The 72089-nt window shown below is 40.1% G+C and overlaps 1 protein-coding gene and 1 long non-coding RNA gene across 5 annotated transcripts; both read left to right on the forward strand.

Annotated features, from left to right (window-relative positions):
• Positions 1-19865: 19865 nt before the first annotated feature.
• Positions 19866-34247, forward strand: LOC131236849 (heterogeneous nuclear ribonucleoprotein Q-like). 4 transcript variants are annotated; one of them, XM_058234335.1, is made up of 13 exons: positions 19866-20032; positions 20135-20358; positions 20434-21104; positions 21428-21517; positions 21609-21851; positions 22529-22750; positions 32110-32221; positions 32312-32485; positions 32998-33260; positions 33351-33441; positions 33538-33590; positions 33722-33822; positions 33921-34247. In XM_058234335.1, the coding sequence occupies exons 2-12, from the start codon at positions 20160-20162 to the stop codon at positions 33788-33790; spliced, it is 2187 nt and encodes a 728-aa protein (XP_058090318.1). In that variant the 5' UTR covers positions 19866-20032; positions 20135-20159; the 3' UTR covers positions 33791-33822; positions 33921-34247. The 4 variants fall into 4 exon arrangements, with proteins under 4 accessions (XP_058090318.1, XP_058090316.1, XP_058090317.1 ...); XM_058234333.1 differs by having other exon boundaries at positions 33932-34247; XM_058234334.1 differs by having other exon boundaries at positions 33722-33802.
• Positions 34248-40965: 6718 nt separating this feature from the next.
• LOC131236850 (uncharacterized) lies at positions 40966-57790 on the forward strand. The gene is made up of 3 exons (XR_009166900.1): positions 40966-44880; positions 46049-50191; positions 56709-57790. It is a non-coding gene; the product is annotated as an uncharacterized LOC131236850 (long non-coding RNA).
• Positions 57791-72089: the final 14299 nt, after the last annotated feature.

A 72089-nucleotide genomic window follows, 5' to 3' on the forward strand; every position in this document is an offset into this window, starting at 1 on the left:
AAGCAAGCCAAAATATGTCATCAAGACCTTGAACTCTTCACAAGTTTAGAAATTAGTTAAAGTTGGCGCATCCATGGATCAATTGAGTCCATGTATGATGGGTTTCCCCGGTCTACAGACTTGAAGTGCTCCTGCCAATGTAAGTGTAAGGCAGGTTCAAACTCAGGAGCCTATTTCCGTGGCATACTCACACTCTCACATAAGGTAGGGCAAATGTACACTAAGTCTTCGCATTGCTTGATGGTGGAGACCTTTCATCCTGACTCGTCATCAGTCTTTTGATATAGGATGACCAAAACAAGAATAACCACAAGTTTGTCATATAACATGCTAAGCGGTCATGGCTAAATACGATTATGAGATCCATGACCTATAACTCTTTCTTGGTTAGTAGTTGTTGTATCTAATCTCAAATTCTCAAGGATAATTAATAAAGAAATCCATCTCTTTAATTCATTCACATAATATGATTTTTTATATTCAACACGTTTATGTGGCTGATAAATGAATGCATCATAGACAAGCAAAATCTTAAGAGTATAAGCATTGGTTTTCTAGGTCATAATCCAAACATCTGGTCCAAGCTAAATAGGTATTTGGTTGGGCTTGGGCTAAAAATATAACCCATTTTAAGTTAATGGATTGGGCTTGGGTTGAACCCTATTCAATCCAACCTACCCATATGGTATCAATGTATTGAGTGGATTAACCAAAACCCAAAATAAAATAAAGAATAAAAATATAAATGAACTTTTTTTTACGTGTCCTCCACCACCTAAATATGTTGTGCATGGCCTCATATTCCATTCTTAAGTTTGACAATTCAGTTATAGCTGATTGGCTTAGGTCACTTCAGCTTGACCCATTTACACTTGGGCCATGTTGGGTTAGAGGGTAGTGGGTTGTGGGTTTAAGGTTTGGGCTAAAATTCTTGGCCTACTTAGTAAATGAGTTGAACACAAGCTTACCCTAATCCAGCTCAAACCTGACCATTGATACCCTTACTATCATTTCAAATCTCTCAAAGACAATATAAAGTTAATCAGAGCACATATAAAAGAGCATTCATCCTACCAAATAAAGCCAAAATCACAATTCGAAGCATCTCAAACCCAATTAGAGAGATTGGCATATGGAAACTCAAGTGAGACTGATCATAAATCATAATCCTATAGATGAATTTCTAAATAAGTAGATTATACTACAACATAAAGTTAGATTTAGTATCTAAATTGACATACGATATATTATTTTTAGTAAAGTAACAAATGATATAATAGATATTAAAATAACAACCTTATATGATATAATGGGTCCTTACTCATGGCTTAGTGGTAGACTCACAAGAGTTTCAACACTAAAGTCACGGGTTTGAGTATCCACTTTGGCATATGTGTTGGGGGCCTTACACAAAACCTTAGGATCTGGCCTCTCAAAACAAACCAGAATTATGGGATAATAAAGCAATGAAATAAATCAAAGCATAAATCACACAACACCAGAGAATTTTATATGGAAAACCCTCAAAGAGGTAAAAACCACGGGATCTTATCCAAATCAACAATCCACTATAAAGCAGAATGTTACAACTGATCACAAGCACACACTGCTTGGATCAAACCTTCTTCACTCACGCAGGAGTGGATGAACAATAAGAGAACAATGAAAAAACAGAGGAATCTCACCGATCACGAGGACGTAGAAGTGGTGAGACATGGACTGCGAAGTATATCACTTTACGAGCAGAATGTCCCTTCCACAAGCTTCCTCTCTCTCTCACCTTTAATAGCCCTAAACCCTCCTAGAAAACCTTTAGGAAACCTTAGAATACCCTGGAATACCTCCAATCCCGCATACACCCCTTTATATAAGAATAAAAAGAAGTAGAATCGGAATACGAAACAAAAATCGCAAAATCTACGTTTCCACAATCACATCTGCATAACTCTTTGATGACATCAAAGGTCATTCGATGACAACCTTTGATTTCATCTAAAGTCCTTCGATGATATTGAAAACGGACTAAAATTGTCCAGCGACCAAGGGTGAAAAATCCTGAAAATATTCGATGATATCGAAGCTAGTTCGATTTCATCGAACCCAACAATGAGGAGAAAATCGTCATCAAATCTCTCCCTTTTCAACTCAGGAGGAATTCACCTTCTTCAAGCTAGCTTGGTTTCTACAAACCTCAAACTTGCCCTTGAGCAATGCCTTGGTCATCATGTCTGACTTATTATCGTCCGTGTGGACCTTCTCAAGTTATAACACCTTCTGTTCCAAAGTATCCCTGATCCAGTGATAGCGAATCTCTATGTGCTTCGACTTGGAATGCTGACTTGGATTCTTGCTCAAGTGTATAACACTTTGACTATCGCAATAGACCATGTGCTGCTCCTGCTTTAGGCTAAGTTCTTGTAGGAACCTCTTCATCCAAAGCATCTCTTTATATGCTTCTGTGACTGCAATGTACTCAGCTTCTGTCGTCGACAATGCTACGACCTTTTGTAGCATGCTCTGCTAAGAAACCGCTCCACCTTCAAACATAAACATGAACCTCGACGTAGACTTCTTGGAATCTATGTCGCTTGCCATATCTACATCTGTGTAGCCCTTTAACATAGGTTTTCCGTCACCATAGTATAGGCTCAACCTAGATGAGCCTCTTAGATACCACAATATCCATTTCACCACTGCCCAGTGCTCTTTTTCAGGATTGGCAAGATACCGGCTAACAACACTAATTGCATATGCTATGTCCGGGCATGTACACACCATAGCATACATCAAACTTCCTACAGCTGACGCGTAGGGTATCTTCTGCATCTCTTCCACCCCTGCCTTCGTCTTAGGACATTGTCTATCGCTCAATCGGAAGTAACCATCCAGTGGAGTACTGACCAGCTTCGCTGCATTCATATTGAACCGCTCTAGGACTTTCTCAATATACCGCTCTTGTGATAGTCAAAGCTTCCTACTACCTCTTTCACGAGTTATCTCCATTCTGAGGATCTGTTTAGTCGGGCCCAAGTCTTTCATCGCAAACGACTTGCCCAACTCCTGTTTCAGCCTGTCGATCTTTTTGATGTCTTTTCCCATGATGAACATGTCATCAACGTATAACAGCAGAACTAAGAAATCACCATTTGAGAACTTGCGTATGAACACACAGTGGTCTGACTCCATTTTATCATACCCACGCTTTAGCATAAACGAGTCGAACTTCTTGTACCATTGCTATGGAGCTTGTTTCAGCCTATACAAGCTCTTCCTCGACCTATACACCATATGCTCCTTGCCCTTGGCTTTGAATCCCTCTGGTTGATGCATATAGATCTCTTTTTCCAGAACATCATGGAGAAAGATAGTTTTAACATCTAACTGCTCTATCTCCAGATCCATGCTAGCCGTTAACCCAAGCAACACTCTTATGGATGTCATCTTCACCACTAATGAGAATATCTCCTCGAAGTTTATACCTTTCCTCTGACCGAATCCTTTCACCACAAGTTTGGCCTTGAACCTCGTCTATGGATTCTTCTGCTCAATCTTTCTTCTGAACACCCACTTGTTGCTCAAAGCTTTCTTGCCCTTAGGCAATTTCACCATATCATAGGTGTGGTTCTTATGTAAGGATTTCATTTCCTCTTGCATAGTTTTTAACCACTCCCCCTTATGCTCGTCGGTTAGGGCCTAAGAATAATCTTCTGGCTCCCCCATCAGTCAGCATAATGTACTCATGCATCGAGTACCCCTTAGACGGCTGTTTGTCCTTAGATGACCTCTTCCCCTATGGCTCAACAGGTGAATCAAGTGGGGGTGGCTCTCTTGGTCCATCTTCTAAAGGAACTCCCTCGTCCTTTGTACCTTGTTGTACTCACCTGTCATCAGGCACCACGGGAGGAATAATTAGATCCATGTCCTCTAGCTCACCTGAATTAGGCTAGTTCTTTTCTAGCTTACCAATGTCTTCTATACACTGATCTTCAAAGAAAATCACAGCTCTGCTCCTGACGAGCTTCTTCTCGGTCGGATCCCACAATCTGTAACCTAACTTTTCATCACCGTACCTCAAGAACACATACTGTCTGATCTTCATATCGTGCTTGGACCTTTCATCCTTTGGTACGTGAACGACATCCAAACACCCTGAGATAACTGTACGACGGATCATGTCCAGTCCACACCTTCTCAGGCACTTCTCCATTCAACGGGGTTGATGGAGACCTATTTATTAGATACACTGCCATGTGCATTGCTTCTCCCCAAAACGTCTTGGACAACTCACATGGGATAACATGCATTTAATTCTCTCTACAATGGTGCGATTCATTCACTCAGCCACACCATTATGTTGGGGGGGTCTTGGGAACTGTCAGTTCATTCCATATACCGAGTGACTTACAATACTCATGAAGTCGCCAATGTATTCACCACCATTATCAGTGCAGATGCACTTCAATGATTTACCTATCTCTCTCTCGACCATAGCATGAAACAATTTAAACACACCAAAGACCTCGTCCATGAATTTCAAAGCATAAACTCAAACTCTCCTAGATGCATTATCTATAAAAGTGACAAAATACAATGCCCCACCCAAGGTTTTTGTCTTCATAGGACCACAAACATCAGAATAAACCAAATATAATGCATGCACTTTATTAACATGAGAAACAGTTTTAACAATGAAACTCTATGTTGTTTCCCTGATGAACAATCAATGCAGGTTTTGAGAAGTATACCTGTCACGTCTGGAAGGAGCCGCTTTCTCGCTAGTACCTGAAACCTTTTTCACTCATGTGACCTAGACGCCTGTGCCACATGTCAATAGCTAAATCTTCCGTTGCATTCAACCCACCCTTGCACACACTGACACTTGCCTTATAAAGGGTGTAACACTTCTTTCCTCTGGCTGAGATCAACGAATTCTTGATGAGCTTCCAGCACCCACCAGCAAAACAGCTTTCATAGTCATCATCATCCAACCTTCTTGTCGACATCAAGTTGAGGCGAAGGTCTGGGATATGCCTCAAATCTCTGAGAACTAATGTGGAACCTACATCGATCTTTACACAAATATCACTGACCCCTACGATCTTCGATACACCAGAATTTCTCATCTTCACGGTCCCAAAGTTACCTGACTTGTAGCTTGTGAAGAAGTCCCTGCGTGGAGTCACATGAAACGAAGCTCCCGAGTCAATCACCCAATTGGTATCCTGACTCGTAGCCATGAGACAAACATCATGATCTACTAAAAGAATAACTACAACATCGTCATCTGAAGCGACAGCAGTGGAATCTGATTCACCTTCCTTCTCCTTTCCTTTTCTTTTTTTGTCATTCTTATTCTTACGACATTTATGCTTATAGTAGCCCTTCTTGCCACAATTTCAGTATTCAACATCCTTCCTGGTACTTAACTTACCTCTTGATTTATCTCGAGCCATCCCGCCCTTTCTATTCTTTCCTTTCCCCCGTTCTTGTGTCACAAGGGCCTCTTGATGAGTAGACCCTTGAGATTTCTTCCTTGTCTCCTCATTGAAGAGACAACTAGTTACCTGTTCCATGGATACCTTTCCGTCTTACGCGGAGTTACTTAGAGATACCACCAATGTCTCCCAACTATCAGGCAATGAACTACGCAATAGTAACGCCTGCAATTCATCATCCAGGACCATCTTCATAACGGAGAGCTGGTTCACTTTATTGCTGACCTCATTCATGTGCTCGACTATAGAACCAACATCTTTGAACTTGAGATTCACAAGTCATCGTATCAAGAAAATCTTATTACCGGTTGTCTTCCTCTCACACAACCCTTGCAATTTCAGTAATAGGCTAGTGGCTGAGGTCTTCGTAGACACATGGTGGAATACGAAATCATCCAACCATTGTTTAATATACCGCAGCGCCTTCCGGTCCAACCTCTTCTAATCATCATCAGACATATCTTTGGATTTTGCTGATATGCCTAAAATTAGGGAATATAAGTCCTTGCAATAAAGCAAGTCCTCCATCTTAGCCTTCCATATGGTCTAGTTAGAACTATTGAGGCTGATCATCCTTAATGAGCCACCTTTCATAATTTAAAACTGATCTCACTCCATTTAATGAATTTAGCTTTGATACCACTTTGTTGGGAGCCTTGCACAAAACCTTAGGATCTAGCCTCCCAAAATAAATCAGAATTATGGGATAATAAAGCAATGAAATAAATCAAAGCATAAACCACACAACACCAGAGAATTTTATGTGAAAAACCCTCAAAGAGGTAAAAACCACGGGACCTCGTCCAGATCAACAATCCACTATAAAGCAGAACGTTACAACCGATCACAAGCACACACTGCTTGGAACCTTCTTCACTCACATAGGAGTGGATGAACAATAAAAGAATAATGAAAAAAATAGAGGGATCTCACCGATCACGAGGACGTAGAAGCGCTGAGACGTGGACTGCAAAGTAGATCACCTCTACGAGCAGAATCTCTATTCCACAAGCTTCCTTGCTCTCTTTCTCTCTCTCTCTTACCTTTGATAGCCCTAAGCCCTCTTATAAAATTTTAGGAAACCTTAGAATACCTTGGAATACCCCAATCCCATATTCACCCCTTTATATAAGAATAGAAAGAGGTAGAATTGGAATACGAAATAAAAATCACAGAATCTGCGTTTCCGCAATCGCATCTGCATAACTCTTCGATGATATCGAAGGTCCTTCGATGACAACCTTCGATTTCATCTAAGGTTCTTCGATGATATCGAAAACGGACCAAAACTGTCCAGCGACCAGGGGTGAAAAATCCTGAATATATTTGATGATATCGAAGCTAGTTCGATTTTATCGAACCCAACAATGAGGAGAAAATCCCCATCAATATGTGAGTGCACGGGTGTGTGCATTGAAAAAACAAAACTTATATGATATATCTATTATATCATTGTCATCGAAGTCTATCCCAACTAATTGGGGTCGGCTACATGTGGAAAAGGATTCATGTAGCTGACCCCATTCAGTTGGGACAAGGCTTAGATGATGATGATGATACAATAAATACTAAAATCAAAATTAAAGACATCTAAAGGCACTCAATCAAGTCATCAAATCATAGCTAAAAATTAGTAAAGAGTAATTCTAAGTATGCATCAAGTGGGAATCTTGACAGAAGAATATAATTTCAATTGGACAATATTGAGAATAGTGAAATGTGGACATGAATAATAATAACATTTCTTTATTGCCAATATTCTTGTTGTTAGGATAATCTTGAACTTTAGATAAGTTACCTATAGATGGTTAAGAAGAGAGAATAACAACAACTAGCATCTTACTAGTTGGATGATAAATTACTCAATAGTTGTGCTTGATTAGCTTTGATGAAGTACTGATTGGAAATGCTATGAGTACACTAACTAAAGTGGGCCACACCATGGAAAACAATTGGGAGGGGGACACCCACCCTTGATTCTGTTGGGGGCCTACCTTACTAGGCATGTTATATCTACTTTGACCATAAGATATATCACGCATGCTAGACCTATGCTCAAAGGTCATACCCATTTGTGATTCAAGTGGATCACACAAAAGGAAATGGTTAGGACCAGGACTCCACTCTTGATATTATATAAGGCCTATCATGTAGTGTATGTGACATCTACTCCAGCAATCTCATGTGCTAGCATGTATTAGGCCCAAGGCCCAAAAACTAGGTTATGGACCACATGAAGGGAAACAGTTGGGAGAGGGGATGCGCCCGCTATGTAGTATATGTGACATCTACTTGGATAATCAAACATACTAGCACGTATTAGGCCCAGGGCCTAAAATATAAGTCTATTTGTGATTTAGGTGAGCATAACAAGGGAAATGGTTGGAAAAGGTGGGTGTTCCCCTATTTAGTGTTTCCTATGGTCTAGTCCACCTAAATCTTCTATCGTCCTGATTTTTGGGCCATGGGCCTAACAGGCCTAACACACAAAGCACGCGTGATGGTCAAAATGGATGTGACGTACACACCATAATGTGGGCTGCTCTAACAACACCCAAAAAGTTCTCAAGTAAGCTCGCACATGCGACACTTGGCAGAGGAGCATTACTCACACTAACTTGACATCCAACCAAGTATTTCTTGTTGGATATATGCCTCTGAGGTTCATTTATGGGCAATCACTAGTGGGTGCATCCTATACTCTTTTCTCTTTAATCCGTCTTTCATATTCTTTCCAAGGTTTGATATTGAGTTTTAAATTCAAAGTTATAACTCAAATATTTTGAAGTTAAAGCTCAAATTCAAATTTGATTGGAATTATAAAAAGATTAGATGAGATGGTATAAAATCAGCCTCATCCAATCTTCCCTAGGAGAAGGATCCCTCCTATTTTCCTAAGGGATGAAGAGATTATAAATTAATTGTCCATCTAGCCCACCCTATAAATGATTTAACCCATTGATTGTAATATCGGGGCCATCTTAACCTTAGAATTATAAGGGTAATAAAATCCCATATGTAATGGTTAGGCAGACCTCTAACTATTCATAATCCATCTTTAATTTTTGTGTAGGCCCTAAGATGTCAAATCTTACAAGCCCATCCATCTGGGCCGACCTTCATTTCTTATGACCATGCCACGTGTACGATGTCTTAACCATGGAAGATGTTGTCCTAACAAAGAAGATTAGCCTCTGTCCAAATCTAGGTCCATTCACTAGGTTGGCAAAACACAAGTTGAGTCATGCCATCGGTTATCCATTAATTTCAACAACATGGTCCGCCCTATAAGTCTCTAAGCATTTCAAATAAAAGAAGAAGAAGAAGAAGAACTCAGAAACTTGTAGGGCGATGAATAATATATAGGCAGTTAGAAGATCTTATTAATATATTACTCATCTTCCTAAAGAAAAAATACCTTTTTTATTTCAATTGATGGAAACATGAACACTCTTACATTAGGCGTTACAGAGACAAGTATTTAAACATGAATACATAATCCCATAAAATCTCTTGCCGATATCCCTCAACGTCTCTCCATTGATTGAGACCGAGAGTATCCCATTGATTGAGAGTATCTCCACTGATTGAGGCCGAGAGTATACCACTGATTGAAAGCATCTCCACTGATTGAGGTAAGATACGAGAGTATCTCCAACCTTATCACAATTTTGGTTGCTAAGCTGTGACATGCTAATCTCCAACCTTATCACAATTCTGGTTATTGAGCTATGATGTGCTAATACCCTCCCACAAACTGTGCCGGGGTTGGAGGCAAAGTTTGATTTGAAAATAATGAAGGGCTACCTTTGACATTGGCTTAGTGAATAGGTCTGCAACTTGGTTATCAGTGGAGATATGTCGAGTGATGAGTAGTCCAAGTGCAACGCGTTCGCGCACAAAATGATAATCCAACTTGATGTGTTTACTTCGTGCATGGAACACAGGATTAACTGTCATATGAAGAGCACTAAGGTTCTTGCAGTAGAGTATCGGAGGAGATGCCATTAGAATGCAGAGATCTTTGAGAATGAAGGTCATCCATGTGAGTTCAGCTGCTATGTTAGCCATTGATCGGTACTCTGCTTCGGTGCTTGACCGAGAAATTGTATGTTACTTCTTTGCACACCAAGAGATGAGGTTTCCTCCGAGGTAGGTAGAGTAGCCAGTAGTGGAACGTATCGTAGTAGGACACCCTGCCTAATCTGCACCTGAAAAAGTAAACAAATTAAGTGTAGTGTTTGAAGAAAAATGCAATCCTATGTCAATAGTTCCTTTAACATATCGTAGGATACACCGAACCATTTTCAAATGTGCCAAGGTGGGAGCATGCATGAATTGAAATACATAGTTAACACTAAATGAAACATCAGGGCGTGTTAGAGTGAGGTACTGTAATGCTCCAACAAGTCCTCAATAGTAACTAGGGTCCTCCATAAGAGTTTCATTTGATGAAGTTTTTATGTCATAGCTTCGAGAGGTGTACTCATGAGCTTGCAATCTACCATGTTGGATCGTTCAAGTATGATAAGAGCATAGTGAGACTGGGACAGATGAAGACCATTGGATGTTGGGGAGAATTCTATGCCAAGAAAGTGATGAATTGGTCCCAAATCTTTCATTGCGAATTCATTGCTCAGCAGTTGAATGAAATTTGTAACAAGTAATAGAGCAGATCCTGTGAGCAGTATATCATCTCCATAAAGAAACAAAATTAGTGTTCCATAATCATAATGAAAAATAAATAAGGAAGGATCCGCTAGACTGCAAAAGAACCCGTATTTAAGGAGAAAGGTACTAAATTGATCAAACCAAGCATGAGATGCTTGTTTTAAACCATAGAGAGCTCTTGGAGTTTGCAAACATATGTTAAGTGTTGAGAATCCATCAATCCTAGAGGTCTTCAGAGATTAGACCATGCAAGAATGCATTTTTTTACATCTAGTTGAGGAATAGGCCACCGGTGAATAAGTGCTACAGTAATGATCATGCATATGGTTTCCGATTTAATAACTGAAGAAAATGTTTCAGTATAGTCTACACCATCAATTTGATGATAGCCTTTTGCAACAATATGAGCCTTGAGTCGATCTAGAGAACTGTCGGGTTTGAGTTTTGATTTGAATACCCATTTAGATCTAATAACGTGCATGTTAGATGTGCGAGGAATAAGTTTCCAGGTCTAGTTTTGATGTAATGCTGCACGTTCCTTATCCATGACAACTTTCCACCCAGGATGTGTGTAATGACCCAAAAAATTTCATGCAAAGACCCGAGTACTACCTCAGATTTCTTAGAACTTTTATTGTGGGTTAATTAGCGCTAAACTTGATTGCTTGTGAAATTAGCATCAATCACTTTAAATTTGATTTGCAGGACTCAAAACCTGTAGAATTGTTAGCACTATGTTACTCTGAAATCTGGGATTCAACGCTAAATCCAGTTGTTCTCGGGAATATTTGGAATCTTTATATCGGACCTGGACCGCGCGTCGAAAGTCCGATAGCGATGATCTTAGACAGTTATGGTCACCTTGTTGGGCTTGACCATCACCTCAGAAATCATGTCCAGATGATATCCTGGGTCGATTTATTTGAGTCCGAAGTAAAGAGTGTGAAAACAGTGAGAAATTAAATATGATTTTATGAAATCTGAGTCGTGTCGCTTGCACGATAATTTTAAGCAATCTGACCGTTGGATTCTGACCCAATTTCACCCTCGGATCAGGGAAGATGGCCAGGCATGTCGTAGTGCTTGTGGACCTGATCGAGTTTCGGTAACCGTTGAATTGAGAGTGGTCCGCTAGGCTGATCTGTAAATCCGATTGGTACAAAAACTCAGACTGACATAGATCCATGGTCAGTGAGCTTAAGTTCGACCGCACGTGAAAAAAGGACCATCGGAAGTGCTCCGTTGGATCGAGAGAGACCTGATTTGGTTATAACCTAAGTATACTTTGGCCCTGGGCTATTTTCATCAATGTTAGGCCTATATAAAGACCTTAAAACCCTCACTCTCTATTCCATACGAATTTCCTAAACCCTAACTAAGAGAGAGAGAGAGGAAAAGAGAGAGAAAGTAAGAGAGAAGTTGGTGAATCATTTGAGATTCTTTCTTGTTACTCTGCATCCTTAAACCGTCACTTCTGAATCGTTATTCCGGCAATTCTAAGTTCATTCTTGGGTAAGTCAATCAAACCCTAACCTGTTTTAGAGCTTAGAATGGTCTAAGTGTTGATGTAGCTCATTTCTATTCTTACCTTAGGTTATCTAGTCGCCGTTGACGAAGACTTATCGTCTGAATCAGATTGGTGCGCTTTTTCTGGTTTAAGGTGCGGACTATATTCGTATAGGTTATGGTTTTCAAGGCTTTCAATATCAGATAATGGTTTAATATTATTGTGGGTGTAATTTCACATACCAAATTCAATGTTTATATTGCGTTCCAGATATAATTGAGTTATATTGAGATTTGTGTATTCCTTGTGTATGTAGAAAGTATCGTATATGTATGAAACATGTGTTTGCCATGATTAATTGTTGTGCACTTGTGCTAGGTGTATGTGTGTCAACTCCTTGGCAAAAGGAATTGTCCAAATGTGTATATCACCAACATACGTCATGTATGTTAGAATATGTAGTCTAAGTGTTTGTAGAAATGTCTGAATGATCTAATGTGTAATATATTATCCTATTTACGGGCGTTGAGAAGAGATTCTTAACTCTCCTATTGGTGTGCATGATTTCCTACATGCAATTTACATTCTTTATTGTTTAACTTCAAATACTACTTATATTGAAATATATTGAAATCCATGTGAAGTTGATATTCTTCAAATGCTCACATACTGTATGATTTGAATTGTTGTTCCATTACTGTTCTAAATTGTTGATATAAATATATGTTATAATTGAATATGTTTGGGACTATGAAGTAGTCCAGGAAATCGGTAACAGCCCTTGAGTTCGTGGCCGAGATTGTTTTCACCACGTAGGACGTGTTTGACGAACCCGAGTCGTATTAGGGTTATCGGCAGTGGTTTGGCCACACGGAGTGTTTGCGCACTCTATGTCGTTCAACTCAACGTGCGCTCGTGCTATCGAGTTCGTTAAGTAACTCGATTGTCCCGATGTATGTTCACCATGTATGGACGCTATTGTTTGAATCTAGGGTACCAAACTTACCGATGAAATCCCGTTAACCGTTGTACCTTGATCCACTAAGACTCATGAGCCAGGCATGGTGGTATGGGACACCGTGGTCGAGCTGTCGGCCTACGCTGGGGTGACGAGCCTCCCCGTAGTGACCAATGAGCACACCAGACTCGTGAACCATTATGGTGGTATGGGACACTATATTTGTGCTGTCGGCCTACATTGATTGGTGACAAGCCCTTTGTAGTGACCTCGAGCATACCTTGATATTGCATTGAGGCGACGAGCCTTAGAGTAGTAACAAAGGTATGATAGGCGTGCATTGATTGGTGACGAGCCCTTTGTAGCGACCTAGAACCATATGATCGTATGAGATTGCCTAGGACTGACGACCTTAGAATGGATCCCTGTTTGGGAATTGATATGAGGAAGGTATTTTAGCTTCCCAATCCTGCTGTATGAAAAGGACTAATAACAACTTGGTAATCATGTTCATACACCGCATTGCATGTGCGTAGGAGTTGTTGGCACTGCGGGAGGTTGTCATGCGTAACATAAGATGAAGACGCTGAGGGAGTGCAGGCGAGGGCATGCATCATTTACACATACATCCTTGCATTAACAAGAGTACTCTAGACGTGTTTAATTGTAATACCTTATCATTACTGCTTGATTGATTTGATATCATGTTAACTTTTACTGTATAGTTCCACTGAGTTGATCACTCACTCCCACATTCTGGGATGATGTTTCAACACCAACCAGACTCTGTCTTAGATACAGATAATGACGCAACCCCTAAGGCAGAACAGGAGTACGAGGATGATGAGGACACGTTTTCTATTATGCAGTTCTTAGGCGGGTTCATGTGAGCCGTGTCCTGATCAATGTGGATTTTGGATTTTCTTTTGGAATAGATGAATTTCATTTTGATACTTATATTTTGAAGATAAACACTTGTAATTATGACCTAGCAGAGCATACATATCACAGGGACTTACACATATACACATATATTTCTTTAAGTCTTCTGCTTGCGTTTTTCACTTATCCCTGGATTATGTTTGCAGTTTGGCTTAATCTATTTCATGTTTTATGCATTCATACAGACAACATACATCCATCATTACATATGTTGTATAAGTGATGTTTTGGAACTCGGGAGCTGAGTTATGCTCGACCCCCGAATTTCAGGGCGTTACAATGTGTCAAGGCAAATCTAATATTGTTTGGCTCACGAGGTACATTAACAGATGTGGTTGTAATCAAAGCATACTTTGGATTGGGTTTTACCACACCCAGTTTACACTGAGTGACCATAGAATGGGATGTTGGTGCTGAAGAAACTGGAGTAAGGTGAGATAACTCTGATGGTTCAGACATGAGTTGTGGAAGCGGCGCTAGTTGAGACAGTTCCAAATTCTTTGACTCGTGCAGTGGAGGTGTTTCAGGTAGTGCCGAGTTATGATTGTAGGTAAGCATATCGAAAGTCTCGGATAGGGAGGATGGAAAATCTGGTAGGTTAGTGGAACTAGGATGGTGGGATGGTGGGGTTGGATGATGGATGTTTGTTGCCGGTAAGGGACTCAAACAAGGTGGTGTTGAATATGCTAAAGAAGGTCCTACAGGGAAGCACATGTTAGTGTGTGGTAACCAAGAATCAAAGATACTAAGGACTTGTGGCTTAGTAGATGTGATGCGGGAAGTGTTAACAGTCTTATAGGGAAAGACTAACTCATCAAAAACAATATACCGAGAGATTAAAAAAATTTATTTGAAGGATGAAAGCACTTGTATCCCTTGTGTTTATCACTGTAGCCTACAAAAATACAGAAAAGTGTTTTTAGATTAAATTTGTGACGTCGTGTGTCTCAAGTATAAAGAAAACATTTAGAGCCAAAGGTATGAAGTGAAGAGTAAATAGGATGAGCTCCATGCAGCGCAAAATATGGGGTTTCAAAATTAAGGGCAGATGTAGGCAGTCGATTCATAAGGTAGATAGCTGTAATGAAAGCTTCTATCCATAGAAATGAAGGAGCACCACAATGAAATAACATAGTCATACCTAGCTCTCTTATAGTCTTGTGTCATCTTTCAACCATACCAGTTTGCTCAGGAGTATATGGGGAAGATATCTGATGAATAATGCCTGTGGAAAGAAAGTAAGTTGAGAGTTTGGAGTTGATGAACTCACCGCCTCCATCTGAATGAAAAATTTTAATTTATTTGTTGAACTGCTTGGCAACGTATTTTTCGAAGGCTAAGTATGCATTAAAAAAAAATCAGATTTATGACGTAAGGGAATAATCCATGTATATTTAGAGAAGTCATTAACTAAACAAGCATAATATCTGAATTTTGTAATAGATAAAATAGGAGTGGGTCCCCATAAATCACAATGAATTTTTTCAAAAATACTATAACTTGAATGTTCAGAACAAGAGAAAGGTAAACGACAAAACTTCCCTAATTGACAACTATCACAAAGATGTTGAGATTTTGTTACCCTTAAGAGATCAATTAGCCCCTTATTTTTTAACAACTGTAAAGCCAAAGACTGAGGATGGCCTAAGCGTTGGTGCCCAATTTCTGCAGTACCGAATTTGAAGCGATGAGAAAATATAGTTCTGGTGAAGAAGGTAGAACATAAAGATCACCCCTGCGTTTCCCTGTTATCACTGGTTGTCCTATTTTCCGTTCCTTAACACAAAAATCAACGTTAGAAAATTCACAATTGATAGGAAATTGATTAGTTAACTAGCTTACAAAGAGTATTTTTTTTTTTTCAAAAAAAAATCTGAAACTAGCAAGACATCATGTAGAGGTAAAGCAGATATTTTTTTGCTTTATACACGAGTCACCAATTGCAAGAATTAACAAGGAAGATCCATCGCCAATTAGAACTGTGTCAGTACCAGAATATATACGAATATTGGTTAACATACCTGGCTTACCTGTCATATGATTGGAAGCTCCAGTGTCTGTTGCCCATTCTGTATCCGCGATAGTGTTGTCCAAGGTAAGTGTTGCAAGTGCTTGTGGAATTTCATCATGATGAGTAGATTTTTTGGGTACCCACCAGCAAATCTTTGCAACATGACCCATCATCCCATAGTATTGACACTGTTGGTTACGGTATTTGTCCCTCTCTGCAGGAGTCATGCGACGCTTACCTAGTGGTGGAGGACGGCGCTGTGAATTGGCAAAAGGAGACTGTTTGTGTAGCTCTGATTGGAGTCCCTATGTTGTTGTTATTGTGCATGGAATCCACACCATTGGATGTGAACTTCTGTGAGGTTCCATGATAGCCTGTGGAAGTTTGCTGAGATCGTTGCTGCTGCTGACCAGAGAATGCCATTTGATGAGTGAGTGATGAAGCTGGTACATCTGTGTGACTAGAAAACCAGTTGCGCCTTAAATCAAATTTTTGGAGTTGAGAAACCAACTCAGAGTATGATGGTCGTGGGGGCTTCAACGTGGTTGTTGTGAAAGTTTCATATTGAGAACCGAGACTGGTGAGAAGACAGAAGACTTTTTCTTAGTTTGGAATCGGTTTTCCAATAGCTGCTAAATTGTCACATAGGCCTTTGAAGGTACAAATGTGGTCTGTAGTGGTTTTGTCATATTCTTTTCAAAGATAAGTTAACTGTTGCCATAGTGTAAATTCGCGTTCTTATGAGTCTTGGGCATATGCATTCTTGAGTGCATCCCATACGACATGAGTTGTGTCGAGGCCAACAACGAGTCCGAGAGTTTCCTTTGAGAGTGTTACGATGATCCACCCACGAGAGAGACGATTTAACTTTCGCCAGGCTATGAAAGTGTTTGTTAACTGTGGAATAAAATTTTTTGCATTTGTGGAACTATTTGAATTTGGTGTGGTGTATTTAATGGGAGCAGGATCTTCATTTGTGAGATGGCCGACCAATTCATGACTCTCTGCAAGAGCCAAGACTTGTTCACGCCACAAGGGATAATTATTTGGGGTGAGTCTGAGTGTAATGAAGTTGCCAACGTTGAGAGATAGGGTAGCCATGGCGAAAGAAGAGAGTGGAAGATAAGAGAAAGGAGGTTTGACGTGGTAACGATGCCAAGTGTTCACAATGACTTTGATACCATTAAGAAAAAATACATTTTTTATTTCAATTGATGGCAACGTGAACACTCTTACATTAGGCGTTACAGAGACAAGTATTTAAACATGAATACATAATCCCATAAAATCTCTTGTCAATATCCATCAACATCTCTCTACTGATTGAGGCCGAGAGTATCCCACTGATTGAGAGTATCTCCACTGATTGAGGCTGAAAGTATCCCACTGATTGAGAGTATCTCCACTGATTGAGGTAAGATGCGAAAGTATCTCCAACCTCATCACAATTTTGGTTGCTAAGCGGTGACGTGCTAATCTCCAACCTTATTACAATTCTGGTTGCTGAGCTATGACGTGCTAATACTCCCTACAAGTCTCTAAGCATTTCAATAAGATCTTCTAAGTTCCTATATATATAAGCATGTTTCTAAGCATTTCATGAATCAAATATTAATCTTACTTGATCACCTAACTATCAGATTGACCGACATTTTATTGGAAGGTCTTATTTGAAAAAAATCCAACGGTCATATTTTCACACATTAATGTCCATGAATAATAAGTTAAGATTTGGTATTTTCAACGGTCACAATGTAGTAGGGTTTTATTTATTTATTTATTTAATATATGCCACTTCATGATCCATGGTGTAACTGAAGTGATGGCATGTGAAAGAGCGGGAAAAGGACTTATATAGCTCAACCCCATTCAGCTGGGATGAGGCCTAGACCACGTTGATTATATGCCACGTGTACGCACTCAAATGTAACAGCTTTGCTGAGCGCGTGCGGTCCGGCATGAAAGTAGATCCAATCCATCGATCAGAAAATGAACCGCTCTACTGATGCCCTAGTCCAAGAATCGTGTTGATCAACTGATCAGGTGGCCCGCAGTTTGCAAAAAAATAAAAAAATTAATAATAATAATAATATATCTTTGAAAAACTCCACCTGTTTCTGATGTTGGGCCCACATGCTGAGTGGACCAGGTATATTCAGGCGAGGATTAGATACTGACAGGGTCCGTAGCCAAACCGCTGCTGAAGCTACGTCACCAAGCTCTGTAAACCCCACCATGATGCATGTGTTGTATCCATACCTTCAACCATTTGCAGAGATTGTTTTATGGCATTACACAGAGACTGAGATAGATCTAAATTCCAACTGGACCCACCACAGAAAACCATGGGAGCCATCACACTCACAGTGGAAACATTTACAGGGCCCACAGTGATGTATTTTTGATATCCATCCTATTCATAAGTTAACATAGAGATAGATAATGAAAACAAAACTATCAGCTTCATCGGAAACTACTGTGGCCCCTCAGAAGTTTTGAACGGTGGATGTCACTGTCCCCACTATTTTCTATGGTGGGGTCCAGTTGAACTTTAGATCTATCTCATTCTCTTTGTAATGCCATAAAATGATCTCTAAAAATGGTTGGACGGTATGGATACAACACATGCATCATAGTGGGTTCCACAGAGCTTGGAGACGTCACTTCGGTAGCAATTTGGCTACTGACCTTGTCAGTATCCAATGGGCGCCCGCTATATTCTTGGTAAAGCATGGGGAAGGTTGGACCAAATTGATGGATGAATTGGATTCGAGACCTTTTTGCATGTTGGCACATGTGTGGCTTGTACTTGAGCTTCATTGCCCGGACATTTTAAACACATGCTGGCTTTTTTTTAACGAGCCATGTCAGGTTGGGCCGAGCTCTGCACAAACTTGGCCTGCTGTTAAAAGTAAGCCCATCCAATCAGGCCTCGACCCCAACTATAAAGTGTTTATACCCAGCCCGACTTGGGCCCACCTGGGTGTTTTCTCGATGCGAGAGAGCACTGCCCTAGTGTTTTTTCAGCTGAGGGAGAGGGAGAGGGAGAAGGTTTTTACAGTTCACATGAAGATATGATTTTAAAATGAAGTATATCCAAATCTCAAGTGGATCATACCACAAGAAGAATAGTGATATGATTGACTATAAAAAACTTCTTATGTGCCATAAAAGTTTTAGATCAAGTTGATATTCGTGTGGTCCATCCATTTAGGTCTTCATGACCTTATCGACAGGTTGGATGGAAAATAAATAGTCTAGTGGTCCCTAAGAGTTTTTTAAATGGTGGGTATTCAATCACTGTTGTTTTGTGTAGTGTGAGTTTTGGATGATTTAATTTTTGAGATAATGCCCTAAAATGAGCTTTCAAAACTAATTGACAGAGTGGTTATGAGGCACATACATCATGGTGGGCCCCATAGTCCAGGATCCATGGAAATGGTGTCTCTTGAAGTGGATTTTATATAATTATCCAAGTGGAATATTGAAAAGTTCAAAGATGAATGCTTATTTCCCAATAGTTTCCTTTGGTGTTGCTCACATAAATTATAGGTTACTCTTCTTTTAGGCATGGGATTAACATTGGATGATAGATCTAATGGTCGGAGTGAATTTTACGTATGCATCTTTGGTAGGCCTCATAAAAAATTGGGAGTAGGCATCTCATAAGATGTCAATTTTGCATTTTTAAAACATCAAGAGAGACCTGGCTTCATCTTTTAGGGCCACACTGTGATGTGCATTTGAAATCTACTTTGACTATTAATTGTATAATTTCACATAGGGATTGAGCTAAAAAAAAAAGAGGCTAAACTTTGATTGACGTATGCTGCATCAAAGAAATAGCGAGACATAAACCCTTAATTTTTTCATGGCCCACCATAATAATTATATGAAATTCACTCTGTCCATTAGATGTTATGATAAAATTCAAGCAAAATTTTAGACAAGGTGCTAAAAAATAATGCTGATAAGTAATTCAGTGGACTACAATTAAAAAAAAAAAAAAACAGTTTTGAAGGTAAGCATTATTATTTAAATCGTTTGCAATAGTGTCGTCCACTTGAATAACATGCAAGGCTAATATCTGGTTTGTAGGCTAAATGGGAGCGACGTACCCATTGATTAGTGTGGATTTCACAGAAACATTATATAGGGTCCACCGGAGGAGGCAATCGTTCTCCTTAGTAAATTGTCACTTGGACAACATTGATTCCCTTACCTAATGGACAGGCGGACTCATGGACCTAAACAGATCCTGGACTGATATTCCAGGCCAAGCCCGGCCCGAGTTTGAACAGCTCAAAAGCCCGCGGCTCAGCCCGCCCATTGACAAGCCCTAGCTTTATCACCCTCCCTCTTTCTATTCACCTTGTTTTACTTCAGTTCCATCTTTCAATCGTATCAGGTCTCCAAACGCTTCTCTTTCCATCATCAGGCACTTTCAGGTCAGTTCCTCCATTTATCTATCTATTTCTGTCTGTCTGTCTGTCTCTCTGTCTCTCTGTCTCGCTCTTCACTGATTTTTCGCCACCAAAAATCGTTTTTAGGTTTGCAAATTACCCTACACTTAGTATGAAGACTAAAAACTCAGAAACTACAAAACCAACCCCTACAAAGAAGACACCACCATCAAAGAAAGAATCCGTTAAGAAAACTCCCAAAACGAAATCCGAATCCACGCCGAAGGCTTCTGCTCCTGCAACTACTGTAACTCCTCCATCCAAGAATACTGCGAAGAAATCAACACCGGAAACCGCTCAGAAGTCCAAAGGTAGAGAGAGACCTCCAAACCCTAGTTTCATTGCTTGTAACGTACTCTTCCGTCTTTAATTTTTCTCAATTTCAGCGGAAGAAACTGCGAGTGCTTTAAAAGAAGCTACTCCGGCGGCTGAAAACAAATCCACGGAGAAGAAAACAGTCAGGAAAACCAAATCTCCCTCCGCGGTGAAAACCGCAGGTGAAGATGTCTCTTCTTTGAAGAAAGAAGCTCTGACGGTAGAAGAACCTGGCGCAACAAAGGAGGAAGAAAATGCTGCAAAGGAGGAAGAAAATGATGGACTGGTGGCCGTTGAAGTTATGAAAGAGCCTGAAAATAATGCGGAGCAGGTTGAAGAAGATCCTGCAGAGGAACCCGAAAGCGGGATTGGTGATGAGATAGTGGAGTATGGAGAGCGGGAGAGATTTGAAGAGCCTGGCGATGAAGAGTTCATGGAAGATGATGTGTCAGAGCCGGATAGAGAAGAAGAAGAAGTCAGGGCGATGGACGAGGAGCAGATGCAGATGTCGGATGCCATCAAGGAACGAAAGCAGAACAAAGAGCTGGAGATATTTGTAGGAGGTTTGGATCGAGATGCCAATGAGGATGACGTGAAGAAGGCCTTTGAGAAGGTCGGAGAAATTGTCGAAGTCCGGCTGCTTAGGAATCCCCTGACGAATAAGAACAAGGGGTTTGCGTTCGTGAAGTTTGCTACTAAGGAGCAGGCGGACCGTGCTCTATCAGAATTAAAATCACCTGTTGTATGATCATCGTTTCTTTTGTTACTTATATCCTATCAATTCTCATTTTATTCACGGTTTAGAGGGCATATTTGGCGGGATTGAAACATTGAAACAAGTCACAAGTTGCGTCATTTCTTTTAGGAATTTGAATGATGCTGTTTCTAATTGTGGAAATGCACTTAATCTGGTTTCCAAAAAAAAATGCATTGCCCCTAACAACCTTTCCTTTACAAATTTTAACTCAAAAAGGCATTTGATCTGCTCAAAACTGGGATTGAAGGGACATCCAAATGTGGGCATATATCTTGTAAAGCTGCAATTTTGATTATTTTCCTTGGCAGATACGTGGGAAGCAGTGTGGCACCGCTCCGAGTGAGGACAATGATACGCTGTTCTTGGGCAACATTTGCAATACATGGACAAAAGAGGCTGTGAGATTTGAAACTGCAATCTGTGAATCATCTTTGTTGTTGTGGAGGTATATCGTCTTTTTGCCAACTTTTTTCTCGTTTGAAATTACAGATCAGACAAAAGCTGAAGGAGTACGGAGTTGATGATGTTGAAAATATTACTTTAGTGGGTGATGCTAAAAATGAAGGGTTAAGCCGTGGTTTCGCGTTTCTCGAATTTGCTTGCCATGCAGATGCAATGGTTGCGTACAAGCGGCTCCAGAAGCCTGATGTTATTTTTGGCCATCCTGAGAGGACTGCAAAAGTGGCCTTTGCGGAGCCATTACGTGATCCCGACCCAGAGATTATGGCCCAGGTTCGTTATTTTTCACTGTAGATGGTCGGTTTTTTTTAACTGCAAGGAATGAACTCATACAACCGATTGTAGGTTAACCTCCAACAGATTTTCTTTGTTAATGTTTCCAAAATTTCCCTGAAAATTTCATATATTTCATGGGCTAAGAAAGAGTTGTGTGTTGTCTGCATCAAGGTATTCTATAATGGTAACAGTGGCCGAAACGGCCACTACCCTTCCCTTTACGAGATGGGCCATAACGGTCGTTACAGCCCTTGTAACGGCCTTTATGGTTTTTTTTTTATTATTTTATTTTTAAATGAAAAAAAAACTGAAAAATATATTTTTGCTCCATAACGGACCGTTATGGCCTTTACGGGGGGCGTAACGGCCTTTATGGTTATTTTATTTTATTTTTAAATGAAAAAAAACTGAAAAATATATTTTTGCTCCATAACGGACCGTTGTGGCCTTTACGGGGGGCGTAACAGGCCATTAGAAGGGTTGTAACAGCAATTACAGGTCATTTTTTTCCATAACAGCCGTTATGATCCCGTAACGTGTAACCATTACCTTTAAGTAACGGCTTTTACAGCCTCGTAACGGCCGCCACGGCACACGATGATCTGCATCCGATTGTAGGTGATCGTCCCTCTTTTCATTCAATTCTTTGTGGGTATTTATGATCCCTTTTGCAGGTTAAATCAGTGTTCGTGGATGGCCTGCCGCCGTATTGGGATGAAGATCGCGTGAAGGAGCAGTTTAAGGATTATGGGGAGATTGAGCGTGTTGTGTTGGCCCGGAACATGGCGACTGCCAAGCGCAAGGATTTTGGGTTTGTTGACTTCACAACCCACAAAGCTGCTATTGCTTGCATTGAAGGGGTAAATAGCACAGAGCTGGATGATGGAAAGACAAAGGTACTCATGGATTTTGATTCTCCCTTATGCATATCATATTTTGGGGTGAACTTAGATGTCCCACCAAAATTGTGCTTCGTGCTGCTAAGACAGTGGATAGTGTACACCTGGCTTTTGGGGGTGGTTCAGGAAACATAACCTGCAATAAGTGGGGTTTAATTTTCCTGCTTTCTCAGCCTGGCATAACTCGTAAGATAAGAACTGGGACACAGTTATCCTTACAGAGCAGGATCACCCAAATGTTCCTCAATGCACTGTTTTAGCATGTTTTGTTGTTTTAAGATGAATTCTTAAGCTCCATATGTTGTTTTAGTACATATTATTTCCCACAGGCACTTCGGTTTTCCTCCTGATATCTATATTTTTGTTATGCCACTCTGCATTTGCTGTTAGAGCGAAACACTGCCAGAAAGAAATTATCTATCTGTTTTGTATGCTTAAGTGTGGATGTTTGTTTTCTATGAGTCTTCTTCTTTCTTCTTTCTTCAATTCCTTTCCATTCTTGTTGTGTCTTGCTGGATGCTGTCGAACAACTTTGCAACCTCTGCATGATTTGGTTAGTGGTTTCTTTTGTAAATTGTGATGTCTTTTTGGCCATAAATGCATTGTCTTTGCAGTTTGCACTTAGTCTGTTCTCTGCATGTGTTTGTCAACTGGAGGAGAGGGATCTTTCTACATGCTCAAAGCTGTAGCTAGCAAGGAATTGGTGCTGTGGAATTCTGTCTACATTTAGGGATTTTGGCATATTGTTTGAAATTTTCCTGATTTTTAGTGATTGGTGATTAGTTATTAATCTGTATGTTTCTAATTTTTTGTGCCATATGTTGAAACCGATTTCTAACACTTAATAACCGTTTGGATCAGTCATCATTATGGTGCTTTCTTTTCTGATAAAAAAGAACTTTCTGATCCATATATACCTGGCATTTGATTGTGTTGGTAATCGTAATGGTGGATTCCCTGCTATTTTGAGCAACCAACTCGAGCATGACCTTTACCATTTGTAGGTTCTATCTGCTTGGTGTTTTGCTTGGCAACTAACCCTCAATGACCTTACTTTGCTTGCTTGCCCTTTTGGGACAGCTTGCATGTAATAGTTGGTGATGCAATCAGGGATTTGTTCCCACATGTGTACAGATGATGAGCTAAAGGGGGCCCCACATGACCATGGTGGTAAGTGTTATCTTAAGTTTTTTCTGGATATTAAGTTTCTTGTCTCTTTTCGGAAGTGAATTGACTAAGATACCCTCACCTTTGGGCTATTTGTGAAATTACCAACGATTAAGAGCATTTGGAGTATTTTGCTTAATTTGGGCTTCCACTTTTGCTGTCATGGCCATATGAAGCCCTTTCAAAGCCTTTATTCTCATCATGCTTTTAGTGGACTAAAGTTCAACTTGAAGTTTTTCAATTTTTCGTCCTAGTAGAGACTAGAGAGGCGAATTCAGAGAACACTAGTTTAACCGAGTGGGTTGTATGGATTGTCCCAAAACCTCGGCATCTTCTATTTTTCTTTGGTGAAAAGTTCTACAACCTTCTCAAATCTGGATTTTTGAGAGATCCCGATTAAATCAGCCCAGCATTCCGGTTTGCACGATCGGATCTTAGGAACTTTTGATTTGAGGCAATTTGGTGTTTCGTGTTGCACAGTTGGGCCGGGAATCAATAATGGGTAGGAAGTTGTTGGCATGTAAGTAGTGTGATTGTGAGCCCCTTCTAGTATTGGTTCCAAAGCCCGGGGAAAAGATAAAGGTGGTTCGTTTAGTGGGCAACTGATCATGAAACTTGCAAGAATCTTCAATTTCAAAGCGAACCCAAATAGATGGGAAAAACATTGGATCACGAGAATCTACAATTTCAAAGCAAGCCCAAATAGATGGGAATGATTAGATATCCAATTGAAATGTTGAATGATTCATGTGGACGTTCTTTTAAATATGATTCTATTTTACAATTCTAGAGACATTAAGATAGAAATTTGAGAAAAGCTCTGAGATGCTTCAAGGTGGTATAAGGTTTGAAGACTATACTAAAAACAATGAATTATTAGGGATTCACTGGAGGGAAGAGGACGTGCAAAGTTTGGCTGAAAAATATCAGGTGCATGGTAGGCAAGGTTCTGTCATCTTATCTCAAACTTCTGTTACACATTGGACAACTGCCTGAACATTTAATGAATTTTGATCATTTTAGTGGGAGGAGCTCACAGAATCATCCCTTAATGCCTCTTGTACTGCTTAGGGAGGTCATGAGACAAGTTATTTCCTCAACTCAAGGGGCTTTTGTGGAGGGAAGATAGACAATAGATGATATGCTTGTGGCCAATAAATGACCATGTCAATTAGGATTTTTGTTATACTCTCCTAAAAGAATGAGATTTGGGGAAAGATGGGCAAGGTGGATAAAGAGTTGTCTATCTTTGGCACTGTTTTCTGTATTGGTGAATTGATCTCCTTTTAGCTTCTTCTCTAGCTCCGAAGGTCTAGACAAGGCGATCCGCTTCCTCTGCTTCTATGTTCAATTGTCAGAACGCTTGTAGATGCTTCTGAGAGGTTGGGTAACACTGTTCTTATAAGAGGTTTGATACAGCTTCTGAGCTCTTGATATATCATCTTTTGTTTGTTGATGATACTCTTATTATGTGTGGTATGATTCTTAAGCAGGTGAAAAATCTTAGAAGTATTCTTTGATCTTTTGGAAGCATTCTTGGGCCTTAGAGTGAATTTGAAAAAGAGCATCATAGAAAGGGTGGTGGTTTGTGTGGAAGAAGTTCAAAGTCTGGCTGATTGTATGTGGTGTAGTAGAATGTCTCTTCCACTTAAATGCCTTGGGCTTCCCTTAGGTGATAAATCATCAGCACCATTTTCCAATCCTATCATTGGAAGGATTGAGAGTCTTCCAAAAATGAAGGGGAATGATCTGGATAAGATTAGCATGTGGAAAAAAAATCCTACCTGTCCCTTGGATGGTAGAATAATGCTCATTAAATATGCCATATACAACCTTCTTGTATATTTCGTATCCCTTTTCAAGATACCTGCGAGTGTAGGGAAGAAAATTGATAAGTTATACTGGGACGTTTTATGGGAAGGCAAGGGTGACTGTCATAGTTTTCACCTATTGAAGTGGGAGAATTGTAAAAATCAAAGAGGGAAGGATGCTTTAGGGTTGGGTAAAGTTAGGGCATGCTTGGACTTGTATAAAGAATATGAAAGAAAATAGTGTTTCTTGAGAAACTTTATTTGTTGGAACTATGGGAAGGAAACATTGTTTTCCTTGTTCGTTTTTCAAAACATTTTCCTAGAAATTTAGGCTGTATTTTCAAACTTGTTGTTTGGCAAAACAAAAAATTTTCTTGGAAGAAAATTCTAGGTAGTCACTAGCATGTGCTAGCTTAGCACATCTGGGAATGTGGGATGCTTGAAGAATAGATGGCTAGTGGCACATGTGGCATATGCGGCATACGTTGGCACTTGAAGCTGAATTGTGGCACACGTGGTACATGTGAGGTGCTTGAAGCTTATATGGTGGCACATGTGACACAAGACATGCACTGACACATTTGACATGTGGGCACTTGAAGCTACATGGCAACACTTGTGCACATTGGCACCATTGTCACATGTGGCATATTTGGAATGATTGAAGGTGGACGATGGCACATGCGGAGTGCTTTGTGAATGTGGGGAGCAAGATAAGGGCCCGTTTGGTCTGTGGGAGTAAATGGTAGGAATTATATTAGATGGGATTAACACCATTATTGCACAATGATTGCATGTCTGGAAATACCATGGTATTTTGGCCATCCAATCCCCATGTTTGGGATAAATTTCTTACTATGGAAAAACACTGGATTAAGCAAAACCCCGTTTGGCGGACCATGGAATTATAATCAATGAACCAAATTCACAACACATGTCGGTCACTTGTACACGTATATAACCAGAATATCACGTGTATATGGATGGACGGCATGGATAAAGCACATGCATCAATGTGCAGCCCACATGTGTAATGGATTTCAAAATCCATGGAAATCCTGCATGGGACCAAATGCAATTCCATCCCACCTAATCCCAACCCTTCCCGTCCTCTCCAAACGCCTGATGGAATTTGCACGGGACCAAATGCAATTCCATCCCACCTAATCCCATCTAATACTATGTGCCAAACGCTTCCTAAGATGGATGGTGGTACATGTGGGCATGTGGCACATTAGCATGTGGGGCGCAAGAGAAGATGGATAGTGACACGTGGCACATTGGCATATGGATTTTTGTCAAATAGCATAAGCGATTATATGCAACCCAAGGGGCCTGTGTGCATATGCGATCTCATAATCGCATATGCCATCGAACAACCTTCCAAAAAAATTACATTTTTCATCACATTAGTGATGGCATAATCGCATATTCAATCGCATAATCGCATAAGCAATTGCATAATCACATAAATCATCACATATGCCATCGCATAATCGCATATGCCATGGCATAATGCCCACTAGTCATAAAATCGCATATGCCACTATGGCATATGCAATCTATGCCCCCAAAATGGCATATGCGATCACATATGACAACACTGGGCACATTTGGGTTGCTTTTCACTTGGGGTGCAAGAGAAGATAAATGGTGGCATGTGGCGCATGTGGCACGTGTGGGGCCAATGTTCAAAGTATCAGTATCGCTACAAATTTCGTTGGTTGGGGATATGGAAACAATATTGATATCGTTGATAATCGAAAATGCGGGGAAACATGGGGAAAACGGTCGATCTTTTTAGCGAAACCTCAGGAGATGTTAAAATACACATTTGCATATTTAGGAATAAAAAAAATTGTAAAAGGAATGCACACGTAATAAGTTTCCATTTAGTGGGGGCTTAAAAGCATATGCTGTCATAAGAAACCGGTCCAACCACCCCTTTCATCCCATCTATCCATCCAACCACCATTCCAACATTCATCCAAATATCTATCGATATTTCACAATATCAACAACACGTTATTTTGCTGAGAAATCTTCGATAACCGGAAAGGAAATGAAAGATCGTGGCCTTGATATCGCCCGTGTTGTGATAAGGATAATATTGTGTGGTAGGATTGATATTATCGTTGACAATTTGAACATTGCATATAACCATGCGCCCATAAAAAAATTGAAATGGAAAGTTTTAATAAACATATTTTTGGCGATATCAATACAATGGCGATATTATCGAAATATCGCCGACATAGTGGCGATACAAGCGACGAATTCACATATAAAATATTGGCGATAGATTGGTGATATCGATACATTGGTGATACTTAGCGATACATCACCGATACCTGGAATTTTTTAGACTACCGATATTATATGTATTGCTAAGCTGGAGATAGGGATAATATCAGAGATATTTCGATAATATCGAGGATACTCCAAACAATGTGTGGGGCATAATTGAAGATGGACAATGGCTCATTTGGCACATTTGCTCATGTAGTATATGTGAGGTGAGCAAAATGGGATGTGGCACATTTGGGCTTAACCCTTGAAAAACCCATTTTCCTTCCATCGGGGGAAAATGCCTTGGAGGTGGGAAATTAAATTTGTTTATTTTTCAACAAAGATAGAAAGTGCGAAATGGTGTTTCCCACAAATTCCCACAAAGAAAGGCTTGACAAGCAATTGAAAGTTAGTTTCATGGGAAGCAATGTTTCCTTTCCTTCCCTTTCCATGAATCCAAACGGGACCTTAGAGCGGAAATTGGGCCCTTCTTGGGGGTGGTGGAGTTTTAGCGAGGAGCCGATTGTGTTGAGGAATGCTATATGCAGGAAATGTTATGAACTTGATTGGGTATGAGTTCGGAAATGTGGTATGGAATTAGCATCTTTGATTAGGAATGCAATGGAAAGATTGCAAAGATGACATTTGTTTTAATGTGGGTCGAGGAGGTAGGGTGAGTGTCTAGCATGATGCGTGGCTCGAGGAGTCTTCTTTGGCAACATCATTTCCCGCATTGTACTTAATTTCTATCGCTAAGAATGCAAGGTTTGCGGACTGTTATGAGTGAATTATACTCAATTCCTATTGATTGGAATGCAAAAGTTGTGGACTTTTGTTAGTCAATTAGTGGTGTGGTGGTTTAGAACTTGTCTTTTCTTATGGTAATATCAATGATGGGGAAATATGATCCTTTAGTAGACTCATGGGAAATTGTATGATTCAAATATCCACCTAGAGGTAGAAGATTAAAAAGTGTGGAAATGGATGGAAAATAGAATCTTCTCCTAAATTCTCTTTTTGGTTCGTAATCAACTAGAGGCAAGGCCCCTTCTCCACTAGCTGATGTGTGGAAGTTTTATTTTTTTATTTTTGCCAGGAGTCTAAGCTTTTGTGTGAATCAAGGTATTCCGTATTGGTAACGGTGGTTGTAACAGTCACCACTGTTACCGATACAAGTATCTGTCGTAACGAACGATATGCGGGTTGTAACGACTGTTAAGACCCCTGTAACGGTTCAAAAAAAAATTTTGCTTGAAAATTTCTGGAAAAATATCTAGAAAATATAGAATAATGTAAATATTCCAAATTTTTATTCAATTTTTTGTTTTTGTTTTGAACATGTTTATGGTGGCGTAACGGTCCACTCTTTGGTGAGAGTGTTGTATTGGGTTATCTGATGAATTTATGAACATGGTTATGTGTCTCTAATGTTTACACATCACAATCAAGTATTAGAATTAGAAATTGGAAAAAAAATGTATATATACCACCCTTTTTTTTTTTTTTTTTTTTTTGAGCTTTTATTTACCTAAGTTGCTTCAATCTACTATTTTTATCCTAAAAATTGTAGTACGAGTGGTCAAAATCTGCTGTAGAATAATGTAGGAAAGTTTTGGAATGAGAAAAATGAAAAAAAATAAGGAAAAAATGGATTTACATACAAAAAAGAAGTGGTTGTTTTTCAATCATTACGGGGGTAATGGTCGTTAAATCCCCTGTAATAGCCGATATGGTTCCAAAAAACTAACTGCCCTGTTTCACCTCTGTGTTGTGTAACAATCACGGCCATTACCTATACGTATTGGCCTTTACGGCTGTATCGTAACGGATATGGAATACCTTGGTGTGAATTGCAATGACCAATAAAATTCTCACAATTAATTATCTCAAGAAGGGAAATCTCATTATCCCTAATGTGTGTATGATGTCTAGGGAGGTATTTTTGGGCTTGAGTGAAGTATGAAACTTCTTTATAGTGTGATGTCAACCATCTTTTTCTGCATTGTGGTGTAGCTATTCAAGTATTGAACTTCTTTTTCAATCTGTTGGGGCTATCTTGGGTCCTCAGTGCTCCTATCATGGAGGTATTTTTGGGCTTGAGTGAAAGGCCCCTTTAGTTCTAAGGTGGCTTGTTGGAAGATGAGTGTATGCTTATTGCTTAGGGGAATTTGGAAAGAGAGGAATTGCAGAGTTCTTGAAGAGAGATTCCCTGATTGATTCCCCCAAGAAGAGAATTTGGAGTATGGTTTCAGAACGGTCTGTTTATACCCAAGCCTTTATTGGGATTTCTCCTTATCAGACCTTATCTTCTTTGGGATTCTTTTTTAAACAGTGTGTCTTGAGATTTATTTTATTTGTTGGGGGAGTTTTTAGCATCTTTGGGGAAGAATGCTCGTTATTTCCTTTTTCCTTTTCCTTTATAGTTGTTTCTTGTGCAATATATTTGAGTTATCATTCAAAAGAAAGAAAAGATATGACAGTTGTCATAGAACAGGTTGAGAGGAAATTTTCAGAACGGAAAAGCACTAGTATCTACCGTTTGGGGGCTGCATCACCCTCATTGATAAACTCTTTTGAACATTTTGGTCCTTTACATCTCTATTCCAATGGCCTTCTGGGAGGATTCAAAGATTAGAATTTAGGAAGACTTCTTGAGGCAAGGAAGCTCAGCTCAGCTCAGCATTTTGTGCGTGCATGCGTGTGTGACCTGATAAAGCAACAGCGATTCAAATTTGAATCTCTTAAAGCTACATAAATGTCCTCAACTTGGAGGGGCCTCTAGTATAGACTGATGGGTTTGTGTAGAGCAGTGGGAAGGATGGAAGAATCTTGCTCTGAAGCTATAACTCACAAAGTTGGGACAGATCATGAATCTGATTCTAGAAGGATGTTTGTGGTGATGAAAGAACTCTTCAACAATTGTTTGCCTGCCTGTTCTAGGTGGTGCTGGAAAAAGAGGTAGAGATATTTCAGTGTTTTGAGTTTATGGGGTACAAGGTGGTCTTGGACACATATCTTCCATAGGTGCCTTAACAATGAGGAAACTGAGGAATTTGTATTGCTGATGGACAAGCTTAACATTTGGTTTGTTTGCCCGGGGAAACTCATGTGTGGAAGTGGAGTTCTGAAAAGTCTGATGTTTTCGGTGAAGTCCCTGTACTCTATGATTGTAGGTGGTTCTACAACTGCGAGTGGCCTGATCCAACAGATCTGGTTGTATTTGGATTCTCCGGGATTAGTTGCTTTTGGTTGGATTGCAGGGAAGGATAACATTCTCTCAGTCAACAACACGTGGAAGAGAAATATGCCCATTGCAAATGTTTGTATCATTCGTCTTTGCAGCGAAGAATTGTTGGATAATCTGTTCCTGCGTTGTAGTTATGAGAGGTAGTTATCGTGCAGATTCTTTCACTTATTTGGGGTTCATTGGGTGGTGTGAGGTACTTTAAGGTCTTCTTCCAGGCGTGGCATTGGCTAGTAAGGGGGAAAAGGGAGAAAATCACTGCAGTGTCTGACACTGTTTGCAGGCCTATGGTCTTAAAGAAAGAAATAATAGGACTTCTTTGCAACAAGGCTGCAACAGCAGATGCGGCTTTTCAAAAAGCTGAGGGAGTCTGCTTGGTTGGGCAGATCAGGATCAAAATTCAAGAGTGCTGGGGATGCTGATTATGTAGTTTTGGGGTGTGATGATCCCTCATCATCACCCTCTGTAGTTTCTTCCCTCTTTTTTAATTAATTAATCAACCCTTCAAAAGAAAATATGGTTTCTGTTTGCCTGGCATTTTTGTTCTATTTTTTCCCGCTTTTTGTCATCATTGATAGAGAACGACTGAGACCTGCCCCCGTACAGATATGGTTATTTTCATGAAGACAAATCTTTGAAAATTCTTCATCTTCACAGGCTATTTATGTTTTGTGGGGTTCTTAAGAAACATTGTAATCTCTTCTGAGGAATGTGTTCATGAGTACCTTTTTCCGTACACACACACACAAACTTATAGATTGTTTGACTGCATTTTGTTCAGATAAACTATGCATTTTCCTCAATATTAATGGAGTACATTTTTTATCACTTCCATCTTAAACCAGACAAGAGCAAAGGCTCGACTTGCAAATCCTTTGCCCAAAACTCAGGCAGTTAAGGGTGGAATGCGAGGTGGGTTTCGGATTGGGCGCTCTGGTGGTGGTTACTCTAGGTTTGGTAAGCTTTTTTTTTTTTGGGTCAAGTGTTGAAATGTTCTTAACTCCTAATCTCATGTTCATGGTTAATTTCTTTTCTGTTGCTTTTCAGGGAGAGGATTTGGTCGGGGTGGGCATCCTTCTAACAGGGGGAGCTTTCAACGTGGCAGGGGTCCTCCACATCCACGTGGCCGTGGTCGAACTGGAAGGCTTTCTTTTCCAGATGGCGATGATCTGGAAAGCTCACAGCCCAAGTTTCGCGGAAAACGTCCTTTTGGTGGGCGAGGTGATCTTAAGATCTTTTAACTAGGGTGATTTTCTTAAATGTGCATTTGGATTGTCGCCTAGATCACAAGTGGTCTAAGTATTATGGAAGAATGGATGGCTATCCATTCCCTAGAATTTGGGGCTGCACAGTGACATTAAGCGGGCTACAAATCATTGTCAGTGTCAGTCATGAGTCTGTGGCATTGGTTAGGGGTGGAGAACTAAGGTGAAACCGTGTTCCACCTAATTTGTTTTTCGACTTCGTTGGTTAGGTATGGAGAAGTAAGGTGAAACCATATTCCACCTAATTTGCTTTTTGATTTTTGCATCATGCAAATGCGCATAGGAACAAATAACCTTCTCCATTCTGCGAATATATTAGTCTCAGTTGGGGCAGGGTACATCCAAATGCATCCCAAACTATTCTTCATACTTGAAATATCTGTACTAGGAGTGCAATTTGAGTTTGTGATAGGATGCAGTTGCTTGCTGGTATTATCATGCCATTCACTGTTAATTGTTCGTGAGCAGGAGGAAGAAGGGGTTCTTTTGGGAGGAGCTTTGGGGAGTCTAGTGATGAAATTGTACGACGGGGTGCTACTTCAAGGTTTGATCTGGATAGGCCCATGCATGGTGCATTCGGCAGAGGCCGTGGGAAGCCTTTCCAGTTTAGGAATCATCCTTTTTCTCCAGAAGAAGATTTTGGCAGACCATTTGGTAGGGGACACTTTGAAGATGACTCTTATTTGCATGATGGCAGTGGGCATGGTGTAAAGCGACCATTTTCTATGATGGTTAGTGGAGGAGTTTTCAATTTGGTTTGCTGTATCATCTGAGCTTTATTTCTCATTGTCTCAAAACTAACTTGCATATTTTGGGTTCAGGACCATGAATCTGGTTACTATGAGCCTGCGAGCAGATTACGCCCTCGCTATGATTATCCTGATCCACTAGCTCGTGAAACACATTACGGAGGTTTGGAACTTTTTCCATAAGCACATACCCGATTGCAGAATATTTTGTTATCACTCAGTATATAATGTTACGCTCGTGCTGTCATATCCTTTCCAGATACTTTGGGAACTGGTGGTGGTCTTTATTCGCATGATTACTATGGTTCAGATGTAAGTATATGGTTTATAGTTTCACCTTAATTTCCATTTGATGGTGCTTCAGTAAAATGGTGTTACATGTCCCCATTTCTGGTTCTGGTTTTGCTTACTGGTTATATTGTTTCCTGTTTCTCTTTCTACAGTATGGTGGCAGTTCATTTTCGTCTTTTTATGGGAGTCAACGCTCAATGGGGCGTGGGTACTACTATTAGACCAAGCTTTCGGTAACATCAAATACTTCACCATCAGTTTCCATATTTCGCATTAATGTGGCCACCCATATATATATATATATATATGTCTTTTATTATCGTTTAACTTTCTTTTAATGTTTCCTGATAGTTGTCTTGCAGATGCGGGCATGGTATTGCAGAATTATTGGCTCACCATTTGAGAAGGCAAACATAATTGGCTCTAATCGCGGTCCTTGCGGTTTGGTTAACAAATGAATTTCTGCTGGCTGCTTATGCTGAATTATTTTGTGTCTGGTCTAGGTTTTATCTTATATAGGAACTTTCCAGATAGGCATATGCTTGTTGTAGAGGCTAAGCCAATAAAGATTTTGAAGAGGTTTCACTGGATAACCATTGCATGGTAGACTTCTCAAGTATTTGTTTGTCCATGGAATTAATCAAATGGGGACATCCAAATAGGGAATGTTAAAATCAACCTTGAGATTTTGACTGCTGTTTTCCTGATTTGGTGGTTTTATCTTGGTGAGATATGCTGTGGAAGCACTTGAGAAAACCAATTTGGTGGTTATGATTCCTTGATATAGGAAATCATTGAAGGCATTGCTCTTGTTTTATGGCGAAGATCCAAAAGCTTGGTCATCTTCAATGGTCTTATTAGAGTGATCAACTGTGATCATAGCTGCCATTGTGGTAGTGAGTATGATACATTGAAACAGTTTCTTTGGTGTTTAAACAAGCAACTTTAGTTTGATGGAATTGAATATGGAGCATGAATGGTCTTACTCTAAACTTGTTTCTGTTCAATTTATTGAAAATGAAAAGGGGATTAACAGTTGACTTTATTCTGAATATGCTACTAATATCAAGTATGACTTGATCAGCCATTATGCCGTGGGGTATGGATTTCATCATGGGCTCTCTTGACGCATTCTTGTACTCTGGAAAACATATTGGATCTGTATCTCGATTTTATTCAGAATACTCAGGTTGCCCTGCTTACCTTTGAATTCTAGATTCCAAATATGGTTTGTTTTATGCTTGTCTGGAGGAGACAAGTAAATGATAAATTGGAATGCAATCATTTTGCTTGGTGCCTCCAAAACACACTTATTTGCAGTTCAAATTCTTGCCAAAAAGATTATCCTTTTCAGTGTCTTTATATAGTGAAGGGATCTGCCTTAATGAAGGGTGACCTGGAAATGGAATTTTGTGGTTTACTACGAGTGCGTCATGTGACGTTGCTAAGGGAACTTCACAGCTTTTGCTGAGGGAACCTACTTCCACCACTTCTTATGTCTAGAAGTGACCATTATCATGGTTCACATGAACATAAAAGCGACGTGGATGACAAATCCAGTTCTATATTTGTGTAAGTATATCCAATTTAAAGTACAGGTGATACTTAAACATCTTTCAAGCGATGATAATGGGGTTGATAATGTTTTTATGGTATTTGTGCTGGTTATGGGCTTTGATTGTTAGGTGGATCACAGAACCTCAAGTTACGAATTGATTTGGTGAGGGCATTTTAACAAGGGAATACACTTTAATTGGTTTACAATGGTTGGATATTATACATGGATCTGTTCTTAAGATATTAGCTTGCAAAAGAAAGGTATTGCTTGTAAGAAGTCTAGCTGAAATTTCTTTTCAATGGATTGGTTTGAACTTGTATGAACATTAGTTTAGGGAGAACCATCATTGTAGTTGAATTCTCTTAGGCCCATTTGGCTTGGTCATAGGTAAGCCTATGCATTAGATCTATGTTTGGATGTTGAAGCAGACAATAGGGTCAAGGTCTCTTGTGGATCACAATGGTAAGAGCATCTATTGACAAAGACAAGTAGATTACTGTTGTGTTGCATCAATCAGATATTGGTTTATTTCAGTCAACACCTACATTCACACGAATTTTCCATTCTGGTTGTCATACCTGCTCTTCAGATCTCTTTTCATCAGATGCTTATTAGTCATAAAGTTGTTTCTTTTAATACCTTTTGATGTAGTGCCCATAAAAAAACTCTTGATGTGGTGCCCCTAAAAACAAGGGGAAAGCCCTGTTGAATTAGTTCCCGTACTAGCTCCTGCTTCTTATTACTTTTTATTTTTATTTTTTATTTTATAACTTTTTTGAAAAGTGTAAGAGAAGAAAAGAATTTGAAAAACAAATAAAAGCCATATGGGGCTGGACATCTAACCCTTATAATATATGGAAATGTATAATTACAAATATTCCCTTATCACTTAAAAGAAAGAAAAGAGGGCAAAAGAGGAAAAACATAAATAACTTTAAGAGAAATAACCCAAGGACCAAATGCCTACAACCTAAAGGCCTAATTGGCCAGTAGGTAGATGTCTACACTCCCCTTCAAGCTGAGGCTTAGATATCAATATGCCTACATTGCCACCAATACATCGTTCAACTTCCACGCTAAGAGCCATAGTGACGATATCCATCACTTGAGTAGAAGATGAAATAAACGGAGTGCAAATAATGCCAACAATAACCTTCCCACGCATTTGGATGCACAAGTGAATCCCCAAAAAATTTCTGTTTAATGGCACCAAGAATCGTATGGTGATCGTGGAACCGTGGTGATCGTGGAAGCATAGGACACTCATGGTGGTGCTCGAGGAGGTGTCTGAAGCCTGTTGGTGCTAGAAATCGTCAGTAATGGACAGATCAAAGATAGAGACAGAAGAAGAATGACAACACGTCTCAAGACGAAAGAGGGTGGCAAAGCAGTATGATAGTAAGAGCCAGAATATATCGATGTTCCCAACCCTTTTTGTTAAAGGTTTTCCAGAAGGATGGTTGCCGGTAAACTTTTCTAGAGTTTTTGGAAGGGTGGGAGCAGTTATGTATGTTGCGGTCCCAAGACACAAGATTATTGGAAATTACAGGGGATTCGCGCTAGGTAGGATGAGTTCAGAAGAAGAACTGTCTAGGGTGGTTCAGATGCTACACAGAGAAAGCTTTGGGGGAGTTAAGCTTCTAGTCCAGAGGGCGAGATTTGGACCAAAACAAAGTCGAAATAACAAAGGAGTATCTTCTCAGAGGAATAGAGTTGACCTCCGAGAAGGATATTCTTGGAATCAAAGAAACTTACCACGCTCTGGTGTCTCATCTTCTTTCAAGGAGGTGCTCCTCCACTCAGAGATCGGCGACCACCATCAGTAGGGACCGGTAATAAGGCAGAGTCAGTCAGAGGAGAGGAAAAAGAGAAGGAAGGGATGGATTTTTTGGTACATATTAAAAAAGAATCATTTGATAAATCAACACGAGAGTTGCAGGGATGGTGGTGGCGATAACCAAAGGAGTATCGATTATGCAGGTTAGAGAGTAGATAGATGACCGTTGCAGGATAACGACGAACCAGTACACCATAAAGCCGATCGGATACAATGAGCTTTGGATTAGAACTAGTCCAGAAGTCAATCTAGATCTTCTTATTATGGCGGGAGCGCTACATGAGGAAGGTCCGGTCAACAGAATCATCTGCTGGAATGAGTTCTCGATGTTCTGAATGGAAGATTCTTGGATGCCGATTTGGTCGGTGCCCCTGGAACTTTGGAACGAAGAGTTCTTTCTAGCAGTAGCATCATGTCTAGGGAAGATGATAGAACTGGACCCAGAGACAAGGCTTGGTGAGGAGATGGGGGTGATCAGGGCTAGAGTAAGGAGGAAGGGAGAGGAAATGCCTACTCATATTCAGGTCCTCATCGACGACAGGATCTTGCGGTTGCCAATTCAAAAGGAGGGTAGCGACATCCTCACTCCTTGATGGGGAGACCCGTGGAAGGTTAGAGAGCTTGGTGCAAACTCAGCTGAGCTAGAGGAATCAACGGCAGTGGAAGGAGCACCACCTCCATATGCCATAAGAGAACTGAACGAAGATATTGTAGCCTGTTAGAAGACAACTACAGATCATCATGGCGTCGACAACAGTAGTATGCGCAGGGTGACGTGTGGCACCTTTTCACTCGAGGTGAATACGAGCAGCCCTTGATACTGGCGAGGTGAATCCCCATCGTCCATGCAGAGGGAGGATAGGAGATCTCCTCTCTGTTGTACCTTTGCCATCTGCGACGAGACAGACTCCCATCAGTCCCTCGGGGTTGCAGAGACACGTGGCTGCTGTGGAGAGGAACGAAGCTTCGTTTTGACGGTTCGTCTGCAGACCGTACAACAGGTCCTGATGGGGACGAGACCATTTAATCAGGACTCTTCAGAAAAGGAGAGGGTGAATCTTGACCCTTCACTGTACAGGGACCTGACTCCGAATCTGAGCGATCGACAAATGTCCATAGTAGAGCTTCCGGATTACTCGATTCCCTACGTGGTCCTCACAAATACAGAGGCACGTGCGATTGCACCCACATCTCCGAAGCGTACTGGGATGCTCAGTTTCAGCCCGCATGTGCAAAGGCCTCTCTTATATACACATGAAGTCCGTTACGTTTGGTATGTGCAACTCCCTCTACTGAAATTATAGCTCTTTCGGTGGATGAGGAAGCTAATTTTGCCCTAGATACAGATCTTCTCCCTTGGTACTCAGACTGCGCAGAAACACCAGACAACCTGTCTTCTCGCTCGTCATTATGCAGGGATTCCGAATCAGTCAAAGACCTAGCGGGATTTTTCCAAGAAGAAATCAGTGAAGGGATTATTGCAGTCGAACCCCGACAAGTCAGGATGGGAACTCAATCTCAAGAAAAAACAGATATCCAGGAACAGAGGGCAAAGATGATCGAAGTAATCGAGAAGAAGAAATGGATAAGAGATACCATGGGACACGTGGGAAGATGGATTGGGCTATCTTTCGGAGATCATTCGGAAGACTTTGTAGCTCTTTTCCACTGTGTAGAGAACCGTGGTAGACCTTTGATGGGAAATAGATCCTCCTCCATAATTCACAGCAAAGAGCGTAGCAGGAAGAAAATTCAAAATTTATACTTAGTCCAGAGAGGTGCCATGGGAATCCCTCGACAAATGGGCTGCAGGGATCATGGGGTAGCTCGGTTTCCATATGAAGATTCTATCCTGGAATGCGAGAGGAGTGGGGTCAAAAAATGTGTAGAAGGAATATGCTCGATCATGAGGTCAAAGATTACGTTGCCCTGCTGAATCGTATTCAAGATGTCAAGATAGATCTGTAAAGTGCGGATAAGTTAGCGTGGAACAATCACAAATCAAGGGAGTTCTCGGTTAAATTGTTCTACAGGAGTACCGACAATGTATCCGAAAAGGGAGGAGATCTTCACCTACAAGGTTTGGAAGTACCAAGCCCCTCCAAAGATTGTGGGGTTCGATTGGCTGGTGGGCAGGAGAAGAGTTCTCACGGTAGTAATTTGAGAAAAAGAAGGATGATTATCGCTAATGTATGCTTGTGTTGTATGTCTAACGAGGAATCGATGGATCACCTATTCATCCATTGCCCCTTCATCTGTCGTATCTGGTCAGATATATTATCTCATTTTGACATGGCTCGGTCCGCCCCTAACTTGACAGGAAATCTCCTAAAGGCTTGGCATGGTACAACATTGGGGAAGAGGAGGACAAAGTTATGGAGAATGTCTCTTCTTGCTATTTGGTGGGCAGTGTGGGAAGAAAGAAATGGTAGATGCTTCAATGGGACTTCAAATTTGTCGGATTCCGTAGCTTCTAGAGCTAGGCTTCTAGTAATTAAGTGGGCGGTTAATGTTGATAAATTAAAGGGATGCAATTTTCTTTTCTTAGGTGTGTAGCAGGCTGAGTCGCTCCCTCGGCGGTGCAACCTCCTATCTTCTGTTTTGTTTTTTCTTTTTCTATTAATATAATCCGTGACTTCTCAAAAAAAAAAAGAAGTGACAATTATGTTTAATATGTTTTGTCCGCTTATGAAAAACATAATTAGAAGCTATATGAATGGCAGCTTGATTGTCACTATACATATGCACGAGTTTTTACAAGAATTCCCAATTCAGCAACAAAACTTTTCGGCCATAATTTGACATACGATATTCGACATAGCATGATACATTGCCCTAGTACTGGATCGAGCAACAACTGTTCGCTTTTCAATCTTTAAGGTGACTAAATTACTTTCAAAAAAAGTATAATAGCCTGTTGTAGAGCCACGATCATTTGGTGATCCTGCTTAATCTACATTAGAATATCTTCAATATCAAATTATTATGATAGCTAAATAGAATGCCAAGTCCCAGAGAACACGTAATGTGGTGTAAGATGTGACGAACTACTTTAAGGTAACTAGAACGGGGAGTATGTATGAACTGACTAATCAAACCTAATTCATGAGATAAATCCAAGTAATAGTCAAATATATTAATTGCCCAACCAAGCGTTGGTACATATGAAGATCACAAGGAGTTCCATATCATTTGCCCGAAGCTTTTTATTAACTTCTAATGGAGAATTAATATGTTTGACACCAAGATTACCTGTTGAAGCTAACAAATAAATGGTATATTTTTGTTGAGTCAAAACTATGCCCTTCTTAGAATGATATACTTTAATTCCAAAGAAATATTTTAGTAGTCCCAAATATTTGATGCCAAACAACTTGTTCAAATATAATTTCAACTTAGAAATACACTAACACCATCACCTATAACGAGTATATCATCCACATAAACACAATAATGAGGCATTGCACATGCTTTTTAACAAACAAGGAATGATCTAAATGAATACGAGTAAATTTGATAGGAATCAAGGCCTCATTAAACTTCTCAAATCAAGCTCAGGGAGCTTGCTTCAATCCATATATAGCGTTCTTAAGACGATATACCTTCCTTTCCTCTCCATTTCTAGCAAATTTAGGTGGAGGAAGCATATAGATTTCTTCAGTCTAATGACCATTCAAAAAAGCATTCTTAACATCTAACCGGTGTAGAGGCCAATGCAAATCGGTTGTAACAGTAACAATCACATGTACAAAATTCATTTTAGCAATAGGAGTGAAGGTCTCAGAGTAATCCTCACCAAAACTTTGTGTAAATCCTTTAGGTGCAAGATAGGCTTCATGTCGAGCTATACTACCATCAGGGTTGTACTTGAGAGCATGCACCCAGCGACAACCCACCGGATTCTTCCCAACCTGTAACTCAAGTCATATCTCATGTATGATTCTTTTCAAGGGAAATCATCTCCTCCATAGATTTTCACCACAAAGCAGAATTAGGCTAGGAATGGTGGAGGAAGAACACTCAAAAGTAGAAAGAAAGGATCTATGTGCTAGAGAGAGAGGATGATAAGACAAAACGTTGAATGGGATGAGAAGTACACTACCTTTGCGCTTTTCTAATTGCAAATGACAAACCCAAGGAAGAGTTTAAATATTGATCATTATAAATAGGCAACTAGTAGGAACACTATCAATATCTATCATTAAAGGAGCATGCCGCGTGATGTCCTGAGGGAGAATTAGAATACGAACATTCTTTCATTCATATACCTTAAAGTTTGATTTAGTGGAATCAGAAACAACCTTAGTCTAACCATTTCAGGTTTTAGAAGGGACAAACACTATCTGATCAGACTCAAGGACAGGAACTGAAAGAATCTTAGACTTGTGTAGTTGTGCTCCCTTTGTTCAACAAAAAGTATGAAGCTTTTAAAAAAAATTATAATATCCACAGAGAGAGAACACTTTTTAGTAACCAGATCAAAACACTTATACCCTTTTTGTGAAGACGAATATCCCAAGAAAATACATTTGATAGTCGATTTGACAATTTATTTATATAAACATTAGTGTTATAGACATAACAAATACATCCAAAGACTCACGATGGAATTTTTGAGATAGGATAAGTGTTATAGACACAGTTGTTATGCCCTGTAACGGCCGTTATGGCCCCTGTAACAGCCGATGCAGTCCCAAAAAACTAACTACCCCGCTTCACCTCCGTATCGCATAACGGTCACGACTGTTACCTATATGCATCGGCCTTTATGACCGTATCGTAGCAGATACAAAACACCTTGACTGTAAGACTATATTAGAGGGATGACTAAATCGACAATGCCAAATATAAAGGCCTTCCTTCTTGACACATAAACACTTACTAATTTGATTTGGATGACCAAATCGACAGTGCCAAATATAAAGGTCTTGCTTCTTGACACTTAGACACGTACTCATTTGATTTGAAGTATTCGAATGAAGAATGTATATTCCATCCTTCTCATATCCACCTCCAAGCAACTTCTTCGTCTTCAGATTACCAAAAAACACGATGATCAGGATAAAAGGTTACACTATAATTTAGGTCCGTGGTAATTTGACTAACATATAACAAATTAGACGCAATATTAGGCCCAATAAAACAGAGGACAAGGAGAATGGTGGATAAACCAAAACAATACCCTTTTCCCTCATAGGTGTTAGGGGTACCATATGCTAATTTCAAGCGACCTAAATTTGGATGAGTATATGCAAAAAAAGAAAAAGATGCGCATGTAATATGATCAATAGCTCCTAAATGAATTACCTAAGGACTTGATGTAGAAATAGTGTGAAGAGTAGTGATAGTATTACCCGTCTGAGCCAAGAAAGTAACGAGGAGACCTTATTTTGAGTGGCATTCCTTAACAAGGCATGATACTCGTTTTTTGAGAGATGGACCACATTAACAACTGATTGAACCACGGGTAAAGTTGCATAAGGTATCATGTCCCCAACAATAGTTTGAGAATCCCTACCATTTGAAGTTGTAGAATTGGTTGCTCAGCCTTGAGGTCAACCATGAAGGGCCCATCAATAATCAACAATATGTACATGCCTACCACAATGAGTACACAATCAATCCATCCCATGACCATGATCGAGACCACGTTATAACCTCGACCACCATCATGACCTCCTCTTCTTGTGCCTCTACCAAGACCAACACTAGCATGATCAAAATTTCTGAATCTTGTCACTAGAGTAGATTTTCAACCATAGTTGATCCCATAGCAGTCAGATGCTTCTTATCATGCAACAGTAAGGCATATACACTATTCAGTGACGATAAAGAGCGTGAGCAAAGAATTTGAGCGTAAACTAATGTTTTCTGTATCGTTATCATGTAATGTATCACAACCATGGGATATAGATGCATATTGCTGATTTCATGGGATATATCGTTGTATCGCGTAATGTATCATTGTTGTTGGAAAACATTGGGAAATTGGTCGAATTTTTCAATGAAACTTCAAAAATTGTTAAAAAAGACATCAACACATACTTCTAAATCATAACACAAAAACAAGTGTACATAATAGGTTTCCTTTGTATAGGTTCCTAATCTATGCGCTATCTGACTGAATTGATGCAAGTATATTCAAAGTCAATTCAGATAATTAAAAAAAATGTAAGAAGGCATGTATGGTAGCACAAGCAATACATTTAAAAGAAAAGGAAGTAGAAATTTAGAAATATACACGTGAATGATGTGTGTGGCTATGGTGGCTCAAAATCATAATATGCCTTCTTCTCTGACCTAATCCACAAATCGACAATATTGTGCTCAAAGTCATAGTAGAATGGTACCAATGAAGGTACTCTTTGACATAATGCCAGTACTTGTCTTCTCCAATCTAAACCAGTATGCCCATTCGTGGGTACCACGGGTTCAAACTCAGGATTAAGACCCACCAATAATTCAAAACCCCCCTTTTTCCAATACTTCTTTGATATGCCTTTGCATCAATGGAACATACAAATTAAAGATCGCCCAGGAAAGACAATTCTTGCCACAAACCATGTATCTTTGCATAATGATCGGACACTGATCTCTCTCCCTTCTTAAATCACTAATCTCTTGATAAATATTATAAATGCAAGCCATATTGTTTTGATCAACATATGATTCAAAAGTAAACCAAATCTTACATGCAGTGGATAGCAAAAGAAGACCTTCACCAACATCTGGTTCCATAGAATTTAAGAGCTATGACAATACGAGCAAAATGTTTGATTTCCATTTGCTATATGAGCAATCGGTCCTGGGTGGTTCTGACATACCGCCATCTATATATCCTAACTTTTGTTTTCCTCCAATAAACATCTCAACAGCTTTTGACCATTGAAGATAATTGCTAGACTTAAGTTCATGTGTTGTAATATGTAACCAAGATTCATTGAATGAATAACTAACATCTCCATTTTAGAGTTGATAGGGATCATCAGTTTCAGATTATGGAAGATGCAACCATCATAAATCTCAAACAAATAGAAGAATAATAACTATTAAGGCTTTACACCAACCAATACCAAGTTACTACTAGAGCTAGAAGTATGACAAGCAAAGCTCTCAAAAACAATTCCAAAAGAGCTCCAAGCCAGCCCACAAAAACTAGAGAAATGGATCTTACGACAAACAGAGCTTGATAGTCTCTAAAAATCTTGACAATCTTCAAGCAAAAAAAAAAAACTTAATTACGTGACTGTTGCCCTCAAACAGATTGTTGAAATATTAGGGTGATAAGAACCCAAAAGCTCTGCCCTAAGAGGAAATTCGGCAAACCCTAGCAGATGTAAACCAGTTTCTGAGAAAAACAGGAAGAAACCTTTGAAGACAATCTGTCCAAACCTGTATGTCCAACAAACCCTATTTGCCGTAATCAGTTTTTTGAGAAAACTGGTAGAAAAATGCTTCGAAAATGTGATTTAAAAACCCTAAAAAGTAGCAACTAAAATAATCAGTAACCCATCACAAAATCTGAAGTATCCGCAAGATCTCTCCTCAAAATATCAAATCACATTACCAAATAGGCAACAACAATTCTCAAACCGAATGAGAGAGGGGGCACTTAAAGAAAGAAAATAGGGCAAAAGAGAGGCGCACTCTACCAAATAGGACTTTGCTTTGACTTGACTTGCCAAGCTGGTTATATTATTGAAGCATCTCTCATTCCTTCTTGCAAACTGTCTAAAGGATAGCTGATGAGGACATCACTTCACATACGCCTTTGCGCACGTATCAGAGGAGGCGGGCCGCCGATTTCTCTGTGGCTAAGCGAGAACCCATGATCAATTTGAAGACCCCATGTGCATGTGTGAGCATCTGAAAGATCCCACACTGGAAAGATGCACATGGGTTGCTTTAGGGAGTAGGTTGGACCGTCGGATTCGAGGGACGTGATGATCGGGCTCTTGGAAGGAGGACCCCACCATCGATTTGGCTCGATGACGACGTCCAGAGAGGGCCTCCTAGCTAGAAGTCAAGTTTTGGTTCAGAAAAGTGGCCCGATAGTCAAGAAAAGCCCACCATGGGATCTCATGATCGTGGCCCACTCGTCGGATTGGTTTTATATTTTAGATTTTGCTTATTGTTATTATTTAGAACATCGTGAACGCTTTAGATTTCCTTGTTTGGTTTTTATTTTAGTTTACTTCATCGCCAAGTAATAGGTGTCGCACATGGTGCGAGTTTTGGGTATAGGGTTTTCCTATAAATAGGCACCCCTTGTAGTTCTTTTCATTCATTGAAGTTAATAAAAAATTTCTGCTTTATTTTTCTGCTCTCTTCGTGAGTTGTGGAAGAATTCAAAAGTGGGTGCGAAGCCCTCCCTTTTCGAAGGGCTAACTACCGTGGTGCGAAGCCACATCGATCCCAATTCACCCCCATCTTCCATCATCTTTTTTTTTCCATCTTCCACCTACCATCCGTACTTCCTTTTGTTGCATCGATTTCTTCATTGAAGGAGTTTCAGATTTGCCGCATGCACTGAAACTGGAAGCACCACGCATAGACCGTACATCGGATCGAGCTGAAATTTGGAGGTTTTGGAGTCCATCCTGGCAACCAGGCCAAGGTGGCCTTTTTCGAAATGGTGGGCCCCACACAGTGCGCGTGTGCACACGCACGTCCGTTTGGGCCATTGTTGCTGTCCACACGTGGGATCATCTTTTGGCTCAGGTTTTTATTCTCTTTTATCCTCTTATAGTCATTTTTTCATGAATCCTAACCCTATATTACATGATCCCTAATTGATTTGCCCATTTTTATCACCTTAGGGTTCCTTGAATTGAAATTAAGGAATCCCTTGGATTAGGGACTGATTTTTATGCATGAGTAGTTGATTTTATTTCCCTTTGACATTGTTTGGTTTATAATTTTATTGGTCCAGTCCTAGCCTGTGTCGGCTTGGACCCGCATAGATTCCCTTTAATTGAATGTTTGGATTTTCATGTGGGATGTGGAATTTGTGTGATTGTTTCTGAATTGGTGTCATCTAAGGCTGCAATCTTGCAGATGCACATGGGTTGCTTTAGGGAGTAGGTTGGACCGTCGGATTCGAGGGACGTGATGATCGGGCTCTTGGATCGCATGGATCACATGATTGGGCCATTGATCATGAATCGTCTTCATCCATTTTTAGATTCTATTATCTTTTAGGATTTAGTCTATGATTATTTTATGTTTGGACACATTATGAGTGACTTAGTTGATTTTTCTTTAGACTAGGGTCATTTTTATCAAATTTCATAAGACATTGTTGAATTTGTAATTTTTGAAATTTATCAAAGCTATAAAAGAGGGGTAGGCGTGTGACCTCTCTTCACTTGGTTTTTTTGAGGAAAAAAAAAGAGAGAGAGAGGAAAAGCTTATTGCTTCCTTCTCCCATCTTCACGTGATTTTGAAGGTGACTTCCATGTGATTTGAAAGGAATATTGGTGCGAAGCTAATCTTCATCAACGGAGGTGCGAGGTTTCCGTCTATCACCCACATTCTCATTCCTTCATCAACCATTATGGTATTCTTCAAGTTCTTTGATCTTCTTCATCCTAAGCCATTACCATCCTTCCAACCCTCATCCCTTATACACCTATCGATGAGCCAAATCCTAGGAACCAAAACCTTGCAACTTAGCCCACACGTGTGACCGTATGACCACACGTGTGAACCCATAGGGTTTTCCGTACGGCTACACTCTTGTCCCTTTGGCTTTCCACTACCCTTGCATCAAAACCCTACTCTCTCTTTTCAAAACCCTAACCCTAAACCTATAAATCTCAAATCTTCCTATTTCCCCAAATTACCAAACCCTAGTTCTTCACACTCTTCAAGTACGCCCAAATCTTTACCTTTCCTCCATCAAAAACCCCCATTCCCTTATTCTAGAACCTGAACCCTTTAACCCCTTTACCCAATTTGTCCCATTAACCTTAATTCCAAGTTTTTCCCAATTTTCCTAAACCGTAATTTCACTCTAGATAGTATTAGACCTTCCCCTTTGAAATAGGCTTTACCCTATGCTATTTGGATGCCCCTAAATCTATTAGATCATAGTTTCCCTTATTTAATGGTATTGTAAGATGATGCTTGGTAACTTAGGCTAGAATTATGCATGATCTTCTCTTGTGATTTTTAGTATTTGTGATAATGATAGCAAGTTTTGTGCTTTTTATTAATTACTTTAATTTTTCTTATTGATCTCACACACAATATTTGAGTTCATGCATCGGTCCTACATCAATAGCCATCATCACCAACCTCTAACCTTCTTTTTCTTCTTGAGATACACCCCATGCCTTGCCAAGAGCAAACTCACCATTGTGTTTGGCTTTACCCAAAACAACACTATGACAATTGAGAAGGCTGATCCACATTGTTTGCATGAAGGGACAATGGATAAACAAATGGTTCACTGATCTAGCATTTCCCATACACACAATACAGATTTGGGATGACCATTGCCCTTTTTCGAAGATTATCAATGGTTAAAACCTTGTTCCTCTTAATGAGCCAAGCAAATGTTGAAACCTTAAGAGGGGCCCCATACTGCCATAACAATGCTGTCAGGGTGGTATCTTCTACCCGTGGTGGCTCTCGAAGTGCCTTGTAGAACGATTGAAACATGAATTGGCCTTCTACCAAACCATGGTGTCCCTCTCCCCCGTAGATGTAGAGAAGAGATGGATCATGCCTAAGTTCCACTAGGTCTTCAAATTCTTTGTCAATTAACTCTCTTCGTCAAGGAGGTGACCACATCACCGTGTTTCCACTAACCGATGAGCATCTAGATACAGGAATGTCGTTGTCCACCGCCAATCGTGGCAATGTCGGGAATACAATGATGAAGAGGTATCTCTCCTTCCATTTTTCCAAATTTTGATAGTTTCCGATTTACAAGAGAGGACCCAACCCCCTTCTTGAATTTAGTTTTTATGCTCGAAATACCTTTCCAAAGCCTTAATGCTCTATATAGCGAGGAGTCCTTCATTCATCATCCCCCAATGTCTCAATCATATTTAGCCGCTACAGTCTCTCTCGAGTATAAGTTTTCCTTAGTCCCAAATGTCCACCACCACTTTCCCAAAAGCGCCAAATTCACTGCTTCTAGGTCCCTTATATTTGCGCCCACAGCAACCCCCCCCGGGTACAAACTTCCTCCCATCCCAATAAGTGAAACTTTTTCTTCCCTTCTGAACCTTATCAGAAAAGGTTCCTTCTAATTCTCTCCAATTTTGTTAGCATTGGCTTCGGGCATTTAAACAACGAAAATCGAGAGGCATGTTTGAGAGGGCTACTTTGATAAACGTTATTCGGCTTCCCATCAATAGGTACATGCTCTTCCAGCTTTATAGTTTCCTTTTGAGCCTCTCTACGACCTTGTCCCACAATTGCTTAGCGAGCTTTCCAACATGAGGAGAACTCAAATAGGAGGAAGGGAAGCCCTCGCCCTACAACTAAGAACTGCCACCAACTGCTCCACTTTCACCATCAGCACCTTGATCCCTAATATTTCGCTCCTTGCAATATTCACCCTCACTCTTGAGATAACTTCGGAACATCTAATCACCATTCTTACCCTGTCCATCATCCCAGGGTCTGCTTCAAAGAAAGTAATAGTGTTGTCTGCAAATTGGAGATGAGAAATTGGAGGACTACTACTATCAACGTTGGACCCATGAATCAGGCCCATCTCCTGCCCTTTTCCCAACATTCTGCTCAAAGCTTCTGCCACTACTACGAACAGTAGCGGAGAGGGGGATCTCCTTGCCAAATGCCTCTCAAGCTTTTGAAGAATCCTTTGGGGGACCTGTTGATGAGGACTGAGAATCTACCTGACCGGATGCACTCTTTCATACCCCACCTCCACTTTTCGTCACATCCAAGCCTCCTTAACATGTGGTTCAGGAAGCCCCAATCAATGTGGTCATAAGTCTTTTCGATGTCCAGTTTGCACGCTAGCTCTTTTGTCCTTATGACAAGAGTTGATGAATTTGTGTGCAATGAGAGCACAATCAAGGATTTGTCTTCCTGCTACAAATGCACATTGATTCTTGGATATAGTACTTCCCATCACCGCCCTGAATCTGGATGACCTATAGTGAGAAAAGACTTGACCTATGGGTCAACTAAGGATATGGTCCCTTGAGAGAGTGGAATGGCGGAACAGGATTCGTGTAGCCAACCCCAATTTTTTGGGATAAAGCTTAGATGAGGATGATGGTGGTGGTTTTATTTAAATTGACATTCTTTGTATCTAAAAGTGGCATGCATTCAGCTGCCACTTTTAGATGGCTGCAAACTTTTAGTGCGAAGTACTTCTTTAGAATGTTAGACTGCTGCATGGATTATTTTTTTTATTTTTTATTTTCCATTTTCCATTTCTTGTAAATTAACAAGAATGCAACAGATTTCTCTCCACTGACTATTGATTCAAATGTATATACCCTTATTTTGGAGCATTGAAAGTTTGAAAATGCTAAAAGTTTCGAGGCAACATGTTCCTTCACGGTTAAGTATTGTCTTCTTCTATCTGTCAGCCTATCAGTCTCTTGTTCAACCCTGTCCTTTTGAGAAGCTTTTGCCAAGGCAAATTCCTCGATGATGGTTGGCCTTAAATGTGTTTTTGGCATTAAGAAAGAATGGGAAGGAGTTGGATTTGCAGAGGAACTGGTGGAATTGAAATTTGAGTCCGATGGATGTTGTAAAGTTTATTCATATGAATGGTGGGTGGGTGGCACGGATATAGGATTGGATGGAAAAAATTTCAAGTGTTTTGCTTTCAATGATGTCACCAAGACCATCATTTTGTGTTCCACATGGGTCCCTTATTGGCCATATATTTATGGCTTGGAATGATTTTCATTACTTTCAATGCTTTGACTTGATTAATTGCACAAGGAAAGATTTGTTTGGAAATATTTAGGATATGGTTATCTTCTGCTCCTAGACTCATTTTTCAACTTGTGAAAATCCTGCTATTCTTGAAATATTGGGAACATCGTTGTGTTTTTCACTTCCAGCAAATTATATGTCAAATTACGCTGCAAATCTTGGCTCTGATTGCTTTCAATGTTGCCACTAAGATCAATACTTTCTGTTTCGCATGGGCGTCATGGGGAGCATATTTGTGACTTGGAAAGAATCACACTATGTTTTATTTTTCCACAGGACGACGCACAAAGAAAGGTATTTAATATCATTTGTGTACTTGTTCTTGATTTGAGTTTTGGGGTATGAGGTACTTGAGCATCCTTCTTAAGCTTTTGGTCATGGTGTTCTAATGAGAAGAATGTTAGGGTTTTGAGCTACATTTTTGTTTGTGTTCTAATTTATGGGCTGCAGCTATATTCTGAAACTGATTTTTTTTTTTTTCCTGGTACCCTTTCTATTTCCACCTAATTGGCATTTTGGCTCATGTGGTTCTCCCATCTTAGATTAGTAAAGTGGCGTCGAATTGTCTGGTTGTAGTGGTATTGAGGTACTCGTAGCTTCTTTTTTCTATTGGAAGTCAAGGAACTACAATCATGCTGTTGCAAGTAATGTTTTAGCATATAAAAAATAAAAATGCTAACATCAAGATTTGAGGTCATTATTGTAGGGAAGGATGCAATGTCATTCCTAGGCTAGGGTGTGTGTCAAGCTTAAGAGCAAATAGTATCCCACTGCGGGTTACACCTCTTAGCAAATAAAGTGAAACGCCTATGAGCGAATTGTACATATCATTTCTTTGAAGTCTTCTGGGCTCACAGCGAAAATCTTTTTTCTGTAGTTGTTGTTATTAATGTCCCCTTGTCTGTTAGTATGCATTGCATGGTAAGTACGATCTGAATAAATTTGACATCAAGCCTCTTCTCATTTCTTCTTCTTCGCAGTTCATTATCTTTGTCACCCATATATTCATCTTCCAGAACCTGGCCTTTGATGCATTAGTTACAAGCCACTAATTCTTCGAAGATCATCCCTGAACTTGAATTTCATCTTTTGGTTGAGGGGGGGTCTCCATAGGCTTTGCAGGGTGCTAGTGACAAGCCCATCCTCAAGGCGTGCAAACCATACAGAGATTATTTGGATCACCCTGTGACTATACATACACCAGCATGTGAAATACGTTTGCCTATTTGGTTCAACTGGTGTAAGCAAATTCTGAGCTTCCAGATTCTACAATGATAATAAGGAAGATAGGAGACCAATGGTATCGTCAAAATTCAAATTTTTTATTGGAAAGTGGAATAAAATGTGTAGATGAAAGAAAAGGGAGTGGGGGTCTGGGCATGGTATGCAAAGTTGACATCGAAAAAGCACATGATAGAGTAGAGTGGTCTTTTCTCCTATATATATATATATATATATATATATATATATATATAGTCTCGTTGCTATCTAATCAGGAGATTCGAAAATGCTCCTTGGTTGGCAACAAAACATCTCAATCGTTCACCTTTAATTTTGTGGATGATGCTAGCAATTTTCTATTAGCCTTCTCATTCCCAAGTGGTGACTATAACATCAATACCGAGATGTTTGGGAGCTGCATCAGGTCTTTGTGTTAATTTTTGGAAGAGAGCAATAGCAGGAATTATTTTGTCAGGGCTGCTCAGAAATCTACCCTTAATTTTGTGGTGCAACTAATCGCAAAAAATCCTCCCAACTCAATTTTGTAGTGCAACTAATCCTAGAAAAGCCTCTAAATTAGGAAATTTCCCTCCAAAAAAATCCTTGACAACGTATATTTCCCTAGTTGGTCTAACCATATGAATGGATGAGGGGTAAGTTGGTAATGCAGGGGCATTTTCACACTGGGCTCAGGTGGGGTGGTCTGTGGGATATAGGGGCACACTCAGGGTGGGCAGCCCGTGTGAGGCGGATGGCTCGTGTGAAGCGGAATCCATGTGAAGTGGGGCCCATGAGGGGGGTTTGGCCGAGGTCCTAACCCATGCAATGTGGGGCCTGGGCTATGAGATAAAGGGATTAATTCACCATGCTCTATCAGTTCAAGCTTTTAGAGCAAATGGTTAATTGTCTTGCATCAAAGTGGTATCAGAGCGGGAGGTCTCATGTTCAAGACTTTTCACCGGAGGTAATTAATGCAGGGGTATTTTCACATCGGGTTCGAGTGGGGTGGCCTGTGGGATGCAGGGGCATACTCAGGGTGGACCGCCTATGTGAGGCGGGTGGCTCATGTGAAGTGAAACCCATGTGAAGTGGGGCCCATGAGGGGGGTTTGGCCAAGGTCCTAACCCATACGATGTGACGCCTAGGCTATGAGATAAAGGGATTGATTCACCACCCTCTATCAGTTCGAGCTTTTAGAGCAAGTGATTAATTGTCCTGCATTAGTTGGTCTTTTTTGTTGTCCATACGTTCATAGGTTTGATTTGAGAAACTATACATATTCAAGGTCTTTCCAATTGCGAATTTGGAGAACTCCACTGGTAAAACCCCTTACCTAGTGTTTCCTTTTGGAGCAGGCTCTAGAGTATTATCCACCTTTGATCCTGAGGTTGAATGGTTTGGAAATAAATTAGTTTCATTGAAAAGATAAGGAGTTATTATGTTCATTAAGGCCTCGCCAACCTTTTGATACATTAATGTTACTTTTCAAGATGTCGTCAAAAGTGGTAAAGGGACATTCAAAAAATACAAAATAGCTCTCTCATAATACCACCTTATTAAATGGGAAGAGGTTCAAAAGCCCAGGGAAGAAGATGGACTTGGTTATAGGGTAAATTAAAAAGAGCTTGTTTGGCTTTGCTAAAAAGAGAGTTTTTTTTTTTTTTTTTTTTTAAATGTGATTAGGACCAAATAAAATTTTAGCCAATTAAAACACAATTGCCTAGCTTAAACTAATATCCAAATTAAACTAAGTAAGGCAATTAATTTTAAGGCTTCAAGCCAATGCAGGGTCCAATCACATAAACAACAAGAGATGTAGCAATTAAGCAACTAATCTATAAACATGATAGTGTACATGTGTTTGTGGGATGTGGTACCTATCTAATCCTAACACTTATCTAATCATGCATACATATAATTAAACATTCAATCACATAAGCATAATTAAACTAGTGCTCGAAGACAATCTCAAACACAAACAAGTATAATAGTTCGGTTTCCCTACTCCGGCGGACGCACTCAACCACTATCGGAGGTTTTAAATCAGGTTCACCTCTTAGCCTTTATAGCCCTACACAAGGACCCTAGCGTACACTCTCGCAGGAGGCTCCCGCAAAGACACTTGAGTTGGTTTTCTATCGGCTAACCAACAACCTCGGTCATAATTCAGGGACCTATGTTTACTCTTGCCGGAGGCTCCCTCGGAGACTAACACGTATAAACCTGTACCCGTGTCCGGTGGCTACAAAAGGACTTGGATTTAGGTCCTACACAAGAACCTAGTTGAGTTTGACAATTCAAACTCTACATTCAATCCTATACAAAGGAGTATTCATGAACTCTTATCAATGACAACTTGTCGGATCTAGCCCCTTTTGTAGCGCCTTCTCGGGTTGCTTAACTGATGCTCTCCCGTGCTTCAATTACCTCCCCTTGCTCCCCTGATCGTGATGCTGATGCGTTGTCAATGCTTCAACTCCAAGATCAAACACCTTGCATATAGTACTCCTTTGAGGTGATCAAGGTGATGAGAGGTTGGGTGAATCTCGTACAACTAATGGAAGTTGTAATCCTAGAAGATTCACGTAGATGGGTGTTCTAGAGTGTTTAGATTAGGATTTGACTATAGGTTCAAGTCTAACCTGTAGAACAAGGTGGAGATCAAGTTCATCTTCAACATTGAGGTTGGAATTCTCTTTCAAGTGATGAGTCATAAGGAAGATAAGTTAGATCTCATAAACTTAGAGGCTTAGGATGAGAGATATGATCATGGAATCACCTATGCTTTTATTGTACCAAAAACCCATCATCACGCCTAAGAACCGAATACCCTTTATAAGGAGTTCAAGTTCTAACGGTAAAAAAAATGGGCAGATAACAGATCTGTCGATGGCATTGAGCAGGGCTTCAATGGCATCGAGAAAATTGGATTTCCAGCTGAATTTTTGCTAGACAATTTTCACATTGCTACCTGATGCCGTCGAGTGGTATTCAATGACATTGAGGGGACCCTTCAATGTCGTTGAAGGTTCCTTGATTCCATTAAGAAATTCGGATCATATTATCAAAACTCGTTGGACATATCTGAGTTACCTACTCGATTCCATCGAGGGGATCTCCAATGCCATCAAAGACCCTTCAAGGGTTGCACCACTTGAAAGTCTGCTGTTTTGGGCATACGATTTCACAACAGTTTTGCACCTCGTATAGTTACATATCATGTTCCAATTAAGCTTCTAAGGCTAAGGGAATGTTTACTTATTAAGCCATCCTCATCTAGAGGTTCAAGGGTGTTTTAAGTCAAGGGTTAGGGTCACCCAGGCACCTCATTTACCTGTTCTTTGCTCCTTGATGCTCATGTCCTCTTGTATCTTTGGTCTTCAACTTCCAAGGGCTCAACCGACTACATGACACACAGACTTACGTGATTGAAAAACAAGATGCACAAATCAGTGCACTAACATCACCTACCATCAAATCTCGAAATCGAAGGTTCAAATATTTGATTTTCCATCCAAAACGTGAAGAATCAAGCATTTCTAATCTTTTGGCGCTGGTTTGATATGATTTAAACAATAATAATAATAAAAAAAAGGATCAAAATGCGAAAATACTCACATAATCGAACTTGCCCCCAAATTCGCTTTGATTTTGATTCCGGATTTAAAACTTTATTTTTCTCCCAAAAGATTCAAGAGGATGGACCGAAATCCACCCTAGAGGTGTTTAGAAGAGGGAATAAAGAAGAGAAAAGAATGAAAAATCGTTTTTTTCTTTTTTTTTTTTTGGGGGGGGGGGGGCGCACGCGCGCGGTTGGAGATTTTTTCTCAACAAAACGCTGGTTCTTGGCAATATTCAATGATATCTATCAATATCTACACATTCGATACATGGGAAAAAAAAAAAAAAAAAAACTAAAGAAAACAGTGGCGATATCTCGCGGTATTTGCGATTTCGCGCGATACATTGTGATACATTTAGCGATATCATGGATTTTTGATACTCCAGCAGCATTTTGTGTTGCCGAGTAGTGATAATGATAATATCGGCCGGTATTATCAATTCTGCAAACATTGGTGACCATCAATAAGATCCTTGGAATTGATAATCTTAAAAAACAGAGCTGGTCCCTTTCCAAGATGTGCGTTACATGCTGAAAGGGCACAGGATTGGCTAATAATCTTTTACTACATTGTAAGGTGGCTTCATATATTTAGGTTCCTTTTATGCCTCTTTCAAATTGATTGGCAACTTCTGTGTGGTGAATCCTTTCAAGACTGAGAGGCAATATTCTTTGGAGAATGCTCCTGCTTGTGATCATGTGATGAATCTAGAATTCTAGATAAAAAGGAATTGTAGAATATTTGAAAATGGCACCTTGGCATCAAGCTGTCTCTACCTAATTGGGATTTTGCCACCTATTGAGTTCAAAGGGGCCTTCAATCCCGGCCTTATTGGTGAGTGGAGGTAGGTCACTGATGAATCGTAAAGCGCCACCCTGAAAGTCAGTATTTGGAGTGCTCCTACCCCGGGCTGTTGGAAGCTCAATATATACGGTCTGTTGGAAGCTTAATATATACAGGTGTCTGTTAATGTCCTAGGTCGATAGATTCTAATATTCCAAGAGAGGCTTGTATCACCACCTCTCTGGCAAAGGGGTTCATAGGTCCTGTTTGCATGGGAATTCCTATCCATTGCCTTGATGGATTTTTCTCTCTTTTGCCTGGTTTGTGTTTTTGAATACAAGTTCTGTTGCTGAATTTTTTTTTTTAAATGCGGAAGGCATTTTCATTTACCTTGTTTGCTGAGAGAATCATCATTAAGGCAACCAACCAAGGCCCAAGGTTCCTAAACCTTGTAGGAGCTGGGAGCATTTCAATCATTGGTGAACAAATCCTATTGAGGGAGGGAAGAAAAAGCACACAAATTCATGGAGATCTCATCTCTTGATGATGGTGATGGTGTTTTCCAAATCGTATGATTCATATTATGTTGTATGTGTGTATGATTCAAATCGTGCACCCAAATTGCAAATATTAAATATTCGTATCAATCGTATGCTTATCTTATTGAATCATATGAATCGTATGATAATTGTAGAATTGCATGAATGGGCCCAAAATTACATTAAAAAAATCATTTTTTTTTTCTCTTTTATTGCTTATAAAACATGAAAAGGCCCTCTCCTATGCTCATTCATTTGTTTTTCTTTTTGTTTACCCATTTTTAATCTCTCTCTCTCTCTCTCTCTCTCTCTCTCTCTCTCTCTCTTTCTCTCTCTCTTTTTCTTTTTCTTTAAAAAATAAAAAATAAAAATCCCTTTTACCATTTTACACATGATATGTATACTATATGCATGTTCTCAAATGATAATTTCAGGATATGCGGTTACTTTTCATGGTGTATATTGATGGCAAATGAAATGTTGAGGATTTTTTTTTTCCTGATTTGTTTTTGCTTTTTAAGACGTTTTCAAATTTTTAAGAAATTAGAAAGAAAAAAAAAAAATCTTACGATTTATGATACGCTTTGCGTTTCAATACGATTTGACCTCCTATTACGATATGCCATATTATAACGATTTCGACAGCATTGGTGCCAACGTTGAACTTGCTCATCATTATGAAGCAGCGACAACCACAAACATTATGGGGAAGATGGCCTAAATCAAATGTGGAGGAAGGATCTTTTGTAGCTTTAGGCCAAGTGTTTTTTCTTTTTTCTTTTAGAGGATCTGTGTTGGACGGATAGCCATTCTCAGTAATTAATTCCATTGCCTCCCATTCTCAGTAATTAATTCCATATGGTTTAGTTTCTCTTTGACTAAGGGAGCTAGTTTTCTTTCTTCTTCTTAGTTTTATGTCACATTAGGAAGAATTATCGGAGATGGTATTGAATAGAATAAGGTGATGGAGAAGTCTTCTTAGGAGAGGGATGGCATTAAATAGGCTACTAACTAGATAGTTACTATGTGAATGTGACCAAGGAATGGATGAGGTGATGGCTTGTTCTACTCTTGAAGGTCTTTGCCTTTGATGGTTGGATTCGTTGTTTCTCAATGATGGCTTCTTGGCCATGTGATTGATGGATGCTCTTAGGGCCAAATGATTTTGGTATCATACCATCATGAATTTTGAGGCTTTCCATTGTTCAATTTGTTATTCCGATGGAAGATTTATCTTGCAACAATCTTTCTTATGTCGGAACACTTCTTTCAAGGCACATTTCAGTGGCCAGAACTCAAATGAAGTGGGCAACTCTCTTCTCTGGTGATCTACAGTCTCTGACATCCTCTGAAAGCAATTGTGGTAAGCTAAGGGCATGTTCTGACGCACTGTAAATTCCAGTTTTTCCTTTTTCCGGATTTTCACCTAAAAGGCTTGAATTCGGTGAAAGGCAGAGATAAGAGAGAACGCTGCTCCCTAGTGACACTCTTTTGTGGTCTGCTTCATTGCTACCAATTTTCTTTTTTATGTTATCTTTGTCTATTACATGCTCGACTTCCTGATCTCTGCTTACAATTTGTGTTATCATTCTCTTTGTTGCTTTTTGATTAACTAAGACACTGTTGAATGACATATCAGTTGTCATGTCTTTTGGTGGGCCACCCTTTGCTTGCTTGGGACTGTGTGGTCCATGGTTTTGCGACTTCAAGTTGGGTTCCATTTTTCAGGTTTTTTTCCCCCTGATCATATTTGAAATTTATACTTTTTTTTAAGAAAAAAAAAAACAAAACTCGGGAATGTGATCCTAGAAAAAAGCTATTTTAGTCTGGTTTCTGCATTGAAGAAAAAGTACTTGACCCATGAGGCTGCATTTCACATGAGAATGCTACCTTGTCCTATCTTTTGAAGTGTTGTGGAAAGTATTACTACCGTTCTTTTCAGTTTCCTACTCCCAGGTGGGACTGGGATTGGGTACTGCCCCCACCTGTAGCGGGAGCAGATGAGGTGCTAGTTCGGTAACATTGACTGACATGGCGCTCTATCATTGGCGTGCAGAAGCTGTCAGAGTGGGGCCAGCAACTTTCACAGGTATGTGCTGGATCCTTCTCTGACAGGCATGCTGCACCTCAATGATGAGGCGCCATATCAGGATGGCACCTAACTGCTCCCACCAGTACTGTGCTAATGTGGCTGGATTTGATTGGATAGATTGGACAGGCTGCCGTCAAAGATGCTATCAACAACTTTTAAACATGCTTTGCTTGAGGCTCATTTCTGCCCTCCAATCAAATCCCGCCACATCCTGCCTGTAGCCTGTCAGTACCCAATCCAAGGTCCTCCAGGTGGATACAAATTGCCCAAAGGAAGATCCTGCAAGAGGAAGCTGTGGGGTCCACCAAGATGCCAGTGAGAAATCCACTCCGGCCATCAGTTTCGCAAGATCACAATAGGACAAGAGTCCAGACATGAGGCAGATGCAAAACTCAGGTGCATCACAATAGGAATAGGTGAGAAAGGAAATACTTGCTGTTAAAACCTTCACGGAGCCAACCATGATGTTGATATGCCATCCAAACAGTTCATAAGGTATTACTAGGATTAACTGTAGGCGTAAATATCATCCGAAACTAGTGGCCCCGGCAAAGTTGCCAATGGTGGGCGTTTAAGCCCTGCTGTTTCATATCCCCATGGTCTACCTGAGTTTTGGATCTTGCATAATTTTTGGACAATCTTGCTGTTTCATATGCCATGGTCTACCTGAGTTTTGGATCTGCATCATTTTTGGACAATCTGACGAAACTGATGGGCAAAGTGGAATTTGCACGGCCATTTTTGTGGGACCCACATAGCTTCCTCTCGAAGGAACTTCGTGTTGGCGGGGCACAGGCATGGGATGCGGACTGCCTACAGGGTCAGTAGCTGGATGGTGGCCTGCGGGCCCTACCACGATGTGAGTTTTTTTTTTATTCCATGCCATCCATCCGTTTTCGCAGATCATTTTAGTGAACGAGCCCAAAAATAAAGCAAATCCAAATCTCACATGGACCACACGATATGAAACTGTGGTAATTGAATGCCTGCCATTAAAAACTTGGGGGTCACAACAATTTAGGAGTAAGCTGATATTTGTGTTTTCCCTTCGTCCAGGTCTGTGTGACCTTATCAACAGGTTGGATGGCAAATAAACATTATAGTGGACCCTAGGAAGTTTTTAATGGTGGGTGTTCAATCACCCCTGTTTTCTCACGATGTGGTCCACTTGAGATTTGGATCTGTATAATTTTTGGGATTATGGGCTAAGATGATCGGGAAAAATAGACGGGAGGATGTGGATAAAATACATGCATCATGGTCAGGCCCATAGAGCACCGTCCAGTAGCCACTTCGCCCCTGGCAGCGTCACTAGTCAATCCGCGTCCACAGGCAAGCAATTTACCTTTACGCTGACTTGTATGTTAGCTTTGTACTATTTAAAAAAGGGTGGTGACTCGTCTCGTCAACTGTGGCAGTGATGAACAGTTTTCCAGACCATACAACATGTGGGTCTCATCCTGGATGTAGCATCTTTTAGTCACTAATCAAACAATCCAAACCATCTAATTAATAACTATCACACCCTGATCCATAGCTCAAGTGGTAGACTGAGTGAAAGATACCTCGTTTCAACACTGAGTTCTTGGTATCGATCCCTAATGGGGGTGGCTAACTGTGAATTGACAGTGTTGTGTACTAACAACCTAACAGATAATACTAATACTAATACTAATAATAATAATAATAAATTTAATGACCATCAAATGGATGGTTAAAAGTAAAAAGTGTGGTCCATATTCTAGGGGAATAATCAGATGTTTGATATTATATTTTCAGTGGATTTTTTCTGTTTGTGGTTAATGATCAGTTGGGTCCGTGATCTGGGCGGTATGAATTGTCTTATAAATTTGCCATTTGTATGTTTGAAGAGTCACCATCATTCTTTAAATGGTGCAAGACTAGCTTGGTAGTTTAATGATACAGCGAATTTCCAATGACAGCAAGAGCGATATGTGCTCTCCTGCTACGGGGCAGCATAAATCTCCATGGGGTTCACCATGATGTATATGTGACATCCAATCCGTCCACCTGAGACAGCCCATTTCAGGTACATCCGAAATTGATTGCGACCAAGGGTTGGAGTATCCATAGGTGGTGAAATCCCACTGTGGTGTGAGTGTGTGGGGGTGTGTGTGCGTGTGTAAAAAATAAAAAAATTAAAAAAAATGATTGCGACCCAGAACCCAAGTGTGCCACACCGTAGGCAAATGTGAGAATATCGACCATTGAAATCTTACTATGATGTTTATATGATATCCTACAATTATCTGCTTCATCTTAGACTTAGGTGAGGTGAGGGAAGATTTTAATGGTGTAGGTCCTATCCCACTGTTCCTTGTGGTGTGGGCTGCTTGGGTTTTTGATGGGCCAGATTTTCGGGTTACCTCCTAAAATGGGCTGTCTAAGGTGATGGACGGATTGGATTTCACATATACGTCGTGGTGGGCCTATGGAGATTTAGGTTGCCCACGCTTAAGGGGGAAAATCGCTTGCGAATAGCCACTCAGGTCTTCGAAGGTTTACTATGGTTGTGCATTGAAAATAAGGGTCGACGGCTGAACGGATTACCTGTTAAGAATGCTCGTTCGAATCTGATAATGGTGACTGGAACTTTGTTTGCCAATAGCTTTGGCATTGTATCTTAAGACAGTTTTCAGCTCTTTATGGTTCCACAAATAGAGTTTGATCATTGACATAGCTTGCACAAGTAATTCAATCAAGGTAGAGATAGGGCTGGGTCCTTACTCTTGCTCCTGCGGTAGACTCTCAAGAGTTTCAACACCCGGTCAAGGGTTCGAGTGCCCGTGGAGGTTCAATAGGTAGCTGCAGACTTTTCATGCGGCATGCATGCCAGCTTTGCTGGCTTGTAAGACATCTAAACTCTGCATAAAACTGCCAGCTTTTTAATTTATTATTATTTTTTATTTTCACACGCAATCATATCTCACACACAGCTTTTTAATTTATTATTATTTTTTATTTTTACACGCAATCACTTCTCACACACAACCACCCACCCACATCACAATGGGATTACACCAAATGGGCACTCTAACCCATGAACTCGTGTTGAAACTCTTGTAAGTCTACCACCAAGGCATGAGTAAGGACCCATAAAGCCGTTCATTTGATGATGATGAGTTGCCAAAAATCATTGATGGGTCGACTTGAAACTTGGCTGAGTCTGACTCACTATTAAACTCGCTCTTAAGCATGGCTTGGTCTGGACGTGCTGAGACTGTCGAGTCTACCTGCAAACTCAGCCAACTCAATATGACTTATGACTTCAACTGTGTCATTCACCTAATCAACTAGTCAACTTTTGATTTTTTGTTAAAAAAATTGCCGATATAACTTTTGATTTTTGTTAAAAATAAACATACCACCACAAATATTCAAACCTCAAGTATAAATGTAACGAGCATATGCACCTAGCAGCACACCATGAATTGCAGTTTTGTTTTACTTCAGTAAGGTTCTGTTTTATACTGTTTTCAACTGTGTACCGGTATTGTTCTTGAATGATATGGCTGTAACGGCCTAGAACAGTCCAATGTACGGTGAAAAGGACTGACTTGGGGGCCATATCAGTGCTGAACGATATGATGCCCAATACACCGATTTTAAACGTTGGTATAAACCATTTGTAAATTGCAATTTGGTGCTTTTGGAGCAGGAAGAAAAGAAAATTATATGGATGAATATACTAAGCTAAGTAGGATTATTACAATAGTTTACCATTATTACTATTATGCTATTTACACCTCTTTTTTTTGGAGGTGAGCAAATTTTATTATTAATTAAAGTGAGTTAGTCTGAAACAAGCTACAAACAATATAAGAAATAAAGTCCACATCCTAAGTTAGGGAGAAGAATCAAGCAAAAAATAACTAGAAAAAAAAGAAAAGAAAGAAAGAGAACGAAAAACTCACACCTTGAGCTATGGAAAGAAACAACTAGGGAAGCGCACATGCCCCAGCAAGTGAAAAGAGAGATTGGAAAAGCCCATCCCTAGATCTTTGACATTTTGAGGATGGATCTAAAAATGGCTTCTTTGGGCATGGACTTTTTCCTAAAGACTCGACTACTGCGTTTTGCCAACCCGAGGTTGGGAAGCATAGTTCACTCATAAAGCAGCCCGCTTTATGACAAGAAGCTCTATCAATAAAATTGGAAATAGAGCACACAGGATTGTTAGCTCTTGATGTTTTTTTTTTTTGCATGCAAGTGATGCCACGTCCAAGATGACTATAGCAGTTGAAGAAGATATGATAAATAGTTTCACTTTCTTGGGAGTAAAAGGGGCGACGATCTTCATTAGTGATATTTAATCCCATTATGATTTTTTAGTTTTGAGCTTGCTAGGGAGAATCATCCATGCAATACGAGAACGTTTTGGGAGATTTCCTTTAAACCAAGCGAGCTTCGCATAGGGAATAATGGGATAATGAGAACTGTAAGCTTCAATCACTGAGGAAAGAATTTTCCATGAGTATTAGGCATCCAAACAATCTTGTCAGCCATATTGAAGATTTGAACATTTTGGATTTCACTAAATAAATTTCACGACATGAAATTGAAGTTACGTCGATTATCTAACAAAACACTGCGACACATGAAAGCTTATAGAGCTTAAAATTATGGCTAAGTACAAGATGGGGGGTGAATAGAATTGCTTAAAATATTTATTAACTTAAAACAATTAAGTTGAATTGTTTTTCAATTATAATAATTAAAATATGTGGGTCCAAGAGTATAGATTACAATAAATATAACTATGTGAGCAACTAATCTATGATGTGAGATATGAAATATTAATTGTGTTACAAATTAAGTGCCTAGCATACAATTTATTTCATGCATTCATATACAATTTTCAATAACAAGCATAGATAGAATAGCAAACATCAATAATCGCAAACATAAAGATGTATAGTGATTCAGCTTAATCCTACTCTACTCTTGTCGGATGCACTCAAACTCAAGTGTATCGGATTTCACTATCTGAATGGTTTTCAATAGGTTCATCACAAACCTTTATAACCCTACACAATGACCTACACGTACTCACTCATGTCGTGATGGTCCTACACAAAGACATATACATTCACCTGTGTTGGTGGAACACATTTACACCCATGTTGGTTGTTCCCTCAGAGACTTAATTGATTTTCTATTGGTTCACCAATAACCTTTATGGTCATAATCTAGAAACCTACATACACTTCTGCCGGAAGCTCTCACAAAGATTAACACATACACAACCATGTTTGGTAAAATCAAGTTTATGTTACAAACTCTATACTTAATTCAACAAAGGAAAAGAGTATACAATATACTCTAAAATAGACCATTACTTGTTGGTGGGATGAGCCCCGTTGTTGCTTCTTAGATATACTTTGTCAATCTTGAAACCGCTTATTTTGTGCTCCCGTGATCTTTGAAGTTGATATTCTTTCACTTAAATCAGCTACCGGAAACGATCTTTCTATAGAGATGCCAAGGTAATGGGAGAGGGGTTGAATCTCCTACATATAATTATGTTAGTTGGTTCCAAGTGGGGATTCGCCTACATGGGTATTCTAGAGGGTATGGATAAAGATTTACATATAGGTTTAGTGTCTAATATCTAGAAAATTGAAGAATTCAAGCACACTTTTATAATGAAGCTTGAAATGTTCATTGGAGTGATTAATTACAAAAAAATGAGTATGAAACTTTTTGGTATAGAGTCTAAGAGATGAGTAAAGAGTAGGAAATCACTTAGGCTCTAATTGTACAAAAAACCCATCATTTTTTGCATAAATTTAGATGTCAATTATATAGAAAAAGTGTCAACAAATTTATAACAACTAGCCATCGATTCGATCGAGAAATTTCAAAATTTTCCAATTTGCTCGCTAGACAATTTTAACCGTTTTCAATTCGATCTACTCAAATCAATGGACTGTTGATTCGATCGTCAATTTCACCTATTCGATCTACAAGTCTGTCGATTCGATATACAGATTTGTCAATTTGATATACAGGTTTGTAGATTTGTCAATCCCCTATAAACCTTGATGATTAAAATCAAATTGATTCGTAAGGCTTGGGATGATAAAAATAAGAATTTTCTATTGAAGTATATCATTTAGATGCTGGGTTGTTTTGGACATAAGGGGTAGTGGTTTGTAAATTCTCCAATTCTCCATAAACCTTGATGATCAAAATCAAATTGCTTCCTAAAGCTTGTTATGATAAAATAAGATTTTTCTATTGAAGTATATTATCTAGAAGCTACGGAGTTTTGGACCTAAGAAGTACTAAGGGTTAAGTTATAAGACACTTCAATTTACTTATTTTTTTACTCCTTGATGCTTTCAGTTTTCATATGGAATTCAGTCTTCAACTTCCAAAGGGCTCAACTGACTCATTGGCACATTAACCAATGTGATTGACAAACATACGACTCATTGGCACATTAACCAATGTGATTGACAAACATACGACTCATTGGCACATTAACCAATGTGATTGACAAACATATGTACTTACAAAAATTAGTGGGAACAAGAAGATCAGATCTATGAAAGCACTGACCTCCATGCCCTAGATCATAAATAGCTTGGTCTCGCTAATGGTGGAGGCTGCTATCACACAACCAATGGTCAGTCCAAAACCTAGTGGCTTCCCCGTTACTAATTAGGAATCTTGTCCAAGGTTTGGTTTGTGTAACTCTCTAATGCCAAGGACGTTGCTCCATGCGCAGGATGTGTTTGTGGCGATCTTGATTTCCAAAATGGATCTGCCTTTGATATATTTCGCTCACATACATTAGCCCATGGACTTTCATCACCTTGGAGAATTCTCCAGAATTGTTTCATTAAGCAAACTTTTCTAGAGACAAATATGGGAAAAATCCCAACCCTCATCCAAGCTTAGGCCCATAGATTTAGATTTAGGTTTAGCTTAACAAAAGGACTTTGGAATTGCCCCCAAAGCAAAATTTTAAGCTTTTCTCAATAGATTCTAAACATTGCTTAGGCAAGAAGAAAACATTAGCCAAAGAAGGATGGTAGCAAGAGAGAGTGAATTTAATCAATTCAAGATGCTTAGCAATGGAGAGAAGAGCCATTTTCCATCATCCAAGACTGTGATTGATCATATCAATTAGAGATTTTAACGACATATAAGAAAACAAGCCACAAATAGGGGAAAACCTAGATCTATAAGAGTGCGCCTTCTTTTATACCGGTGATTGTAGTGATGGCTTCTTTACAAGGACATGAACTAGAAAGATGATGGAACTTTTTTGAAAATTAATTTCCAAGTCAGAATGGCTGCTAAAATTAGAAAATAAAATTCTAAAATTCATGGTTGTTGGTAGATCAACTCGAAGGTAAAAAGCTTAAAATCATTGGCAAAGAGAAGGTGGGTGATGGCAATTTTAACTTTGACAATGTACATTTTAACCATATCGTTAGAATGCCATTTGCTGAGGAGGGTAGAGAACATTTCTATCGCAATTGCGATGAGTAAAAGGGATAAAGGATCCCCTTGCCTAATACCTCTATTGCTTTTTAAGAACCTTATCACTATTGATTAAAACGGAGAAAGTCTAGCATGCAATACTAGTCTTGACCCAATCAATCCATATAAGTGGGAGATTGAGAATCCTAAGGGCCTTAAAAATAAAGTTCCATCTAATACAAGCATCTACAATTATTCAAATAAAATGCTTAGCTAATTTCATGGGTCTAACCAAAAAATCCTTTCTTCTTCTAATTTTTCGGATTAACAGCTTTGATAAATTATATATACCATGGTAGCCCAACACACAAACCTACTGTTAGCATCCCATCTCTTTTATTATGTGGTAGCTGATTTATTTTTTCCAAAGTAGAGAATGAGGATGAACCTGTTAGATAGAGTGGATTTTAAATATACAACACAATACAGTCTTGTAAAGGATGAGTAAGAGGTAATTTTACGACCGGATATTTTTTATCATTTTCCAGAAAAATAATCCAAAAATTAATGGGGCAGATTAGGTGCGGCCCTTACCATGGGGATCCATCCATCCGTTTTTTCATATCATTTTAGGGCATGAGCAAAAAATTTAAAAAAAAATCCAAATCTCAAGTGGACCATATTGTAGGAACAATGGTGATTGATGCCATACCATTAAAAACTTCCTAGGGCCCACCATTATGTTTCTGTAATGTTTATCCAACCTATTGGTACTTTCAAAAAAGCTTGGATGAATGGAAAAAGCAAATATCAGCTTGATACAAAGCTTTTATGGCCCACAAGAAGTATTTAATGGTCAATCATCACTCTTTCCTATGTTATGGTACACCTGACATTTGGATCTGTTTCATTTTTGGGCTCATGCCTTAAAATGATCTAGAAAAATGGATGTAAGGCATATATACAATACATACATCAAGGTGGGCCCCACAGTAAGGGCTGCACCATCTTGGGCGAGGCCAGGCCACACCTAGCTAATCCGGTCCCAAAATTAGTATCTACTAACAAAATCCAACGAAAATGGGTATGAAATTAATAGTGTAGTTATTTGCAAAACCATCATTTTTGAGGGAGTATTTGCAAATATTGTCATTAACGTAGCTATTTAAAAATCCTTTAGACAGAAAGACCACCGAATATTTTCACATTCTATTGGACATGAACATCTGGAGAAAAGACTGACTATCCCTTGCCTTGAACATAACGTTTTGGTGGGCCCCACAAGTCGTATTCTTTTACTTGAAAGAGGGCCGTCGTTCATGCGATTGGAGTATTCCCTTTGGTTGCGTACGCAGTATAGAGAGTGGAATTTTATGACATGATATTGGGTTCCAGTTCTGACAAGTGGGGTCCATCTGTATTGTTGCATTATACCATGGATGGCCCCAAAAATCTCCTCTATGGGAATATCTTTACCTTTTAATTTGTGACTTACAGATGGACGGTGGATGGAGAAATACAATGGTCCACATACAACTGAAAAATGTCCCAAGATAGGTCGTTGGGATCATCCAATCCTGATAATTTGGGGCATGGTCCATCCACGGTGGGACTAGGAAGACCAATGGTATGGATTAACAAACATTGGACCCCAATTGTTAGAAGTGTAAGCCTGAGGGACTCAACATACCAATGGTCTGATTTAGCGAACCATGAGCCCAACTTGTCAGATTGAAAACCCATCAAGACGGGAGTGGAATCAGCGGATTAGGTGAGACCCTGGACTCACCCAAGACGGGTGGGGCCCACCTTGATGTATTTATTCTGTATCCACGCCTTCCATCCGTTTTTCCAGATCAGTTTAGGGTACTATCCCAAAAAATGAAGAGATCCGATTCTCAGGTGGACCATACCATAGGAAACAGCGGTGATTGACTATTAATGGGCCATAAAAGTTTTGAATAAGTTTGATATTTTGACGCAGGGATGAACGTGAGGATAACTACTCCGAATCCACGGAGCTTCTCTGGACTCCTCACAGAGACTTCTCGAATCCACGAGGAAAGAAAGCAGAAAATAGAAATAAATTCTAATAAATTCGAAATTGATTAATTGATGAATAAAAACGAGTTCACAACCCTTTAAATAGGGCTACCAAGCAATGGGAAAGAAATTAGAAGCAAACTACAACTCAAACTCTTAGAATCCGCGACTTACTATAAATAGTAAACTTACTAGTTATAGACGGTCGTGATGTCTACTAGTGCGCAAGGTTTTCGGCCAAAAATAGTAAGTGTCCTATTTGGCTTCACCAAACCGTTCTCCTAATTATTCTAAGCTCTTTTCACGTTGGGCGCAACTCCTAAAGCCCGACGGATGAAGAGTTATAATCAAACTAAAACTTACTATTTATAGTAAAAACGAAATTAAAACAGGGAAACGACCGTCAATCCAGGGGTTTTTCGCAATTCCGGGCTGCGCAACCCGGCATAGCGGGGTTGGTTGGCTTCAGTAGCTCGTTCTATCCCAAAATCATATATTTTACGTCAGATAACTCATTCCGGATTGCAAGATACGCCCGATTTAAGGTTCGATGGTCTGGATCACTTCTTGGCCATGTAATTGTCTGCGACCCGCTCTACATCAGTCTCCTCCACTTCAAAAGAACTCGTCCTCGAGTTCTCGTCATGCTCTGGTTCATGATACTCGGTCAGGTCCGCGACATTAAAAGTCTGTGAGATTGCCATGTCATCTGGAAGATCAACAATATAAGCGTTATCATTAATCTTTCGGATGATTGGGACGGGTCCAATCTTCTTATTTTTCAACTTGTTGTACGTCCCGGTCGAAAATCTCTCTTTGCGCAGATGGACCATAACACGGTCGCCCACCTCGAACACTTTTAGTCGCCGATGCTTGTCCGCTTGTTCCTTGTACTTCTCGTTCGAGGCATGTAGCTTGGTCTGCACTTCTGCATGGATGCCCATGATCTTGTCTACCATATGTTCTGCTGCAATGCTCGTGCCTGGGTGCTTGGGCAGAGGGACCAAGTCAAGTGTGTGGCGAGGCACTCGTCCGTATATAATCTGGAATGGTGATCTCCCTGTTGAGCGGTTCACTATGTTGTTGAATGCAAACTCTGCCTGAGACAAGGCCAAATCCCACTGCTTCGGTTTTTCTCCTGAAATACAGCGAAGGAGGTTTCCCAACGTGCGATTCACAACTTCGGTTTGCCCATCAGTCTGTGGGTGGTAAGCACTGCTGAATTGAAGTCGTGTATCAAATCGATTCCATAAAGTCCGCCAAAAGTAGCTAATGAACTTCGTGTCACGATCGGAAGTAATGGCCTTGGAGACCCCGTGTAGCCGAACGACCTCCCTGAAAAATAAATTCACCACTTGTGTTGCATCGAGGGTCTTCTTGCATGGGATAAAGTGTGCCATATTTGAGAAACGATCTACCACCACGAACACCGAATCCATGCCGCATTGTGTTCGTGAGAGACCAAGCACAAAGTCTATTGATAAATCCTCCCAAGGACCATCAGGCACAGGTAACGGGGTGTAGAGGCCCGTATTCTGAGATTGCCCCTTGGAGGTCTGACAAACATGACAACATTATACGGCTTTTCCCACATCGTGTACTAACTGCGGCCAGTAATACTGCTCTTCCACAAGAGCTCGCGTCTTGTCTCACCCCAAGTGTCTACCAAGGCCACTTCCATGTAGCTCCTGAATAATCTGCTCCCTTAGAGAACTTTAGGGAATGCACAATCGATTCCCTTTGAAGAGAAAATCGTCCTGTATATGAAAGTCACTTGGGTGACCCTCTTGACACTTCATCCAAGAATCTTTGAAGTCCTCATCTACCTTGTTGCTCATTGTAACTAGTAGTGATGCACGATGGCTAAGTGCATCACCACCTTGTTCTGCCCGACTTGTGCTTGACGACGTGAATTCTTGTAAAAACGCAACCCATCTAGCATGCACACGATTCACGTTAGTCGACTATTAATAAATTTTAATGCTTGATGGTCTTTACAAAACAAACTCTCTTTGAATCGGATAATGCCGCCAATGTCACAACTGCGTGCAACTCAAGCTCATAAGTCGACCCCTTCTTTCGGGCCTACCGGCCTACCTTCCTGTGATAATACTCCTCCAATTCCGACGTATGAAGCGTCACACTCAACCTCAAACAATTTGTCGAAATTAGGACGCACCAAGACCGGTGTTGTAGACAAACGATGCTTGATCTCATGAAAGCTCTTATCAGCTTTATCGGTCCACTGGAACGGTCCTTTTTTCATGCAATCTGTTATAGGTGTGACTATTGTGCTAAAATTTCACACGAATCGATGATAGAAAGTCGCCAACCCATGAAAACTCCTCACCTCATAAATATTTGTCGGGATCGGCCATTCCTTAATGGCTCATATCTTTTCATCGTCCACACGGATGCCTATGGACGTTACAACAAGTCTTAGAAACAACAGGCTGTCCGTTAAAAAACTACAGTTCTTCAAGTTGAGGTACAACTTGTTAATTTGTAGGACTTGCAGCACCTGCCTGAGATGTTTTTTATACTCCATCTTATCCTGGCTATATATCAATATGTCATCAAAGTATACTACTACAAATCAGCCAGTGAACAGTTTTAGAACTTGATTCATCAAACACATAAAAGTACTTGGTGCGTTCGATAGGCTGAAGGGCATGACCAACCACTCATACAACCCTTGGTCTTGAATGTCATTTTCTACTCATCACCAGGTCGAATACGAATCTAATGGTACCCGCTCCTTAGATCTAGTTCAGAGAACACCTTGGTCCCTTCTAACATATCGAGCATGTCGTCCAACCGTGGTATTGGGAACCAATATTTGATGGTAATTTTGTTGATTGCCCGGTTGTCGACACACATGCACCAGCTTCCATCTTTTTTTAGCGTTAATAATGCTGGTACAGCACATGGGCTCATGCTCTCTCTCAAGAGACCCTTACAGATCAATTCCTCCACTTGCCCTTGAAGTATCTTACACTCCTTCGGACTCATTCGATAATGAGGGCGGTTGGGCAGGCTAGCCCCAGAGACGAGGTCTATGTGATGTTGGATGTCCCTCATGGGGGGCAATCCATCAGGTAAATCCTTAGGCCAAACTTCTTTGAATTCGTTTAGCAACAGTCATAAACTTGGAGGGATGTTTGAGGGTTCCTCTTTCGCCCTTTACTACTACGGCGTATACCTCGCCGTTTCCTTGGATTCCTCCATGAAATCCCGAATGGTCGAGGGAACTCCCCTCCACTTTAGAGGCTTGAGGTTGTTCTCTGGTGCCATAGGGGCAAGAATTATTTTTCGACTATCCTTGGGAATACGTAGACATTATCTCGTCCCGATGGATCGCATCACGGTCTTGGGCCGAGTAGCATATGCCAAGCTTCCATGTCAACCACATCATAAAATATTTGATTCTTATAATTTTTGCCAATTGAAAACGAGATAGTGCATTGTTCAATTACCTTGGTCTCATTCACCTTTTTTATCCAGCCAATTGAGTACGGGGAAGGATGTTTCATCGTTGATAGCTGCAACTTGTCCACCATCACTCTTGAGACGATGTTCTCGCTACTACCACTGTCTATGATCACATCACAGACCTTTCCATTAACAGTGTACCGAGTACGAAATATATTGTGTCATTGTGGATGTAATTCCTTTCGTGGGGCATACAGAGTAGTCGCCTCACAACTAGAAATTCGCCACGATCCTTGCCGTCACTTGTGCACCTCTGATTAATTTCTTGATGGTTTGTTCATGTTCATCAAAGCGATGGTCTTCTTCTGCGGCCTCATCTTCATTGCCCCCTTCGTTTATAGTCAAGTGCACTGCGGGACGTTGAGGACAAGTGTTTGATAAGTGGCCTGGTTGGCCACAGCGGTAACAATTGTTCGACCTTGGCCGAGTATAAGGATTTGGAATCCTACTCGGACCTGCTGTTGTGGGTGCTGCACGTTGAGGTCTGGATGAGCCGCTCCCCGTATCACCGTTTGCGGTTGTAGGAAGTTGAGGTACTGGATCTTTTTCTCGTGGTAGCACTGGATCCTGCGTGGGACCCGTCATGAGGGGTCGATTTGAAGGATATGGACGAGCAGGAGCTCTTGCAAGTTGTGTTTCTGCCCTACCCGCCAATTGAACTGCTTCATCCACGGTCCCGACTGGGTACATCTGAACTCGATCCTGAATTATCGGTCGCAACCCACCTATAAATCGTGCCACTTTCTGTGACTCAGATTCTGACAGATCGTTTCGTGTAGCCAACCGTTGAAATTCTTCAGTGTAATCTGTGACAGTTCGATTTCCTTGTCTGCAATTTTGATATTGCTGGAATAATATCTGCTCATAATCACTGGGGAGAAATCGAGATCGAAGAAGACGTCTCATCCGTGGCCATGATGAGATGGACGCCTTGTTCTGGCGGG

The sequence above is a fragment of the Magnolia sinica genome, chromosome 2, assembly GCF_029962835.1.
Source record: "Magnolia sinica isolate HGM2019 chromosome 2, MsV1, whole genome shotgun sequence".
Taxonomy (NCBI): Eukaryota; Viridiplantae; Streptophyta; class Magnoliopsida; order Magnoliales; family Magnoliaceae; genus Magnolia; species Magnolia sinica.

Bases quoted from the DNA above. Each gene is read 5' to 3' on its own strand.
- LOC131236849 (XM_058234335.1), top strand. From the start codon at position 20,160: ATGAAGACTAAAAACTCAGAAACTACAAAACCAACCCCTACAAAGAAG. The intron at 32,222-32,311 runs GTAAGCTTTTTT...GTTGCTTTTCAG, and splicing joins TGGTGGTTACTCTAGGTTTG to GGAGAGGATTTGGTCGGGGT. The intron at 33,261-33,350 runs GTTAGTGGAGGA...TTTTGGGTTCAG, and splicing joins AGCGACCATTTTCTATGATG to GACCATGAATCTGGTTACTA.